The following is a 72,089-nucleotide window of genomic DNA, read 5'->3' as shown; positions in this document are numbered from 1 at the left end:
TCCATGGGAGTGTGGGACACTTGATGAAGGACTGCCCGAAAGCCAAAAAGGAAGGGCCCAAAAAGGTGGACAACCTGCTCGGATGTTCACCTTGACCCAGGTGGAAGTCGAAGCTAGTCCCTCAGTGGTTACAGGTTAGCTTTCTAGTGCTGGGACCCTTTATATTATTTTGATTGACTTCGGTGCTACGCACTGTAACGCTTTGGTTCATTACACACATTTTTTTGTTTTTAGTAGGATTATAGATGGATTGTGTAGACCATGTGACTTTGATCCTATGGGCTTTCATACTATGCGTCCTACTGGGAGTTAGTAGTTTCCAGAAGATGGGTTAGATCACTACTAGTGACAGTGGATGGAAGGGAGTTGTCAGTTGACTTGGTAGAGTTGGCTATGACTAATTTTGATATAATTCTTGGTGTGGAGTGGCTAGAGAAGTATGGGGGAACGATAAATTGCAAGAAGAAGATGGTAACCTTTGAGCCTAAGGGTGAGGACCCTTTTGTATTCGTTGGCACTGTGCATGGAACCCGTATACCTATGCTATATGTACTTAGAGCTAGAGACCTATTGGAGGGGGGATACATATGATTCTTAGCTAGTGTGGTGGATACCACTCAAGTCATGCCAGTGGGACTGGGACACAAAAGATTAGTCTGTGAGTTTCTAGATGTGTTTTCAGAGGATCTGACAAGGTTACCTCCACACAGGGAGATAGAGTTTGTGATTGAACTAGTGCCAGGGATAGAGCCTGTGTCTAGGACACCCTATAGGATGTCTTCGGCAGAGTTGAAGGAACTAAAGGTTCAATTACAGGAGTTACTAGACTTGAGTTTTATCAGGCCTAGTTTTTCGCCATGGGGTGCACCAATCCTCTTTGTGAAGAAGAAAAATGGTTCTCTAAGGATGTGTATCGATTATAGAGAACTGAACAAGTTGACTATCAAGAACTTGTATCCTCTGCAAAGGATTGATGATTTGTTTGATCAGTTACAGGGTAGGACAATATTGTCCAAGATATATCTTCGATCGGGTTATCACTAGCTGAGGATCAGGGAGGAGGATGTACCCAAGACAACTTTTCGCACATGGTACGTGCATTATGAGTTTTTTGTGATGTCATTTGGATTGACTAATGCCCCATCCGCATTTATGGATTTGATGAAACAGGTGTTCAAAGATTACCTCGATCGATTTGTGATTGTCTTTGTCGACGGTATATTAGTATACTCTCAATCAGAGACAGGGCATGAGCAGCATCTTAGATTTGTACTACAGAGGCTAAGAGAACACAGGTTGTATGGAAAATTTAAGAAGTGTGAGTTCTGGTTACCAGAAGTGACCTTTTTAGATCACATAGTCAGTAAGGTTGGAATTATGGTAGATCCAACAAAGATCGAGGCAGACAGAGATTGGCCAATGCCAAAGAATGCTTCAGAGATCATAAGATTCTTGGGATTGGCAGGTTATTAGAGACGCTTTGTGGAAGGGTTTTCCAAGATTGTGTCACCACTGACAGAGTTGACATGCAAGAATCAGAGGGTCTTATGGTCAAACAGGTGTGAGGACAGTTTCAAAGACTGAAGAAGAATTTGATCACAGCTCCAATTCTGAGTCTTCCTACAGATCATGACTAGTTTACTATTTATTGTAATGCCTCAAGGCAGGGCCTAGGTTTTGTCCTTATGTAGTCAAGGAAGATGATTGCCTATGCATCACGTTAGCTGAAGGAGTATGAGCAGAGGTACCCCACACATGATTTGCAACTTCCAGTAGTGGTTTTTGCACTAAAGGTGTGGCGGCACTACTTATATGGTGAAAAGTGTGAGATATACACATATCACAAGAGTTTGAAATACTTCTTCACCTAGAAAGATTTGAACATGAGGCAGAGACGTTGGTTAGAGCTGTTAAAGGATTATGATTGTGAGATACTCTATCACTCAGGGAAGGCCAACGTGGTAGCATATGACTAGAGAAGGTATTGGCTAATGGTGGGCCAGTTAGCCAACATCACCCTGCAACCTACTCTTTTGGAGAGGATCAAGGAGAAGCAGTTGAGTGATCCACTATTGGGGAAGATCAGAGGGGACATCCTAGCTAAGGACTACATAGTGTCAGACGTGGGCTTATGGAGATAAAAAGGATCGGATCTGTGTTTCGAAGGACACTGGGATCAGATGACAGATTCCAGATGAATCTCATACTACCCCTTATTCTCTACATCCAGGCACCACGAAGATGTACCAGGATCTGAAAGTTTTATATTGGTGGTCTGAGATGAAGAGGGGCGTGACTGAGTATGTGGCAAAGTGCCTGACCTGTTAGCAGGCCAAGGCAGAGCATCAGAGACCAACACAGCTGTTATAGCCTCTAGATATCCCAGAGTGGAGGTGGAAGAACATAATGATGGATTTCATTGTGGGATTGCTCAGGGCAGTGGGCCAGCATGATTAAGTTTGGATCATCATGGATCGGTATACAAAATTAGCTCACTTTCTACCAGTGAGGATAAATTACACAGTTGAATAGTATTTAGATCTTTATGTGAGAGAGATAGTACGCCTTCATGCGGCTCCGAGGTCTATTGTGTATGATAGGGACCCTATCTTCACTTCCAAGTTTTGGGAAAGTTTGCAGAAAGCGATGGTTACACAACTAAAGTTCAATACAACTTATCATCCTCAGACCGACGGTCAGTCTGAGACGACTATCCATATACTAGAATACATGCTGAGAGCATGTGTACTGAACTTTGAAGGGTCCTGGCATAAATATTTGCATATGATAGAGTTTTCCTATAATAACAGCTACCAGTTGACTATTAGAGCTACACCTTATGAGATGTTGTATGGTAGGAAGTGTAGTTCACCCATTCACTGGGATGAGATGGGTGAGAGGAAATATTTAGGTCCTGAGGTAGTTCAAAGGACCACTAAGGCTATTGAAAGATTATAGCTTGAATGCTCTCGTCTCAGAGCAGACAAAAGAGTTATTCAGACCCAAAGCAGAGGAACGTGGAGTTCCAGGTGGGAGACAATATCTTCCTTAGGGTTTCACCAGTGATAGGGGTGAAGAAATTTGGGAAGAAGGGCAAGCTGAGCCCGAGGTTTGTTGGACCATTTGAGATTTTGGAGAGGATCGGTTAATTGGCGTATAGGTTGGCCTTACCCCTGCACTGTCTAGTGTGCACAACGTATTTCATATTTCCATGATGAGGAAGTATGTATTAGATGGGACTCATGTGTTGAGTTACAAGGATCTTGAACTGGGGACAGATTTTTCCTATGAGGAGTAGCCAGTTCAGATTTTAGACAGAAAGGACAAGGTCTTGAGGAACAAGACTATACCTTTAGTTAAGGTATTATGGAGGAACACTAAGGTAGGAAGTGACTTGGGAGCTAGAGGCAGATACTCCAAATCATTATCCCGAGTTGTTCAAGTAAAATTTTGAGGACGAGATTTCTGTAAGGAGGGGATAGTTGTAACGTCCTAAATTACCAAATGAGGTTTAGTGCCTTGATTAGGGTGCCAGGATGGAAAATTATATATTTATGTGAAATATATGTGTGTAATTAAGTGAGTTATATGATAATATGACTAGATATGCATGTGTTAGGTGTATTAAATATACATGTGAGCGCGTTTCTTATTAGAATGCCAATTTTTGTAATTTGGCCCGTTATGGTTATATCTAGAATATATGTGCATATATGTGATATATGTGTGAGACCACATTATTATGTGGATACATTTGGGTTACTCGTCATGGAGTGATCCTAGGGAGCAAGTTAGCAGGAAAGTCACAACGGGACCTAATACCCGACTCAGGGTGAGTCAAGGGGTATTTTGGGTATCTAGTACATTACTGGGTTATCGGGTAATATAAATAAATATTCGAGGATATATTTCGAGTAAGTGAGATTAGGAGGGAATATCGGGGATTTTGACCATTTTCCCCTCATGGACGTTTTTGGTACCCCGAGCCTCAGGATTTGCTTAAGTTTACTTGAACCTTAAGTAAACCACACAACATACAAACACTCAGCTCCCTCTTTCTCTCCCAACCGACACACTCTCTCTCAACTTTTGGTGAGGATTTCTTCAGGAAACTAAGGGGATTAAAGGCTAATAACTTGGGAAGTTGAAGGCTTGAATCTAGGATTGGATTGGTTGCAACTAGGAGATCATTTAAACACAACGTAGGTAAGCTTTAGTCCCTGTTTAGTTGAATTATGTCATGATTTTCTAGAGTTCTTGAGGTGTTCTTGAGCTTTGTGGCTCAAGTGGTTGATTATGAGTTTTGGTGAGTTTTTTGTCAAGATTTAGGTTGGGTTTTGTTGCTGGTGTTATGTTGATGTTGTTATGGGGATTGAATTATGGTTCTAGGAATTATTTGGGATGGTTTTGGTAGAATTTGACTGAGGAGAAAACTTGGAATTCTGGGTTCGTAGAGTTGTGTCGCGGCCCTGTTCTTGGGGCGCCGCGACTCGTGTGAACCCGGGGCCCAAGAGAGGTTATCGTTTCAGAAGGATGCTGTGACCCTCAGGGGAAAGTTGCGGCCTGTGTCTCGAATTCCAAATGGGGGGCTTTCTATTATGGGAGGCGCGCCGCGACCCTTAGGGTCAAATCGCGGCCTGCCTGGGCAACTTTGGCCAAGTTAGGTTTTCAATAACAGGAACTCAAACCTAAGGGCTCAAGATCGATTCTACTACCCAGTTTAGTAGAATTTGAGGTACCAGAGGCTAGGACTCAATCTGGAAGCAATTATCTACTCGATATTAATGAATATCATTTATTTGGTAATGACTAGGGTACCGCTAGGGCTCGGGAAAGGATCAAGCTCGAGGGTCGTTCTTATTATTACGATGTACTCGGACTTGAGGTAAGAAAACTACACCCAATATGTGATATATGTGGTTAGGGCTTGTCCTGCCTGTTGATTATAACTATGAGTAGGGCTCGAGCCCCTAAAAATGAATGTGATTGAATCATGTTTGTGCCCATTGATTAAACATGCTTGAATGCTCCATTTCTGGCTAAGTGTTATCTGATTGTTCGCATAGTCTGTGTAGTTAGGGCTTGGCCCCGTTAAGGAACATTGTTATTACTATGTTTGCATTTCATTGGTTGTGTTGTATAATTAATATGTATGCATACTTGTATTCTCTGAAGTATGCTTATCTGTATCTGTAGACCTAGTTCAGAGCATGCCTTATTTTTCGAGGGCGACAATAGCGTGCTCCGCGCTGGTTGAAAGGCTTAGGCCCAATCAGGGACATACTATTACGTTGGCCGACCCTATGGTCATTGGAAAGCAAAGCGCTTGGCTAGCTCTATGGCATGTTATTCATAGATAAGGGCAAGAGCCCCAGGTGACTCTATGGTCACATAGCTAGGGCATAGGGCCCCGAGTTGACTCTATGGTCATCTATTCAGGGCAGCGAGCCCCAGAATGATCCAATGATCATTTATTTATAATTGGATGCATGCATGAGTAAGTTATTACTACTGGGCATGCTAGATATGTATTTGGAATCTGTTTTTACTGTTCATGCACATGTTTAAGTTTTCTTGTTGAGCCTTGGCTCACGGGTGCTATGTGGTGCAGGTAAGGGAAAAGGAAAGCTAGACCATCCATGAGTCGGAGAGCTTAGGTGGTGACGTGTACATATGCGACTGCTCGTCCTTGACATTATTTTTCCCTTTAGGTCGGCTGGTTGTAACTTTTGATCTGTATATTCCTTTTTAAACATTTGTTTGTAACATTTTGAGATCCCATGTCTGTATTAAAGTTTAAAACGAAAAGTCAACATTTCCTTTGACCAAAATTTTTAACCGTGACCCTTGACATTAACCATAGTTACACGTATATAATAAAATGACTTGATTAGCAAGTCTGACACTATTTAAAGTACACAGTGTAACGATCATGGATTAGGAGGACGTTACAGTCTCGACACCCTCTGACGCTTTGACCTAACCGATTCAGATAGGCCCATGCTTTTTGCACATAGGAAACAAACCGGTTAAAACCTCGGAGGGGAAGGAAAGCAATAATGACTAATTAAAATGTATGAAAAAATAGTATAGCTCTCCTCGGGAGCCCCACCTCGATTAGGCTCCTCAGAGTAGAGTAAGGAATGGACTAATCCGTGGATGAGCTAACCCATCTCTTGCATCAGATTGGTCTCGTACTGACAAAACCAAGTGGCATACATAGTCGCTATCTCGCCCAAAGGCACGAAACCTTGGGGGTGTCTCTTCCTCCTCAGGTGGTTGAGGAATATGTCAACGAGGTCTTGATATTTTTGGTACCCCTCCTCAAACAAGCAACATCTCTAGATTTGTCCACACTCATGGAGTGAAGGCGAAAATAAAGAATGGTTGGGACTAGTTTCCTCCCTTACGTACTTAGCATAACGAAGAACAATTGGGGATTTAGCTTGGGCCATGGAAGATGACTCGATCCCTGCCTCGAGCTCTTCATCTTCCTTTGCCTCCGTGGTGGCCTTGATGGCGAAGACACTGTCCACATGCTCTTCGCAAAGTCATTGTGTATATTTGAACTACACCTTATCTGCCATGTATTCTGTGTGGAGCCTCGCCTTGTGACGCAACTACTTTGACTCCCGAAATATGGTGAGGACCACTAGGCTTATACTCTGCCTTTCCCGCAGTAGCCCATACAACTACAGATGGGCCTCAGTGATGAAGAAGGTGAGGTCCAAATCCTCGTCGAGGAGGGCGTTCATCACATAAAACCTTTTGTCGAAAGAATCCACAAAAGGTGTACAACAGAAAGGACTTGAAATGAGATGTTTCAAGACTAAGGATTAGTTACGGTCGGAACACTGTTAGACAAAACGACACAAGGATAAATGAACTTACCAACTCTAGGAGTAGAGTGGGATTGGTCCTCATCGGGAAGCCACTCGCCTAGAAAAAGTGATCCTTCTAGTCCCGAACAAGATTCTCATTGCCGCTTGGGGCCTTGTAACTTCTCCCAGGGAATGTGTGCTTCATTAGGGTTTAGTACCCATTCTGGTCCCCCTTCTTCGAACACTGCCAAAAGCTGTAGACATATAGTATCTCAGTTGGGGAAGGGGTAGGCTATTTTGGTCTCCTATACAGATATAAAGCCAGCCCAGCACCTAATATCCATTTGGGGACAACTGGAAGGGGGCTATGACGACGAACTTGAATAAGTCAACATAGTACTGATGCAAAGGAAAGGTCGCACCGGCCTGAAGGTGAGAGGCACTCCATGGCCCAAGCTCATGGATGTTCTCATGCGCCCTCTCATCCTCCCGAGACAAGCACAACAACATCTAATGAGTTTCCACTCCATAGTGGGTGAGGATCTTCTCCATAGAACCTCAGTGTCGAAGCTTGCGGAGGATGGCCACCACCTCGAATCCAGTGGCGGTGTAGGGTTTGTCTATTGGCATTGGACCTTCATTGGTTATTTCCTTAGAGATGCCAACTCGAATGGGTCTTGTTTCCTCTCGCACCACGAGGGCTTGACTGCTGCTAGCCGCTCATTTCCCTTTCTTGGGAGTTTGGTCAGCTTCTCGAGCCATTTGAAGAATTTTGGTGTCGAAGGCGTAAAACCCTTGTGTGTGTAGTTGATAGAGCTTTTCAAACATTTGAAACAACAAAACAAGCAGTTAGCCCCTTGCCCCAAAGAAAGATGGGTCAAAATGAGAATCCTTAAGACAACAGCTCAGGGAGAAGAGTGAAGAAATTCTAAGGACGAAGGGTGTCCTCAGGACCAAAAATTGGCACCAGAGAACAACACTTGAAATTATGAACACCGTCGTAATCTGGGATTTTTCCAGATTCCGGTCGGGTGTCCAGAAAGGCAAAAATTTACTAGGGTGTGCAGTGAGCCATTTTGACCACATCTAACACAAAAATGTTCCTAAAAAGTCCTATAGAAGGTCAAAACAACCACTCAAATACCACAAAAGCTCGTTCCTAAACATGCATCTTGTAGGAAATTCAATTGCAAGGTCTTTATTTATATTCATGTAATTTACATATTATAAAAAATATATGTAAATTCCTAGAATATGCTCCCATAAAATTGAGACAAAACAGAGTAAAGTAAAGAAACTTACATTATGCAACAGAACTGGAACAACTCCCTCATTCAATCTCTCTAACCCTTGATTCCTTTCTGTTGCAGAGTATTATCAAGAGATTGAACTAGATTAGCAACAAAATCTTCCTCACCAGGCCTTTGGTCAACCTAAAACTAGTGTCAGCTAGCTCTCTACACATGAGATAGAGATCTTGAAGAGAAGAAGAAGAAGAGTGAGTTGCCAAGAAATGATTAGATTGTCTAGGTTTTCACTTACCCAATGAATCAATTGAGACTTCCCGATAAAACCCTAGATATCATATTCCTTATATAGGTAACTTAACGAGCTTTTTTTTTTTTTTTATCAAGAAGAAATAATACTTCATTGAACAAACAAGCATATACAATCAAGGGCAAACCGCCCAAACAACAGCCAAGATACAGCCAACCAAGTTCCAACCCTCACTCTACATACATTGAAGCTTCCTTAAGAAAAGCTTGAGATAAGGGAAAACCTTCCTACTATGAACAATGTATAATCTGTATTGGACTAAAGTAATTACTTCTTTTGCAATACAGTTAGCTGTCAAAGAGAACCCATCAAAAATGCATCTATTCCTATTCCTCCATATATGATAAACCACTGCTGCTAGAACCATATTCAGGATTATGCTCAAACTATCATTTTTCCCAACACTGAGCCTAACAGTCCAATCCAAATACTTGGTGGCCCAAGCTTGAAACCCAAGCCACGAAAAAATACAAGAAAAGACTCTCTTGGATAAACAACACTCAAAAAGAAAATGGTGATGACTCTCTAACTGGTCTTCACAAACTGGACAGTAAGAGCTATTCAGCAGAATGTTAGACTTAGCCAAGTTATCTCTAGTTAGGAGGTAAGAGTTGACCACCATCCATAACAAGAAACGGTGCTTAGGGAGGATTGTTTGACACCAGACTACGTTCTTATAAGCCACAAGTTGCTGGTTTAATGAGCTGTTATACAACTTGGACGACTTAAATTTCCCAGAAAAACCAGCAGCAATCACCTCTCCTTCATTGAATCTGTTTCCTAAATGGCAGATTTTCCACCAATACCAGCTGCTATCTTGCTTCAAAACATAGTTCCAAAAGTTAACCCCCTTCAGGTAAACATGCTGAACCCATTTGACCCGAAGAGTGTCCTGTTTTGTAGTGACAGCCCAAACATATTTAGCTAGAAGTGCTCTATTCCAGCTAGCGCCATCTCTGTGCCCGAGCCCTCCATAAGCCTTAGGAAGGCAAACCTGCTGCCAAGATGCTAAATGAAGTTTACTACGAGTCACCGAGGCCCCCCAAAGGAATAGTCTACATAACTTATCTACCTCCTTGATGATGCTTTGAGGTAAAATAAACACATTCATCCAATAGTTTCTCAAGCCAAAAAGGACAATGTGAATGAGCAATAAACGACCAGCATAGGATAGATGCTTACTAGACCACAAAAACAACTTAGTTCTCATTTTGTGGACTATGATCTCGCAGTCCACATGCTTCCATTTAGTAGGCCTCATAGGAACCCCAAGATAATGAAGGGGAAAGTTATCTTCAGGAAGTTGAATGACCTGAGTTATCTCTCTTCTATCCGCTGCACTAACTCCTCCAAAATAAATATGAGACTTCTTAGCATTTATTGACAGCCCAGAAGCCTCACTAAACTTCCCTAGAGTATCCTTAAGTACACTAACAGTCGCAAGAGAGCCTTTGCAAAACAGAATAATATCATCTGCAAAACACAAGTTAACAAGCTTTAGGCTCTTACACATGGGGTGAAACCGAAATAAAGGAGACCTGGCAGCCAACTGCAAACTTCTAGTCATATATTCCATAATGAGCACAAAGAGAAGTGGGGACATAGGATCCCCTTGGCGCAAGCCCTTTTCCCCCTTGAAACTACTCTGAACTCGACCATTTATCAATAAAGAATAGGTAGTATTCCTGATACAATTCATAACCCAGCCAATGAACTTCATTGGAAAGCAGTAAGCCTTCAAGAGATTTTCCAAAAAATGCCAATCAACAATATCATAAGCCTTGCTAAGGTCTATCTTAATTGCACAGCGAGGAGAAGTAATATCCCTTCCATAATTCTTAATTAGATCTTGAAAAATCATGATATTGTGAGCAATAGACCTACCTCGAACAAACGCACCTTGATTTGATTGAATAAGAGAGGGAAGCACCACTGCCAACCGAGAACATAACAACTTAGCCATGACTTTATAAAGGGTCGAACAGCAAGCAATAGTTCTGTAATCTGAGGCCCTGGCTGGGTTAGAAACCTTAGGAATCAATGAAAAAGTAGTTTCATGAAGCTCCTTAGGAAATTGGCCTGTAGAGAAACCATGTATGATTGCTGAGCATATATCCTGACCAATATCCTTCCAAAGAAACTTGAAGAAACCTAAACCATATCCATCTGGACCAGGCAATTTAGTATTAGGAATACTAAACAAAGCAGCTCTTATTTCCTTGTTGGAAAAGGGTTTTAAAAGAGAAAGTTGCTGCTCAACTGAAAGCTTGGTGCCCAAAGCTATACAATGTAGGTCTACTGTTCCTGTAGCAGGACTAGTACTACCAAGATGGTTCTTGAAATGATCAACAAAATGGTCCACCACCTCCTTAAAGTCATCTACCAACATACCATGATCATTAATATATGAGACTATAGTATTCTCTGCTTTTCGCTTCTTTAGATAGGCATGAAAAAATGAGGAATTCATATCTCCCTTCCTAACCCAGTTGATCTTACTACGTTGAGCAAGAAAACTATGATACATTTGTTCTTGTTGATGAAACTCAGAAGCCCTCTCCTTCACCACCACCTGCAACTTGAGATCTTGAGGATTCTCTTGGGCTTGATATTGGGCATCTTGAAAGGCCACCAAAGTTGATCGATAACCAGACCCTACATCTCCAATACAGTCCCTATTAAACTTCTTAAGCCTATGCTTCAACCTTACTAGCCTGATAAAAATTGCTCTCAAACTAGAAACTTTAACAGGGGTCCTCCAGCTACTCAAAACCACCTAGTTAAACTCAGGATGGCTAGACCAGAAATTATAATATCTAAACAGTTTGATTCCCATAGCCTCCATGGGGATATTAGACACTACACAAGAACAATGATCAGATACCACCTCCCATTGAAACATAGCCAAAGACTGAGGAAACATGTCCAACCACTCCTCATTAATTAACACATGATCTATTTTTGAGTAGATCCTAGCTGAGCCATCTTGGTTGTTTGTCCAAGTAAAATAAGAACCCATACTCTTAAGAGCCTCAATTTTTGCATTAGTCAGCCACCCTATAGAGTCAGCCAACTCAATACTAGCAATTGGGTTACCACCAGACCTATCTCCACCAGAAAAAGGGGCATTAAAATCCCCTAAGACTATCCAAGCTTTGATTGAGAACGATATGCGAGTTAAATCATTCCATAAGCTTCTTCTATTCTCTACTGAATTGTAACCATAGACAAAAGTGACATGGAATAAACTCATGTGGCCTACCAAGTTCACCTGGCAATGAACCAGCTGAGGAGACTCTTCCAAAATAATCAATTTCGCTATCCCCTTCCGCCAAACTATTAATAGTCTACCCTCTGTGACGGGACTAGAGTAAAATTCCCAATTAGGAAATTTATTCTCCATGAACTCACCAATTTTATTCCCGCGCAATTTAGTTTCCAACAGACCACTAATTCCAATCTTATTCTTCCTAAACACATCTTGGACTGAACTTTGTTTATTCACACTGTTCAGACCCCTTATATTCCAACTCAGAATAGAGCACTTATCCATTAGATAAACTACCTCCAAGATGTCCAATCTTACTGCCCTTTTCCTGTTCCTGAAGAACAACAAACTGGTTGTTTTGTTTTTGAATCTCAACAACCAGGTTAGAGTTACCACTGGCTGTGAGACCTTGTCTACTCTGAGTTGCAACATGCCTAGGGGTTTGCCATTTCGCTTCCCTGTTCCTCTCCTTAACCGGACCAGAATTGGCCTCCCCTGAAAGAGTAACATCACTAGTACTCGGATCAGAGTTTTCTACTACTTTAGACCCACCGGCTTTCTCACCTGGTTCCCCTTCATTCAGTCCCTCATAAACTTTTAGCTGCTCCAAAGGAATCTCAACTTTAGAACGAGCTTCTTTTTCCACCCAAATAGTCTTATGTTCCTTGCGACAATCTGCCATAGAATGCCCAAAACCAGAGCAACTCTTACACTTAGTAGGCACCCACTCATACTCTATTCCTTGTTCAACAATCTGGCCATGCTCATTGATAAACTGAAAGCTTCGAGGTGGATTATTAGTGATTTCCATCTCCACTAAAACCCTCGCAAACTGAACTCGAGAACGCTCCCTAGTAAACTTATCTACTAAAAGAGGTTTTCCAATCGTGCTCACCAAAGCACTAATACACTTGCTGCCCCAATACTGCAAACCAAGGTCATGTAGTCGAATCCAAAGCGGAGTCGAACGTATAGCACTAAGATCTGCTGTCCACGGCCTGATGATGACAGGTTTTCTATCAAATTGAAGAACTCCATTCTCAAGCACATGATCTCTAGTTGCTTCATCATTGAACTTCACCAAAGTTAGCCCCAATGTCATTCTAGAAATTTGGGCAATCCCTAGATGACCCCAAACTCTTTTTATAAAGCCTTCAAACACTGCCATTGGAGGATTTGCTCCAAGCACCATGCAAACCACAGTAGAGCTCCAATTAGCTGACTGAATTTTCACCTCTTCAATATCAACTTGAACCAGCTTCTGCCCCTTACTAAAAATAGGTTCAGTAAATGTAGAGTCCAAGAACTTTACTTAGCTAATTGTTTAGTAGTATTATAGTATGTATAGTATTATCTTTGTTACTGTGGATTTTTGGTTCAGATCGGGAATTATTTGGACACTCATAGTAGTACTTATAGATTTTCTAAGTTTAACCTATAATTTAAGAATATTAAGTTAACCTAAGGTTTGATTAATGTGACTGATATTAAGGATTATATTTATTATACTATAAGGTTTAGATATCAACCAATAGGATTTTAAGCACATGATATGAATGGTAATTAAGGATTAAGTATTTTTTAGGATTAAATTTAATAAGGAGTAAAGTTTGAATGTTATAGGGTCAGTCAGCAGCTTTGAATACGTTGAGGGCTTAGTCAAGGCTGTTTACTCCATTCAAACTTAGCTAAAATGTTGTAATTTCATGTTTAAATATTCAGCGTGTGCCGATATATCGCAGCTATAGGGGGCGATATGTCGCAGCACGTAGATACGGAAAACACGAGACGATGCACGGCAGCCTCGGGCATACTAGCCCAGGCAATATATCGCCTACAGGGGGCGATATATCGCCTCCTTCAGTGTAATTTCAAATGTTTTTGAATTCATTTCCTTTCAGCCATTCAAACTCCTTCATAAGTCCAGCATCTTTTGAACGAGTCTTCAGCCTCTGCTGAACGATTATTCAAATTATTTTCACCTAAAAAGCCATTATTTTTATTCAAGTAAAATCAAGATACTTTCATTCCCAAACTCTATAAATAGGACCTAGTACCCAGCCATTTTCACCTTTTGCTCTAAGTTCAGAAGCTGCAAGTGCTAGGAGAGTGTGAGAGTTAAACACTTGGGTGGGAAAGTCATAAGCTTAATCATCTTTAGCTTATCAAACACTTTGGGAAGTAAGGTTCTTTAGTATTTCGGTTGTGGTTAGATTGGTCTTGCAAGTCTTTGAGGTAAACCCGAAACTCTATTTCATTTGTTTCATGTTATTTTCTTTCTCAAAGCCTTCTACTCAGTCCCCTAACCTCATTCTTATTTTGGTTAGGGAATCCAAGTTCTTAAGCACATAAGTTTCGGTAAGCATAATTCTCAATGGTTTAGTCTTCATATTCATTTTCATTTCTTCTTCTTCATAAGACTCACTCTTTCTCATGTGGTTTTAGGAGTGTTCCAAAAGTCTCAACTCAGTCCATCATATCCCGGTAACTTTGGTAAGGAAAATAGGATAGAATCTATATGTTCATTGCTTATGTTATCTTATGTGTTATGTTATGAAATATGATATGTTATGAATATGTTATGAATGTGTATGTTTGTAGGCTTGGGCTTATGCCCTATTTGACTAACAAGACCCCAAAAAGATTATGGGCATATGCCTACTTAGCTAGTAGGACCCCACTAATCTCATGGGCATAAGCTTGTTTAGTCTATGGGACCCCAAGTAATAATGGCCATTATAATAAGTGTATGTATTAAGTGTTATGATATCTCTTTACGTTTATTATGAAATTTATGTGTATGACTATGCGTTAGATTTTCCTTGCTGGGCATTAGGCTCATTCCTTTTTGTTTTATGTGCAGGAAAATAGCTTTATAGGCGGTAAGATTCGTGACGCTTAGAGGATGTGTATCGATGGTGAATGGAGTCAAGGGGCCGAGCGTTATTCAATTCGAGGATGTAGTCTCATTTTTACCTTTTTATGGTTTTATATGTATTTTTCGCATTTCTTATGTAATTCTTTTCATTTAAATCATGTTTTTGTTTTTAAAGACAATGGGATCCCATATCCTTCTTAGTATTTTAATTTTGTAAGTAACTCTTATTTTTACAAGTTACTCAATAAAATTATGGTATTTCCGCAAAAATGTAAGTTTATGTATAGTTTCGTTAACGGTCCAAAAGTCTAGATTAGTGGGTCATTACAGTAAATTCAAGTTTCGGTTCAGAAAAGGAAAGCTTACTCGATCTAAATTGTTGCCTTTGAAGCTGGGACTCTGACTGAAAATCCCCTTCCGTAACCTTATCACCTCCTTCACTCCTATCCGCCCAAGAAACATTCCTCAAATCGGAACCCAATCCATCGTCCACCACCTCTACAGGCTGGGCACTCTTGCCCTGTCGATCCATATCACCATCCTGCATAACCCCGGACCCAGGTATTTTGAAATCCATCAGATTGACATGCTTTGGTTCAGCGACATCATCTCCCTCTGAACCAAGCAATGCCTTCGTTTGAGCCACAGGCGAAACCTTCTCAGACCGATCATCAGAAAGAATTTCAGGCCTACGAATCGACTTCTTCCGCTTCGCCATGGAAGAGAGCAACCCGACCCTTAACGAGATTTATTTAAATTTAAATTAATTAAAAATAATAAACAAAACATAAAAGCCTTGGGCTCCCACAAATGGACTTGGGCCCATTCTCTTTGTTTTGAATTTAAATCCCAATTGAGCCTAAATTCAAAACCATTTATTTATTTTAATTAAATCCTTATTCAAATTAGCTAATTATAATTTGAAACTTGATTTAATATTATTTATTTATATTGACACCAATTTATCAATAATAATAAATTTACCCAAAGATTCTCTTTTATTCTCTAAATCTCATATCTCTGTAAATTTTTCAAAATTGACCTAGTCAAATTTAAAAATCCTAATTGATAATTAAATCAATTAATTGAGACATTCTAGATTATTTACTCAAATATGATGCGGTGACCATGGAACCATAAAATCAAGCTCCAATAAGTTACCATGAACTTATTTACGAATAATTTCACTACCTTATTCATTCCGCGTGACTCCACTATAGACTCCAAATTGAACTCTTGAATACATAGAACATATTTTCCAAACCATAAATATGTTATCCATTGTTATAACTATTGTAGTCAGTCAATCCTCTATCGATGATTTACTAACAAGTTGGGTGCAAATTACCGGTTTACCCTTCATCAGTATTTTATCCTTAACTCCCACTAAGTTCCTTATAAATGATATTTTCGTAAACTAAATCACAAAAATGAGATCTCAATCATTTAACCTTTTGAACAAAGTAATTAAGGAAATCATCTTTTTCACTTCTCATACAGAAGTTATAGATTTCATATCTATGAACAATACTCCCACTCAATTACACTACTAAATCTCCAAGATGTAAGTATGGTCTAGACAGTAGGGTAAGCTGGTAACGAACAAGTCAAAAGATTTAAATAATATAATTAGCATAATATTATCACTCTGAATTAAGATCGACTTAACCTCTGTTCAATGTTGTAACATTGATTAGATTCGATAACAATTATACTTATTTATCAATCAATAATCAATATCGATCCTATTATGATGTAACCGAATACATCGGATCTTATCTACTTGGTCAATGCCTTGGACAAGATATCTTATCCCGAATGTGTAAGTAGATCATATCGTAGATTGCCTAATCAGTGAAAATCCAATGCATTGATCTAATCTTAGGACTCGTTCTTTTGAACATATAATTACAACTATAATCCATTATAACCTAGCCACTATAATTGTAACTATCCATATGTTCAGGATTTTATAAATTTTTGTATTATATCAATAATCTTATAATAAAACAAGCAAGCTACACAATTGTAAAACTAAATGATTTCTACTACTTTTATCGACAATATAAAACTGTGTTGCATGTACAACATGGTTTTATAAGGGCATAAAACCCAACAAACTCCCATTTTCCCTTTTAAAACAAATGGGACATGTTTCTCAAAACCATTCATTCTACATGCTTCACAATTACTGTAACGAGCCAACTTATTCTAGACTTTGGACCATTAATAACTACTATACATAGACACTAATCTTTAAGAAAAGATACATATGAAATAATCATAACTTCATTAAAACTGTAAAACAAAGGTTACAATACATAAAATTCAGAGTAGGATATGGGATCCCATTGTTTTGAAATTAAAACATAAAATAACTTAAATCTTAAATAAATTGCACTACAACAATATTGAGTATATATTACATTAAAGAATAGCATATTTTGAAAAGTGCTATTATTAATGGGGGATTAAAAAACACAGAACTGATGAATAATGGGGATTAAAATTTTTGGCGCCATATGACTAAAATCCCAGGCGGCAAAATGAATTTCTGCCAAATTCCCTTTCTCTCAGATTTTCTCTCAGCCTTTCTCTAAGTTACCCTTTCTCTCAGCCTCCATCTCTCACTCACGAAGCCCTCTCCGCCCTCTCCGCCCTCACGAAGACTCACCGCCCTCAACTCTTCTCTGCCTCACTGCCCTCACGAAGTCTCTCCGCCCTCACCGAAGTCTCTCCGCCCTCAACTCATCTCTGCCTCACGAAGACTCGCTCCAGAGTCGAGATCTTTCTCTGCCTCATGAAGTCACGCTCCAGAGTGGAGCTTCTCTGCCTCACGCCCACGTAACTTTACAGTAAGAGATAGATTTACTGAAGGTACTGATTTCCCATGGATCCTTAGTATCGATAATGATCAAGAAATTACATGATGGTTGTACTTATTACATTTTTTTATATCCTCTATAAATGAGAACTGTGAAGGGTCTTGTATAATATCTTTAGAAGGCTATAAAAGTAATAAATTCTTTCCTCAGACCTGCCTGATATTGTATTTTGTGTTCACTAATTACGTGCTTAATATTTTATGGAAATGCTGAGCTTATTTATGTAAGATTGTTATTCCCCAAATTTGATCTTTATGTGTCTTCAATGTAGACTCTTTTTTATTTTTTTTCCAAATCTTGTTTCTCTTTCTTGATGCACCGTCAAATATGCATGCAGGTTTCTTCTCCCAGTCCAGCAACACTTATAGTTATCAACGACATTGCTGCATATTTCTTTGGGTTCTTTTTTGGAAGAACCCCATTGATCAAATCATCTCCAAAAAAAACTTGGGAGGGATTCATTGATGCTTCTGTTACAACTATCATATCTGCATTTTTGGTAAGCTTATTTTTCCTATGCGATGCACATTTAGCATTCTTGTGCATATTCCTGAGATTTAGGAACTGTAGCATTACAAAGTTAAATTTAGTTTCCTACTCAGTTATAAAGTGATGGCTGTCGTCCAGCCTCGGTCACCATCTTATTTGTTAAGGATTGTCTATGTGTAGATCCACACTATAGTTTGGTTGGTAATGAGCTCGATATAAGTATCTGCTGGCCCTAATTTCTACTGTTATCACACATCAATATCACATTCTGTTTTACCTGAACTTTGTTAACCTAATACTATACTCAATTGTTCTTTATGTACTTAAATTCCTAAGTCCTCTAATACATAACAGTCGTGTATCCATATATACACTAGTCATGTTATCTTGCTTGTATGACTCAAGTAGCGTGTATTAATTATGCAGTTTTGAACTCACAAATAAGAAAGATTGGTTGATGCATGCCAAAACCTGCAGCTTACTATGTATATTAATATCTTCCAACCACCTAATCAGACGCTGAAATGTTGTCTCAATGTATTTCTAATTCAATTATTATTTTCTTTCTTCAATATAATAATAATAAGGGTATGGCCCATGTTATTGTCATTGTAAGAATGAGAGTGTTATTAGTGTTTACATCTACATAGTACACCATTGTCATTAATTTCCCAGATCACATTGTTGGAATATCTAACTTAATTAGTATTCAAGTTGGCTAATCTTAATATAATCTCCTAATTTTTATTTATTTTTTACTGAAGACCTTAGATTAAAAGTCAGTGAATGTATGCCATTTGTGATAACAAATCTTGCCCCACGTGGCTTTAAATGAAACTTTAGTCTACCAATAATTATACCACAAGTTAAATTATATATATATAGAGAGAGAGATCCAATTAAGGTAAAGTCAACCGTTGTATAGAAAATACCACATTAGCCTTACAATTAATCATCTTCTCATCTCACCAAACTCAAAAGTTTATCATCAAGACATATTACATGTCTTGTAAATTTTGTATTACAAGAGAAAAACCATTAGTGAAGCTTCTCTTTAGCTTCTAATAAGTTTAAAGCTATCAACCAAAGGACTCAGAATGACCTGCACAGGAGAAAAAACCAGCTTTCATTAGTACAAGTTCAAAGATGAGTAGATATGCATATAGTAGTGGAGGGGACAAGGACATTTTAGAAATTTATTTAGCTACTATGTATAATTTGTTTACCATGTATAATTTGTTGACTTAGCTACCAACATCCGAAATATCATAGAATGAGTGATCACAGATGAAATCTATAAGATGGTTTAGTTTTCTTTGTTAAAAAAAAAAAACAGAATAAGAGCTGAACTAAAGGAGGTTATTATATTTTTTAATCAATGATCATTTGAGTATGTAAATAATATCTATGTCTTTGTTCATGTAATTTTTATTTTGATCTTATAAGCATGTTGTTCTTTCAATATGAGATAATTGTGACATGACTTTTTGATTTATTGGGTTCTCTACACAAGTTTCTAAATTTCTTTAACTCTTTCAGAAATTCAGAATTGGAGGGAACTTTATTTGCAGCAGTTTGCAAGAGGTATGCTTTCTTTTATTTTTGTTAAAATACTTTGCAAATGTTAGAGGAGTTTGAATATCTTAGATATTCATCCATAGTGAAGTAGGTTCTGAGATTATTATTATTGTGTGCTACGGTGATAACGGAAGGTTGAGAACTTGTGTGTATTAGTGAAGTAGGTTCTGAGAAATTTGTGTGCTGCGGCGAGATAAGGAAGAAAACTTGTGTGTTGATTGAATATTTTGAATTGATAATGATTGATGGTTGGTTAATAAATATGGCTGGAATGTTTTCTGATTTTTTGTTAGTTATTTGATGTATATCTAATAAACTTCAAAAACCATAGAAATTTGAAAGTAGAATCGAAACCCATGTGGGGAAATATATTAGAATAATTATAGAAATAGCTTCTTGTAATTCAAAAATATATTAGAATAATTGTTCGAATATCAGGAGAAAGACCGCCATGAACACAAAGTACCTGGAGAGAAAAATAATATATATTATTACATAACTGAAGCACCCAGGCATCTATGCAACCAAATAACATATGATAAGTGCGTGTATAAACTATGCATAAATAACAGGAAATATTAGAATGTGACATCATGTGTGAGTGTGTGTAAAGCAAGAGAACCTTACAGTGCCATCTATGATTGCTGAAAGTGTCAAATAATAAAAAACATATGTACAATACCGCCATGCATTAGCATTTCCATACTTCCTCTGGCACTCGTCATAAAAACCATACACCTAGCAGAGATGACATGATCCATAAAAAAAAATCAGTGATAAGAACTCCTAAAAGCTTCTAAACTGGTATTCAGAGACATTAGCATCTCTATTTTAGTCATAAAATATCGAACTCAGAAAAGGACAATAGGCAAACTCAGAAGATAATTGATAATTGTTGAACACTAAATCCTTCCAGCTAAGACAATAAAACAAGAAAGGAAAGTCGTTGAACTCCTTAACCATCAACCCACAAATAGAAGCTAAAAGCTTGGCTCTACAATAAAATGTATCTTTATCCGGATAATGTGAATTACAAATATGAAACTAAATACAAAGTGAACTTGAAAAATCTTAAGGTGAACTAAAACCATAATCCATAACTGCTTAAAACAACTCCTTTTATACTTTGCATCTTTGTTATTACAATAATAAAATACATTTAATCACATTGTAGAAAAATCAGCAAAAATAAAAATCAAATAATCACATTTAAATATGATATAGGAAAACATGGCTACCTTTACTTATCAAAACAAAGATTTTGTTTCCAACAAGTTTTGCAATGTATTGCGTTCAACAATAAGGGGTAATAATCATATCAAATGGAAACAAATTGAACCAACCTTTCCAATCAAAGAAGGACCCATAATAGCATTCACATTCTCAACATCCTACATGTACCACAGAAACGAGCAGATTAAATACACATAAAAAAAAACTATCAAATAGATCAGTTAAGTATGCAGTGAAACTAGGAAAGTGTTCGTCACCTTAACCACGCCTTTTCCAAGGTAGTCTTATCCTCCATCCCTTAGCTTAAGAGTCTCGTACACTCCTAGTTAAACAAAAAAGGAACACAAAATAACTGAATCCCAATCCTAGGAAACGTTTATCTGAACAATAGAGCCAATAAAATTAATTTTACAAACAGAGCATATCAACAGATTTAGTTCCAACAACAATTAATTTAATACAAATAGCATATCAAACATAAAAATATAGAAAATAAAAATAAAATACCTCACTTTTCTCCTGTGTTCTAATAGTTTTCCCTCCCTTAGTTCATAAAATAGAAATATCGTATGATATTGATCAACAGTTGTGTTTGCATTACTCAAGTCTAAAATTCTCCCTGTAATACCATACAAGTAACAAACATCAACCGATATATCTTCATCTAATGCTTAGAAAAGAAATTATGCATTACTTAAAAGTTATCGAACAATTTTTTTGAAGTTCTCACCTGGTTGTTTTGTAAATGTATCCCATATACTAACTCCTTTATTTCCCTCATCAGAAGCTCCCTCAAACTACCATATTGAAATAGATATCAAATTCTTGAACTGACAATACTCTTTATATATATAAATATATATAATATTTCTTTGAGATGAGGATTGGAAATGCCAGAATTATCTCAAGGTTAGCAATAATACTAAATAAACAGCTTAAATTCATTTCTGAACTCAAAATCAAGTAATTTTAAAAATCAAATCATATAGTATATTTTGGTTGATACAATTTTGTATTTACCATTACATAGACTTATCAAAATTTTGCTTTTTGTTGGTTAGAACAGGACAACTAAATTGGTGATCATGTTGGATAAAAATTGGCTACGCTTCAATAGGTAATAAGAATTAGGGATTTAATTAGTGCTAGCTTAGTAAAATTAGTAACTTACTGTATTTGTTACTAATATATTATAAATATGAACTTGTTTTTGAATTGTAGAGCCTCGGATGAGTATAGAGAAGGCGCTAAGAATTTTGTAGAAATGTCAAAAAAGCTAGATGGTTATCCAGAAAAGTTATTGTGTCCATGCAAAGTTTGTCGAAACTTAAGTCACCAATGTATTAACATTTTGTATGAACACTTAGTCATTTATGGGATTGATCCAACATACAAAATCTGGTTTCATCATGGGGAAGAATTATCAAGAGATGATGATGTAGAGACAATGGAAACATTTGATTCTTACAACTTGTTTAGGGCTACAAATATTGATGGTTGTGATTTTGAAAGTCATCTAGAAGGTCATGATGACACTTTTATGGAAAAAATAGAAGATGCAAACACTCCATTATATCCACAATGCACTAAATATACTAAGTTATCGTCAATTGTTGCATTGGTTAAAACTACCAATGGATGGTCTGACAAAAGTTTTGATGAATTGTTAAGACTTTTGAATGATATGTTTCCTTTAGATAATATGATCCCCAAGTCTATGTATGAGGTTCGAAAATTTCTTCGATTATTTGATTTAGGATATGAAAAGATTCATGCGTGTTAATGATTGCTGTTTGTTTAGAAAAGATAAAGAAAACTTGCAAGAATGTCCAACATGTGGAACTTCACGTTGGATGTCAGATAAGCTGACTAAAAAGGTTCGACATGGTGTCCCAGCAAAAGTTTTGAGGTACTTTCCTATAATCCCTAGGTTGAAACGGATGTTCATGTCTAAAAGAATTTCAAAGGAATTAAGATGGCATCACAACAATAAAAGTTGCGATGGAAAAATGCATCACCCAGTGGATTCAGCAGCATGGGAGCTAGTCAATGATAAATGGCCATCATTTTCAAATGAAGAGAGAAATATTTGTTGGTTTTTATTGATCAAATCAGAGATTATGCGCAGCGGAACAACAATCAAATTGTCAGATTAATCCCATAAGATTTCTAGATCTACTTCTTCACACTCATATATATATTGAATCAAGGACAAGAATAGAAACATTACCTCAGGTCCTTCCTTGCTGCTATCTTTTCGTATGGCTGAATCCTTGAGATCTCACACCAAGATCTTCCAAAATGTTCTCAGTCACCCAAAGAACGAGTGTGGGCTCGCTATACAAATAATAGGCAATAACTATTTATCAGATATTCTCAACACATGAGATCTGATAAAGTTTGGACCTAGGTTTTGTGAAGAACAATGACCTTTGTTTTTGTCACTGATCTTTTTCTCTCAGAGAATCCTAGATATTTTTCTATCCCTGAAAACTTACGTTCTGTGAAAACTGATATCCAATATTTAATAATATCCAATATATTAAAATATTTGTTATTTTAAACAAATTCAAAATAACTGATCAGTTATCAGATTTTTGTTTAAATAATAATATTTAAATCAAATCAAAATATCTCATTATTTATTTAATATTTAAATAACTAAAATTGTGGAATCAAGAGACCAAGTCTCTCTCTTATGCGTGTAGCACAGTGACTGTGCACTGTGCCACACGTGTACCACATGCATGTGCAGGCATGTGATTTTTCCCAATTTTATTATTATTTAAATACCAAAAATCCCAAAAAATAAATTAATTCAAAATTAATTATATTTTTGTTAAATCAAATAATTAATTAACTCTTAATTAATTAATTACACATAATTAATCAATAATTATGTTTGATACATAGAAAAATATTTTACTTATCACATAAGTCCTTTTTGCCCATTTTTGTATTTGCCTTTGACAGTGATTGTTTGAGCCATTTCGGGGACCATGGACCTATAACATTAAGCTCCAATAAATTGAAACTAAATAATTAAACTCTTTAATTATAATAGTTAATTTATTAATTCTGATAGTACTCCACTATAAATTCAGAATTGCACTCTTTATGTTATAGATATACTTTTACAGAAATCTTTTTCTTAAGTCGTCCATAGATATAACCATCTTGCAATAGTTCAACCCTCTAATTAATTAGTTCATAAATTAGAATGGAAGAATTACCATTTAACCTTTCTAATTTACTTCTTATTCCTTAAGTACCATTAATTCACTAGTGAATAATTAATCTATAATCTAATTATAGATTTGAGCTCAAAATCATTCAGTTCCAGAATTAACCCTTAAGGGAACTAATATACGATCTGTTAGGAAAGATTAGATTCCGTATTGTTGATACATGTTCCCAGCCATCCATGATATTAAATCTCCAAAACAAAAGTCATTAGCCTCATTCTTTGAAGAGACCTTAACGAGTGAATCAAAAGATTTAATAAATATGAACAGGAGTTCATGAACACTCAGGATTTAGGTTGATCTATAAATGATCATCTGTTATGATATGAATTACAAGTCTTTATTGTTAAATGGTTTTTGGATAAAGACTTTAATTCATATCGGTCCATGTCATATATAATCATATTATATAAAGCACCTTTACCGAGATGTCTTTCCACATCAATAATCTGAATCTAGATTATTTGTATCATTATGATACTCAGTAAACTGTACTTACAACTCCAATTAAAGAATTCCATAACTTTAATTTGTTGTTGTTGACTATTTTTATTCATTCATGTGATCTTAATTCTCTCGTACTAATACAAGATCACACCCTCAATAATGATATGGAATTTTTATGATATATACAAAATTATTCAAACAATAATTTAACAATCTAAATATGAAAATAATAATAAACCATTGTATTTATTTATTCACAGAAAAAACAAATGTCTTTACATGCTTTTAGGACACACTCCTAACAATATTAGACTTGGCCTTTCCACAGATGGATTTAACCCATTTAGTAATTTAAGTTCTAAGTATAGTGTTTGGCCTGTTTTGTTGGTCATGTACAACTTACCCCCATGGTTGTGCATGAAACAGGAGAATATTTTATTATCAATGTTAATTCCAGGACCTAAACAGCCTGGGAATGATATTGATATATACTTAGAACCCCTCGTAGAGGACTTGAAATTATTATGGAATGAGGGTGTTGATGCTCATGATGCATTGGACAATACAAATTTCAAGTTGCGGGCTATTTTGATGTGGACAATCCAATATTTTCCAGCATACGAGAACCTTGCTGGTTGTAAAAATAAGGGATGTTTTAGTTGTCGCCTATGTGGTTATGGTACTCATTCAGAGTGGCTAAAACATAGTGGGAAGTTTTCATATCGAGGTCATCGGAAATTTCTTAAAGAAGACCATCCATTTCGGAGTAAAAGAAGTTGGTTTGATGGAGAAGTTGAGCATGGAAATCCCCCAAGAATCATGAATGGGACTACAATTGCTGAACACCTTAAAGATTTTGTGAATGTTTGGGGAAAATCCACTTCAAAGAAAAGGAAACAAAATGATTCAAAAGAAATGTGGAAAAAACGATCCATATTTTTTCAGTTACCTTATTGGAAGGTTAGCACATTCTTATTTTTTGTGTAAATTATTGTTTTTGGAGGAATTTCATTAGTTATTTCTTTTGCAATTTTTTTAGGAATTGTATGTTCGTCACAATTTGGATGTGATGCACATAGAGAAAAATGTTTGTGAAAGCATCTGTAATACATTGCTAGATGTTGCTGGAAAAAGTAAAGATGGACTAAAAGCTCGCTTGGATTTGCAACATATGGGTATTAGGAGTGCATTACACCCACAAGAGAAGGGGACTAGAACCTATCTTCCTGCAGCTTTACACACACTATCAAAGCTGATGGATATGGTTCAAATATTCGAAATTGTGTTTCAATGGAACAATGCAAGCTCATGGGCCTTAAGTCACACGATTGCCACGTTTTGATGCAACAATTACTACCGGTGGCTATAAAAGGATTGATGCCATTGGGTCCAAGAGATGCTATAATAAGATTATGCACGTTCTTTAATCGAATATGTCAACGTGTTCTTGATAGAGAAAGCATAATGACATTAGAAAATGATGTTATTGAAACTTTATGCTTACTAGAGAGATTCTTTCCACCATCATTTTTTGATGTCATGATTCACTTAGTGGTTCATATCGGACGAGAAGCACGACTATGTGGACCAGTCCAATTTCGATGGATGTATCCATTTGAGAGGTGAATCACTAAGACTTAATTGTTTTGTTTATTCTTATTAGTTTATGTGAACATTCTATTAATGATGAGCAATTGTGTGATTAATAGACGAATGAAGATATTGAAAGATTATGTTAGAAATCGAGCAAGGCCTGAAGGTTGTATTGTAGAGTGTTATCTTGCAGATGAGTGTGTGAGCTTTTGTAATGAATTCACTGACCATTCAATTGAACTAAACACAAAAGAAGGTCGAAATGAAGAGTGGTCAAATGATGTGATACTTGAAGGTCGTCCAATTTCTAGGAGGAAAGAAATTATATTGACAGATGAGTTGTTAGAAATTGCACATCGATACATTCTGTTAAATACATCTGTTGTGGAGCCTTTTCTAGAGTAAGTGTCTGATATTAGAAATTAATTTTTTTTTATTAAAAATGTAGTAATACTAACTCATTGGTCCTATAAATTAGGATTCACTTAGAGGAGTTGAAAAAAACAAACAAAATATATGAGAGAAATAGTGGATTTCTTTGGAAGAAACATATACAAACTTTTTCAACATGGATGAAGGAAAAGGTAAATTAATGCAAACTAACTGGTTCATATCAGTTGTTTTAAATATCATTAAGAAAATTAACAATGTCATACTATTATTTGTATAGGTTCCTATGCATTCCTCAACTTGTGATGAAACTGATTTGTTGAAATGGCTAGCATATGGACCCAGAAAACATGCTGCTTCTTACACTGGATATATTATCAATGGTCAAAGATTCCATGTACATGACATTGAGAAGTCCACACAGAATAGTGGTGTCTCAATTGAAGCTACAACTATGTGTAGATCTAGTGCCAAAGATGTATCTCAAGTTCCTAATTTAGTTTCATACTATGGGGTTATAAGGGAGATAATCTTGTTAGATTACTATATAGTTCAGATTCCAATTTTCAAATGTGATTGGGCAAATGTCCCTAACGGTGTTAGGGTGGAGGATAGTCTTACTTTAGTTAATCTACACCAAAGTCAATGGTCTGTTGGTAGAGACCCTTTTATTTTAGCCTCACAAGCTAAACAAGTCTTCTACTCAAGAGAACATGATTCTTCCAATTGGTATGTGGTGATTAGGGCACCCCCTAGAGGTTTTTATGACATGGAAAATTATGATGAGCAAGAGTTCATGCCTGTAATGTCTGAAGTTACTGAATCTAGGTTATATAATGTAGTGGAAGATGAACAATATGTTAGAGATGATTGTGAGGGTATATTAGTTTGATTATTGTTGTGTTTTTTGTAAATTGTAGAAGATGTTGCACTTGACATTCAAAGTTGTAATCAATGGAAATTTCAGTTTGATTATTGTTGTGTTTTTTGTAATCAATGGAAGATGTTGCACTTGACATTCAAAGTTGATGCCAAGAATGACTGTTTATTTCTTTCTTTCTGACTTTTATTATATGTTTTTTTTGTGATAATTGATAATATGTTGTTATATATGATTTTTGCAACTCATCAAAAATCTTACTAATTATAGAAACGGTTGATCAGAAACTAGTCAAAGAGTTTGCCAAGTACAAGATATGTCACCTCCATCTACAAAAGGAAAGAGGCCAAAACACATACCTACAGGAAAATTAGTTAAACTCCTCAATGAAAAGAGGAAGAGCTATTGACAAAATTTGGAAATGGATAAGGTTGTTGAAGAGAGATATACTAAGGATGTGTCTCCAAAGAAAAATACACGTAGAATGATTGTAAGAAATGACTCTTCTGATGAAGAAGAAGTACCCATCTCCCCTGTGACAAGGAGATCTCTTAAAAATCTATTTGAGGTTGAACAACCAATAGACTCTCTTGAAAAAATAGTGAGACTGTAATGACCCACTAATCTAGACTAATTGGACCATTATCGAAACTATACATAAAAACTTACATTTTACGAAAATACCATAATTTATTGAGTAACTTGAAAATAAGAGTTATTTACAAAGAAACAGAATACTAAGAAGGATTTTGGGATCCCATTGTCTTTAAAACAAAATAAGATTTAAAATAAAAGACATTACATAATAATGCGGAAAATACATGTAAAACCATAAAAAACATAAAAGGAGACTACATCCTCGAATCGATAACGCTCGGCCCCTTGACTCCATTCATCATCGATACACATCCTCCCAAGCATCACGAATCTTACCGCCTCTAAGCTTATTTTCCTGCACATAAACAGAAAGGAGTGAGCCTAATGCCCAGCAAGGAAAAACCTAACACATAGTCATATACACAATTTCATAAGAAAACATAAAGACTTAACATAATACATATAACATACACTTATTATAATGGCCATTATTACTTGGGGTCCCATAGACTAAACAAGCATATGCCCATGGGGTTAATGGGGTCCTACTAGCTAAGTAGGTCATATGCCCATAACCCATTTGGGGTCTTGTTAGTCATATGGGTCATATGCCCAAGCCTACATACACATATACATATCATAACACTTTTAATAACATAAACATATAGATAACATAAGCACATAACATATTAATTCTAGCCTATTTTCCTTACCAAAGTTACCGGGATAAAATGGACTGAGTTAGGACTTTTGGAACACTCCTAAAACCACAATGAACAAGGGTGAGTCTAAAGAAAGGAGATGAAATGAAAGAGAATAGGAAGACTAAACCATTAAACGAAAATATGCTTACCACCACTTAAGTGCTTAAGAACTTGGATTCCCTAACCAAAAATAAGAATAAGGTTAGGGGACTGAGTAGAAGGTTTTGAGAAAAGAAATAACATAGAATACAGAAAGGACTAGAGTTTTGGGTTTACCTCAAAGATTGCAAGATCAATCTAACCTCCACCGAAATACTATAGAACTCACTTCCCAAGTGTTTGATAAGCTTATGATGTTTAAGCTTATAGTTTTTCCCCAAACCAAGTGTTTACACTCTCACACTCACTTAACACTAGCAGCCTCTGAACTTAGAGCAAATGGTGAATAATGGCTGGGTACTAGGTCCTATTTATAGAGTTTGGGAATGAAAATATCTTGATTTTACTTGAATAAAAATAATGGCTTTTTAGGTGAAAATCATTTGAATAATCGTTCAGCAGAGGCTGAAGACTCGTTCAGAAGATGCTGGACTGTTGAAGGAGTTTGAATGGCTGAAGGGAAAAGAATTCAAATGTATTTGAATTCATGCTGGTGGAGGCGATATATCGCCCCCTATAGGCGATATATCGCCTGGACCTTTGTTCCCGAGGCGACCGTGCATCGATTCGTGTTTTCCGTATCTACGTGCTGCGACATATCGCCCCCTATAGCTGCGATATATCGGCATACGCTGAATATTTAAACACGAATTTACACATTTTTAGCTGAGTTTGAATGGAGTAAACAGCCTTGACTAAGCCCTCAACGTGCTCAAAGCTGCTGACTGACCCTATACATTCAAACTTTTACCCTTATTTAATTTAATCCTCAAAAATACTAAATCCTTAATTACCATTCAAAACATGTGCTTAAAATCCTATTGGTTGATGTCTAAACCTTATAATATAATAATATATTCCTTAATATCAGACACATTAATCAAACCTTAGGTTATACTTAATATTCTTAAACTATAGGTTAAACTTAGAAAATCTATAAGTACTACTATGAGTGTCCAAATAACTCCCGGTCTGAACCAAAAATCCAAAGTAACAATGATAACACTAAACATACTATAATACTACTAAACAATTAGCTAAGTAAAGTTCTTGGACTCTACAATTCTCCCCTACTAAAAAGAATTTCGTCCTCGAAATTTACTTACCAAATAACTCCGGATACCGGCTCTGCATGTCCTCTTCCAACTCCCACGTTGCCTCGCGTTCAGAACTATTGCTCCATAGGACTTTAACTATAGGAAAGCTCTTGGACCGTAACTGCTTCATCCCCCTATCTAGGATGCTAATCGGTCGTTCCTCGTAACTTAAGTCCTTCTGGAGTGCTATGGTGTCGTACTTGAGGACGTGAGATGGGTCTGACACATACTTGCGTAACATCGAGATGTGGAAGACGTTGTGACTATCGGCTAGTGCTGGCGGTAGGGCTAGTCTATACGCAACTGGTCCCACTTTGTCCAATATCTGAAAAGGACCTAAGAATCGGGGACTGAGCTTGCCTTTCTTCCCGAACCGCTTGACACCCTTCATAGGAGATATCTTCAGGAAGACTTGATCTCCAACTTGGAACTCCACATCGCGTCGCTTGGTATCCGCATAGCTCTTCTGTCGGCTTTGAGCAGCAAGCATACGCTGTCTAATAAGCGTTACTGCTTCTTGTGCTTGTCTAACAGCTTCGGGCCCTAGAAGCTGCCTTTCTCCTACCTCGTCCCAGTGCAACGGTGATCGACACCTTCTTCCATATAGCAACTCATAAGGTGCCATCTCGATCGTCGACTGGTAGCTGTTGTTGTACGAGAACTCGATCAGCGGCAAGTACTTGTTCCACGATCCTCCGAAGTCAAGTACACATGCGCGTAGCATATCCTCTAAAATCTAAATCATACGCTCTGACTGCCCATCTGTCTGAGGATGGAAAGCTGTACTAAGACTTAACTTAGTACCCATGGCTTGCTGTAAGCTTCTCCAAAATCTTGACGTAAACACTGATCCTCTATCTGATACTATCGTCTTGGGGATTCCATGCAATCGTACAATCTCTTGGATGTAGATGTCTGCATATTGGTCTACCGTATAAGAAGTCTTAACAGGCAGAAAATGAGCCGACTTGGTTAGTCTATCTATGACTATCCAAGCAGAATCATGCTGCTTATTTGTCTTTGGCAGACCCGTCACGAAGTCCATGGCTATATCGTCCCACTTCCACTCCGGTATGCTAAGCGGTTGCAATAATCCTGCAGGTCGCTGATGCTCCGCCTTCACTTGCTGGCATACCAGACACTTAGATACATACTCTGCTATGTCCTTCTTCATCCCTGGCCACCAATAGACTGCCTTGATGTCATGAGTCATCTTGGTAGACCCTGGATGAACCGAGTATGGGGTGTTGTGCGCTTCTTCTAGGATCGTCTTCTTAATACTTTGATCGTCTGGCACGCATACCCGATCCTTATATCTCAATAAACCTTGACTGGATATTGAGAAATCTGTAGTCTTGCCTTCTCTGACTGCATCCATGTGCGTTGCTAGTGAATCATCATGTCTCTGACCATTCCGTATGTCTTCTAGCATATTCGATTGGATAGACAAGTTAGCCAACTTGCCTACAACCACTTCTATTCCGGCACTGATAAGCTCCTGCTGTAGTGGCTTTTCTATTCCGGATAAGGCTGCTAAGTTCCCATAACTTTTTCGGCTAAGTGCATCGGCAACTACGTTTGCCTTCCCCGGGTGGTATAGGATTTCGCAGTCGTAATCCTTTACTAATTCCAACCACCGGCGCTGCCTCATGTTAAGCTCCTTCTGAGTAAAGAAGTATTTTAAACTTTTGTGGTCCGTATAAATCTCGCACCGTTCTCCGTAAAGATAATGGCGCCAGATTTTTAACGCAAAGACCACCGCTGCCAACTCCATATCGTGAGTTGGATAGCGTTGTTCATACTCCTTTAACTGACGTGACGCGTAGGCTATCACCTTGTCATTTTGCATCAGTACGCATCCCAATCCTAACTTTGATGCATCACAGTAGACAACGAACTTGTCGTTGGGTGTTGGGACACTAAGTACTGGTGTTGAGCAAAGCTTATCCTTAAGCAACTGGAAGCTTTCCTCACACTTATCATTCCAGTTAAACTTTTGTTGCTTCCAGGTCAGGTTGGTGAGTGGAGTGGCTATCTTAGAAAAGCCCTCTACAAACTTTCTATAGTAACCTGCTAGCCCTAAGAAGCTTCTTACTTCCGACGCGTTCTTTGGTCTAGGCCAATCCTTCACGGCCTCTACCTTCGATGGATCTACTGCAACTCCGTCTCTCGATATGATGTGCCCGAGGAACGCCACTTGTGAGAGCCAAAACTCACATTTCTTGAACTTCGCGTAGAGTTGGTGCTCCTTCAATCGCGTCAAAATCATCCTCAAGTGTTCCTCGTGCTCCACTTCATCCTTGGAGTAAATTAAAATGTCGTCGATGAACACAACGACGAATTTATCCAAGTAGTCCTTGAAGACCCTATTCATTAAGTCCATAAACGCGGCTGGCGCGTTAGTAAGACCAAAAGACATAACCAAGAACTCGTAATGTCCATAACGAGTCCTAAAGGCTGTCTTAGGAATATCTTCCCCCTTTACCTTGAGCTGATGATACCCGGACCGTAAATCGATCTTAGAGAATACAGTCGCGCCTCGGAGTTGATCAAACAAATCATCAATCCGAGGTAGCGGGTATTTGTTCTTAATCGTTACTTTATTCAGCTCACGGTAGTCTATGCACATGCGCATACTTCCGTCCTTCTTTTTCACGAATAGTACCGGAGCTCCCCATGGTGAATGGCTTGGCCTAATGAAACCCAAGTCTAGGAGTTCTTGTAGCTGCGTCTTTAACTCCTTGAGTTCCGTAGGTGCCATCCGGTATGGTGCCTTAGAGATAGGCTCGGTGCCCGGTACTAATTCTATCGTGAAGTCTATTTCTCTAGTTGGCGGCAATCCTGGCAAGTCATCGGGGAAAACTTCTGGAAATTCTTGTATGACTCGAACATCTCCAACTTTGAGTGATGTCTCCTTCTCCACATTCGTGATGTTGGCTAAGAATGCTTGACATCCTTTCTCCATCATTCTCTGAGCTTTGAGAGATGATACTAACGGTGTGCGTAGTCCTGAAGCTTGTCCCATGAAGCACAGTTTCTGGCCGTCAGGAGTATCGAATGTCACCTTCTTGCGTCTGCAGTCGATCGTTGCGCCATGCCGTGCTAGCCAATCCATGCCTAGTATGACGTCGAAGTCTTTGATCACCAGCTCTATCAGGTCTCCTTCTAGTTCCTTGTCCTCAATCTTGATTGGTACGCCTCGTACAATTCGTGATGATAGAACTACTTTGCCCGAAGGCAACTCGGTTGCAAACCTAGTTCTAAATCTTTCACTAGGTTTGTCTAGTTTATCTATCATTCCTAACGAAATATACGAATGGGTGGCTCCCGAATCAAATAATACATGACATAATTTATTGAGGATGGAAACCTGAACTGTGACCACCTTGTTGCTAGCATCCGCCTCTCCTTGGGTTAAAGCAAAAACCCGAGCAGGAACCATCTTTTCGTCCTTCTTTCCTTCCGGCTTTTGCTGAGGACAGTCTCTTTTACAATGCCCTTCTTGACCACAGTTGAAACACTCCTTGGTGTTGGCACGGCATTCTCCGGGGTGCTTCTTCTGACATTTGGCACATGGCGGGTATTCCACGTAGCCCGACCTATTTCCCCCATTACTTGGTCGTGCCCTTTTATTGTTGTCGGCTTGCTTGTTGTCAGGATGCCTTCTCTTCTGTCCGTTACCGTTGTTGTTGGACTGACTGTTGCTGGACTGATTGTTGTTCCGACTGGCCTGAGGTTGGCTCTGCTGCCTAGGTTCCGGCTTGCTGGCTTCTTCTTTGCTCACGTTGGCTTGCAACCTTTCTACTTCAATTGCCGTCTCAAGAACGTCGGCATATGAAGTGTTTCCCGGGTTTGCTAGCTTCACCCCCATCTCAATCTTTGGTCGGAGTCCTCTCACGAATTTGTTCACCCTCAGATAATCGGTCGGAACTAACTCTGCCGCGAACTTGGCTAAGCGATCAAACTGACGAGCATATTCCGCCACTGTTAAGTTCCCTTGCTTCAGATTGGTGAACTCCTCAACTCTCGTAGCAAGCACTGCTGAATTGTAGTACTTCTTGTGGAAGAGCTCCACAAATCGGGTCCACGTCATAGTGGCAGCATCGTGGGATTGCTGGACCAAATCCCACCATATCCTGGCATCTTTCTTGAGTAAAGATGAGACACAGGATATGCGGTCAGCATTATTGAGGTTCATGTGGGCTAGGATCGGCTCCACATTCCTTAGCCATTCTTCTGCTTCAAAGGGGTCCGTAGTCCCTTCGAAGTTCGGAGCGTGCTGCTTGCGGAACCTCTCGTACACTGGCTCCATATGCTGTACAGGATAAGGAGCGTAGTTCGTCATAGGCCATCCCCCATACGGACCAACTTGTTGGGGTGCTGGGGCCATTGGCTGTGGCTGCGGCTGCGGCTGTGGCTGTGGCGGAGGCTGAGGCTGAGATTGAGCCTGTTGGCGTTGTTGCTGCAGAAGTTCCTCAACTTGCTGTCGCAGTCTGGCAATCTCTGCAGTGTTGTCAGCTGGCTGTGCCGGCGCATTGCGGCGAGCAGTAACACGCACTCTCCTTCGGCGAACGGTAGGGACCGCATTGGTCGCTGGAACATCGTTGGAAGCGTTCCCGTTGGTGCGAGCAGATCTTCGGAGAGACATCGTAGCAGAGTTCTAACAGTTAAAAGAAACATGTTAGAACTTTTTTCCTAATAGGCTCTAAGGCAAAAACTTATTCTAAAACAAACATATCTCGGACCTATTTATTATGACTTTTTATGAAAAATTATATAGGTCTTTATTTATTATTAGAGTGGGTTTCTATACTTAGAAAAACAAGTCATCTTTATTTTCTAAGTGTGTTTCTAATAATCCTATATGACTTAATTCTCAGGCTCGAAACTTATCTTTGTTCCAAAGTTAACCATATTGAGGGAGGGCTGGGATCAGTAAAATCGTTCCCACTACTAAGGCCCCCTAACTCTCAACAAGGAAACCAGGTTCATTGATTCGTATCCACCCTCACCGAACTCAGTCATTATTCATTTTATTTAGTATTTATTATGATTGTGAAAAAAAATTCAAACTCACACATGATATTCAAATAGCATGTTTATTCATTTGGAAAACAATTTCACTTTTTACAATCATAACATAAAAGTAAATAAAACAAATAAAAACTACTAATCTAAAAATCAGGATCTTCTACATCTGATCCGTCATCTAACATATCATCATCTATAGCCTCATAGTCATCATTATCATGAGCATCAAAATGCCCTCTAGGAAGGTTTGTGAGAATCCTATTCTTTTGCTCCTTGGTGAATTGAAATTCAAATTTTGCGGTGAACCTAACTAAGAGGAAGTAGTATCTCATTGCTAATGGTGATTCATCCTCATCATTCATTTATTCCCATATTTCTTCTAAGGCTGCTATTACAGGATGGAAATCTTTAAACAACCTAATCACTAATACATATTGTTATGTTGATCTTAGCATTATTTGTTTAGCCTCTTGAAGGCCACCTATTGCTTGGTGAAACAAAAGCAACCTTCGTGTAATCCTTTCTAAGGCTCCTATGGTGTTTCTTGGCTCCCTTATTCTTTTTAAGGCCTTAATGGCTCGGATATCTTGGTAGGTTAAAGCTCCATTCAATTTTAACTGAAACATAAACACTAAAGTTGTTAGCTATACACATAGACAAAGTAACTTGTAACTTGTAACTTAAACACTTACTTGGCAGTCCGATTCGGAGCTTTGAGCATGTGTATCGAGGAGAACTTCATGCGAAGGAACCGTTTGCTCTGATACCAACTGTAATGACCCACTAATCTAGACTAATTGGACCATTATCGAAACTATACATAAAAACTTACATTTTACAAAAATACCATAATTTATTGAGTAACTTGAAAATAAGAGTTATTTACAAAGAAACAGAATACTAAGAAGGATTTTGGGATCCCATTGTCTTTAAAACAAAATAAGATTTAAAATAAAAGACATTACATAATAATGCGGAAAATACATGTAAAACCATAAAAAACATAAAAGGAGACTACATCCTCGAATCGATAACGCTCGGCCCCTTGACTCCATTCATCATCGATACACATCCTCCCAAGCATCACGAATCTTACCGCCTCTAAGCTTATTTTCCTGCACATAAACAGAAAGGAGTGAGCCTAATGCCCAGCAAGGAAAAACCTAACACATAGTCATATACACAATTTCATAAGAAAACATAAAGACTTAACATAATACATATAACATACACTTATTATAATGGCCATTATTACTTGGGGTCCCATAGACTAAACAAGCATATGCCCATGGGGTTAATGGGGTCCTACTAGCTAAGTAGGTCATATGCCCATAACCCATTTGGGGTCTTGTTAGTCATATGGGTCATATGCCCAAGCCTACATACACATATACATATCATAACACTTTTAATAACATAAACATATAGATAACATAAGCACATAACATATTAATTCTAGCCTATTTTCCTTACCAAAGTTACCGGGATAAAATGGACTGAGTTAGGACTTTTGGAACACTCCTAAAACCACAATGAACAAGGGTGAGTCTAAAGAAAGGAGATGAAATGAAAGAGAATAGGAAGACTAAACCATTAAACGAAAATATGCTTACCACCACTTAAGTGCTTAAGAACTTGGATTCCCTAACCAAAAATAAGAATAAGGTTAGGGGACTGAGTAGAAGGTTTTGAGAAAAGAAATAACATAGAATACAGAAAGGACTAGAGTTTTGGGTTTACCTCAAAGATTGCAAGATCAATCTAACCTCCACCGAAATACTATAGAACTCACTTCCCAAGTGTTTGATAAGCTTATGATGTTTAAGCTTATAGTTTTTCCCCAAACCAAGTGTTTACACTCTCACACTCACTTAACACTAGCAGCCTCTGAACTTAGAGCAAATGGTGAATAATGGCTGGGTACTAGGTCCTATTTATAGAGTTTGGGAATGAAAATATCTTGATTTTACTTGAATAAAAATAATGGCTTTTTAGGTGAAAATCATTTGAATAATCGTTCAGCAGAGGCTGAAGACTCGTTCAGAAGATGCTGGACTGTTGAAGGAGTTTGAATGGCTGAAGGGAAAAGAATTCAAATGTATTTGAATTCATGCTGGTGGAGGCGATATATCGCCCCCTATAGGCGATATATCGCCTGGACCTTTGTTCCCGAGGCGACCGTGCATCGATTCGTGTTTTCCGTATCTACGTGCTGCGACATATCGCCCCCTATAGCTGCGATATATCGGCATACGCTGAATATTTAAACACGAATTTACACATTTTTAGCTGAGTTTGAATGGAGTAAACAACCTTGACTAAGCCCTCAACGTGCTCAAAGCTGCTGACTGACCCTATACATTCAAACTTTTACCCTTATTTAATTTAATCCTAAAAAATACTAAATCCTTAATTACCATTCAAAACATGTGCTTAAAATCCTATTGGTTGATGTCTAAACCTTATAATATAATAATATATTCCTTAATATCAGACACATTAATCAAACCTTAGGTTATACTTAATATTCTTAAACTATAGGTTAAACTTAGAAAATCTATAAGTACTACTATGAGTGTCCAAATAACTCCCGGTCTGAACCAAAAATCCAAAGTAACAATGATAACACTAAACATACTATAATACTACTAAACAATTAGCTAAGTAAAGTTCTTGGACTCTACAGAGACCACCTACTAATGACCTAATTTCTCCATTCTTAGCTTCAATGACAGCCACTAGGGGATCTATTAAAAGAATGGTTGAAGTAGAAATTAGTCCTTCAAATGACCATGCCATCTCACCAACAGCCACAAGAAAATCACAACGCCTACAAATCTCAGAAAACCCAAATGAAACAATTGTTGAAAACTTGCCAGACACAATTGTTGAAAACTTGCCAGACACAATTGTTGAAAACTTGCCTGACGAACAAGAACTACCTGAAGAAGTTGTTGCACCTATTACCCAAAAGAGAACTAGAGGCCCTAGTAAAATGAAGTCTATTGCAATAGACAGTGATGGTCGTTTGGAAGTTAAGTTTAACTCAAAGGGACAACCAATAGGTGCAACATCAATATCTTTGTCTTCATTTTTGGGTGCACTTGTTAGAGAAATTGTACCAGTAACAATAAAAGATTGGAGGAAGATTCCTCTAGGAATGAAAGAGGTCTTATGGAAATCTATTCAGGTATATATACTCAGGTTTTATGCATTGAACATGAAATTTGTTGAAATTCATTTACATTAATACTAACCTATTATTAATTTTACTAGGCAAGATATAAGGTTGACAAAGATTGGCAAAATAACTATATATTCAAAAGTATGGCAGATCTTTGGAGAGCTTCGAAATCAAGGCTAGTTACTAAAATAACAAATGCACCAAATGAAGAAGCAAGATTGAAACTAAGGCCTGATAATATTAAATCTATGAATGAGTGGAAAAGTTTTGTTAAGGAAAAAAATAGTGCTGAGTTTAAGGTATTTTATTCTTAACATCTTATAACCAAATATATTTATGATTAAAATTTATAGTTTAATGTCTCTATTAACTTTATATTCTTAGGCTACAAGCGAGAAATTCAAAAAAATACGGACAAAGCAACTACCCCACACTTGTAGTCGCAAAGGTTATGCAAGATTGATTGATGAATTGGTAAAGCCAAACATATTTACAGTTGTTTTATTATAGAATTTGGTTTAGATATTTTTTTTTAATTTATTTTCTTAGTTTGATAGATGAACCATAGTGAAACCAATACACCACCTTCTAGAGTTGATGTTTGGACCAAAGCACATAAGAAGAAAAATGGCGAACCAGTAAATTCAGAAGTGGCTGAAGATTTTGTATACACCTTGCCCTTTCAAAATCATGTGACTTTAGTTTTAACTTACTCATTTGTTTGAATACATTTATTGATACTATTTATTTTTGAAGGATTTGGTTGAAGAATATAAGAAAGATCCTGCTATGTCTTCAACTACAAGTGTTAATGAAGACATCCTCACAAAAGTCCTTGGTCCTGAAAAAAATTCATACATGAGAGCTTTCGGAAGAGGAGTTACTCGGTCAAAGTTGCAAATTGTGTCCAAAAGAGATGACCATTTGATGAAGATAGAAGGTCAATGCAAATATTTGAAAGACAAAATGCAACACATGGAGCAACTAATTGTTTCTTTAATGAAAAATCAAGTAAGTATTTTGATGCTGAAACTATATTTTCATGTGGCTGAATTGCAATAATAACTAAGATTCATGTTTAATTTTTTGGTTAGTCTTTACTTTTGTATTTTTTTTTAATTTTGATGTTGAATTCATGTCTTTCTATCTTACTTGTAAATAGAATACATCTACTCAGAGCGAGGAGCAATCAAATGTCAATGTTCAATCAAATTCTCATGTTCATTCCACTCAAGTGATTATGATACTAATTATATGAAAATGATAAAATCTAAAACATATAATATTCAATATAAAATCATTTACTGCTACTGAATTTGTTATATTGATATATTGTTAGAGTGTCAAGAACCACACATTTGACTCAAAATGCAAAATATTAGATTGGATTGGATCTGGAGAAATTATTGCAGAAGGTTATTTTATCTCAAGTGACCCAAAGGATGAGGTTCACTATGTTCCTCTTGGGCCTAGTGCTATGAAAGTGGGGATAGATCTTGTGAGAAAGAATGATGCATTTCTGTGGAGGCCTTCAACAATTATGTCTACTATAGAAGATGCTGTAGGTAGTATAATTGCATGGCCAGCTGATAAATTTATAATTAGGTAATTAACGTTTTTTATGTACTCTTTTAGTTTACTATAACTTTAAGTTGAAGCATTACTTATTGAAATTTTGTTGTAGCTAAACAAATGGACTCGCAACAAAGACAAGTGCACAAAGGATGATGAATTGAAGGATGGAGCAAGTTTCACGCATGGTTTACTTTTGTGTATCTTGTAATGTTTTCATTTTTCATTTTTGAAGTAAAACTTGTTCAAGATTATAAAACTTTATTATGTTATGCTTTCAAACTTAAGTTAGAACTAAGATCTCATGAAGTAGACACATTCATGGTTTGAATTAGTTATTGTTTAATGTAATACTTATGGTTTATCAATCTATTGAGAATTACATTTTATGATTAATTTTGAAATTTTTTATCAAAATACAATAATGAAAATCTTTTAATTAAAAAAAAAACTTATAAGTACCATTATCACAATAAAAAACCTTAATATGTTATGATTTAGAAACATATTATAAGCGTAAAAAATCGTTATGGTTTATATAATATAACAAACTAAAAATGTTATCAAAATAATCAAATGTAACAGTTGAAAAGTGTTATGAAAAAAGTACAAGATTAAACTTGAAATTTATAATCAAAAACTCTATCTAAATGGTAATATATGAATATTATAGCACCTAAAAATGTGTTATTGAATAGTTTAAGATAACACCGAACATAACATTCAAAAACTGTTATAGAAAAGACTGGACTTTTAATAACATGGGCTACATTAGCATTTTCAGAAGTGCTATCAATAGTCCCGGTTAACAGTTTTTAAGTGTTATGAATACTGTTTTTTCTTGTAGTGTTGGTTACAAAATCAAGTGTGGAAATACATAGAAATCATAATTTAAAAGACTTAAACAACTCCATCCTCGAATCGTTCACGCAGTCCTCCGATTCCATTCTCCCTCATTACACAATCCCAAGCTGCCAAGAATCTTCTCGCCGCCATACTATTTTCCTGCACATATAAAACAAAGGAATGAGCCTAATGCCCAGCAATGAAAATCTACTACAAGCATGAAACATATACATAAACATAAACTATAAACATATAACATATTCTATAAACATATATCATAATTCTAACCCATGTACGTGGTAACTATTGGGGTTTGATAACTGTAGAGTCCAAGAACTTTACTTAGCTAGTTAGATAGTAGTATTATAGTATTAATTGTATTATCTTTATGACTGTGGATTTTTGGTTCAGATCGGGAATTATTTGGACACTCATAGTAGTACTTGTAGATTTTCTAAGTTTAACCTATAGTTTAAGAATATAAATTTTAACCTAAGGTTTGATTAATAGGACTGATATTAAGGACAATATTTATTATACTATAAGGTTTAGATAAGAACCAATAGGATTTTAACCACATGTTATGTGTGGGTGATTAAGGATTAAGTATTTTGAGGATTAAATTTAATAAGGGTAAAGTTTGAATGCTCTAAGGTCAGTCAACAGTTTTGAATACGTTTAAGGGCTTAGTCAAGGCTGTTTACTCAATTTGAATTAAGCTAAAAATGTGTAATTTCGTGCTTAAATAATCAGCGAATGCCGATATATCGCAGCTATGGGGGCGATATATTGCAGCACATAGATACGGAAAACACGAAACGATGTACGTTTGCCTCAAGCATAATGGTCCAAGCGATATATCGCCTATAGGGGCGATATATCGCCTCCTTCAGCTTATTTTGAAAGTTTTTGAATTTGTTTTCCATTCAGCCATTCAACCTCTTGATAAGTCCAGCAACTTTTTGAACGAGTCTTCAGCCTCTGCTGAACGATTATTCAAATTATTTTCACCTAAAAAGCCATTATTTTTATTCAAGTTAAATTAAGATCCTTTCATTCCTAAACTCTATAAATAGGACCTAGTACCCAGCCATTATTCACCTTTTACTCTAAGTTCAGAGGCTGCAAGTTGCTAGGTGAGTGTGAGAGTGTAAACACTTGGGTGGGGAAATCATAAGCTTGATCACCATAAGCTTATCAAACACTTGGGGAAGTAAGGTTTCATAGTATTTCGGTTCGAGGTTTAGATTGGTCTACAAGTCTTCAAGGTATTTCTGCACCTTAGTTCATTGGTATTATTTTATTTTAAGTTCTCATAGTCTTCTACTCAGCCTCTAACCTTAATCTTTATTTTGGTTAGGAAATCTAAGTTCTTGAGCAAAAAGGTTTTGGTAAGTATTTTTCTCAATGGTTTAGTCCTTCCATTTCCTTTCATTTCTCTTCTTCTCTATACTCACTCTCTTTCAAATGGTTCTTAGGAGTGTTCCAAAGTCCCACCTCTGTCCTCTTATCCCGGTATTTTGGTAAGGAAAATAGGATAGAATCTATATGTTATATGTTTATGTTATCTTATGTTTTTATGTTATGATAAGTGTTATGATATGTATGTTTGTACTACAAGAAAAAACAGTATTCATAACACTTAAAAACTGCTAACCGGGACTATTGATAGCACTTCTGAAAATGTTAACATAGCCCCTGTTATTAAAAGTCCAGTCTTTTCTATAACATTTTTTGAATGTTATGTTCAGTGTTATCTTAAACTATTCAATAACACATTTTTAGGTTCTATAATATTGAAATAATAACATTTAGATAGAGTTTTTGGTTATAAATTTGAAGTTTAATCTTGTACTTTTTTCATAACACTTTTCAACTGTTACATTTGATTATTTTGATAACATTTTTAGTTTGTTATATTATATAAACCATAACGATTTTTTACGCTTATAATATGTTTCTAAATCATAACATATTAAGGTTTTTTATTGTGATAATGGTACTTATAAGTTTTTTTTTTAATTAAAAGATTTTCATTATTGTATTTTGATAAAAAAAAAATCCAAATTAATCATAAAATATAATTCCCAATAGATTGATAAAACATAAGTATTACATTAAACAATAACTAATTTAAACTCTGAATGTGTCTATTTCATGAGATCTTAGTTCCAACTTAAGTTTGAAAGCATAACATAATAAAGTTTTATAATCTTGAACATTTTTTACTTCAAAAATGAAAAACAAAAAATTACAAGATACACAAAAGTAAACCATGCATGAAACTTGCTCCATCCTTCAATTCATCATCCTTTGTGCACTAGTCTTTGTTGTGAGTCCATTTGTTGTGCACTTGTCATATACCTGTTTCCCTTTCTTCCACAGGTCCATGTGTAATCCTCTTTCCAATAAAGCCAGTTGTAGTTCACAAAAGGCCTATTGCTGTCAAGCTTATGTTAAGCTCCGTCTTTAGAGCACTGTAAGCTCCAGTCACATCTACACACCTGTAATATTCGAGTGTAATAATGGAATCACACCAGCAATTACTTAAAGTGGTAATTCTAGGGCTTTTATATAAAAAAAAAAAAAACAGAACCAAATTGCCTTGTATTAATTAAAAATGCATGAAAGTTGTAATTCTAGGTTTCTATGTTGGAAGTAATGAAATTATAAGATTTTATCAGTCAATCCAAGTATAGGTGTCAGTGTGTGCCTATGCATGTGTGTAATCGGTCACTTGATATATTATGTCACTGCACAATATAGTATCTGATAAAACTGGAAGATTAGAACTTATTAAAGTGGCAGCTATAGTCATCCATGTTGCATTAATGAAATTATTAGCTCTTATTAAATATATCTGTATTATACTTTCAAAAGCATCAATCAAGCAATCAAAGAATATGTACTATTATCTGATAGAAGTGTCAAACGTAAGCATGAAAAATCATAGACAACCTATGACTTCAATATAGTAATGTGTATAAAAAGGAAGAATGAAAAGGCTAATAAAAGCAGACATTACATTCTATGATATCCCTTTGGGTTTGGTTGACAAGTCCTGGAAGTGATCTGAACCTAAAACAACACATATGGATTGATCTAATGCATCTAGTGCCATCTAACACTTTCTTAAAGATCATAAATTTTCACCTAAAATATTATAGATATATATAAAAACATATATCCTACTAAATAAACAGTAAGTTACAGGATTTACCTAAGAATTTAAAGTGGAAAGAATACTGAAGTCGCTGTACTGGCCAGACGATTCCCTCAATAACTTTTTCACACCAGTAGAAACCTCCTGTCAAGATAAACTAAAGCTTAATATACTTAAACAATTAAACTCTATAAGAATGCTACAAGAAAATCCCAAACAAAAATACTAGTTTCTAGTTACCAAATAGAGATTAAGAATTTTCAAATAAATATGAATTACAATATAGAGAGCAAACCTTATTTACATTCAATCCTAATGCCCTGTTTCCTTCATCCAAGTCTTCCAACTTTTTTAATCTTTCACGCTCCAACTTTAGTGCAGCTTCTGCAACTTTAGTAATGTCACCTACCACCAATAGCCCCTTTCACGCATCAGATAACAGAAAAATTCTTAAAAGAGTACAGAGAACATGAATAAATTGAAAAAAAAACAGAGGGGAATATAGTGGAGTGTCAAAAATGAACTATTGCCAAAACCTAGCTGATCTTTGTGAAAACTAGGGCTAAACTAGATTTTTAGATAAAAGGGAAAATGATTATATTTATAGATCAGTACAAGGTTGCTATATTTGCCTGGTAGCCAAATTACCTGCTGATGCTGAATTTATTGGTTTTTCAAATTCAGATTCCTTGGTTTTGGCTTTAGTTTGCAATCCTAAAGCTTCCTTCTGAACAGCAGCCTGGCTTGACGCTTCATTGGCCTCCCTTTCAGCAGCCTCTTTTGCTTCTCTTCTCTGAGCTTCCATTGCAACCCTATTTGCTTCTTCAGCTCTGAGTTTTGCCTGCATCAGAAAATACTTTTATTACTAACAACATCATAAAACCAAGATAATATACCAAAGCGCATTAAGATTGTATCAGAAGAATATGTGAGAATAATAGAGGACTGTGACAACCATCTTTAGACATCTACCAAAAGAAATGAATAACCTGGGCAAAGTCAACAAACCTCAGCTTCTGCTTTGGCTTTTTCTTGGCGGAGTTTTTCTTCCAGGAGAGCTTTCTCTTTTCTTTTGGCCCCTTCATAAGCCGCATCACTTCTTATTTTCCTTTCTTCTATCTGGGACCTGAGTTCATAGTCCCTTTGGATAGCAGTCAAGTGATTATCAAGTGCTTTGACACTATAGATGATGACCCAAAAATTAGAAAACAGAAAGTCCAAATCTGACTTAAACAATAAAAAAGAAGAAGGAGATGAGAAATCATTAAAATTCCAGGGAAAAAAAATATCAAAAGCATGAGCACTTCAATGAGGGGAGGCAAAAAAAAACAATACAGCATTATTAACAAAGGAATTGTAGTCTTGCATTTTTCTTCCATCAAGTATGGCTGAATTTCAAGTGCCGAATCATTCTCAAAGTCGTCATCATCACTAAGAGATAAATCAAGAAAATACAAAGTATTAATAGAAACTAGCGAGATCTCTAACAATCAATGCGATATCATGTATTTATCTTTCCTGAAACTTCATAGAAAAAAATAAAAATACTATTCAATGCAACGGTACCCTAGTCGCATTGAAGTCCCCGCTGTTACAACACCATCCCCATAGTCCCACCTCCATGCTAACATCTGCAACAACAGAGAAAGAAAGAGAGAGAATGAGATCGTGGGTGAGAGGGAAAGAACTAAATCTGGAGACACAAACAGATGTACATATATCCTTGTATATATATAATACCTATACATGAAATAAATACATCAAAATAGAACAACATCAGAGCAGAAACAGAACTAAGAAAACTTAAGAAAAAATAGGACAGAAATGGCAAAATAGACAATGAGAGTCACTAAGGAGGGACAAGTGACTAGCATAACAACCAAATAATAATCGCACCACACTTAATTCATAGTAACTGCTCTTTAAAAGTTCTATGCATCTGCCTTTATATAATATGCAATGTCCTAATGGGAATTTATATTTGGAAAGACAACCAAAGAAAAAAAGTTACTTTTTGTAAACAAAAGTAGACCCTACAAGCAAACAAAATTAACAAAAAACATATGAAAATATTGAATACACCATAACAGATGGAAATACTCATCACAAGCTAAAATGACATGGTGAAAACTTATAAGAAATCAAGCTATAGAATCATGCCTTGTGTAGTCATGATAGCAACAAAAAGGATTATGCCAATAGGTTGCACCTTAAAAAAATGCCAAGCTTTATGCATTTTAATTTCTCATTAAGACCTGGCTAAAAGCATTGAAGCAATCAATACAAAATATTATATTACCACTGTGTCAAAAAGCAATTAGTTGAATATTTATATTAGATGAAATTAGCGCATAAATGATCAACTCTTAATAATGGACCCATTCTAAAGATACTTTCATCTTTTACCAAAACATTGATAAGTGCTTATAGTAACTCTTAAAAAAACCATATTAATTATCAAAAGCATCAAACAAAGAAGCCTAAATATGATTTTGATTAAGAGCTTATCCAATTTTAGTTTAAGGATCAGGTTGTTTAGTTCTACCTCTTTTTATGAATTCCTACTTTGTAGGACTCAGCTAAGCGGCTGAAGCTATATATAAACTCTTGTAATTCTTTTGTTTCTTAGTGAAGTGGATTTAACAATGTTTTAGTGTTTCCTTCCTTAACCAGCTTTACTCGTTATGTAATCTTCCTTTCATCTTATTGTTTGTTTTATCATTTTATTCTTCTTTTGACGGTATGATTTTGACAACTTGTAAGTTTCAAATTAACTTCATAACTATTACTAATTTTTTAAAGAAAACATACTAATCTATATACTAAAATTTATCAAAGTGCACCAGACACTGTATAAGACTAAAAATATTCCTGTCCAGTCATTTCTACTGAAATCCAGTCCAAAGGTTTATTTAAATAACTAACTTCTTCGTGTGACTGGAGAATACATACCACAAGCGTAAAGCAAGCAACTAATGGCATACAGAACAGTTAACTGAATACAGTAAGTTGTCCCCCGAAACCTATGCATACAAAGGAGCCAAAGACAACATATTATCAGGCAGTATAAAATGCTCCGAACTTACTTGCATTTTGGGTGTTGATCGCAGCCAATAAAGTAGCCAGCACCAAATCGACTGACTTTAAAAACCAATGTGCCCTCAAAACAGCTAAGAAGCAAAACCATGAAATAGACTAATTAAAATTTAAAAATAAATAAATAAGCATTTAATTAGGCAGCATAGACATTCCCCATTAAAGAGGAATAATAGAAATCATGCCCCCCCTAAAAAATGATTAGCGCCAACCTTGAAAAGGAAAAAATTTAAAACCATCTAAGAACCATTGTGCAAAGAAGGAAAAATAAATGTAGAGAACTTTTGAAATGCAATTCAGAAATGTAAAATAGAGAGGACAAGAATATTTCTACACAATACATTTTGCATAAAACTTTGCTATTATTTAATGTTGAAATTATCATTGATTCTAGGTGATATTACAGCCGTATTTTACAACTGTGATCAGTTATTAATTTTCTCATTTGTAATAATGCTGATAGTATGCTATCAGAATATATCTTTATAAGCAATTAATTAGGAGAAAACTCTTATATATTCAACCTTAAATGAATGAATAAATTGCCTGCATATGGAAGCGAATTTTCAATTATCAAATGGCCAAATTCTCACAATCCAATTTGGTTGTATCCTCAATTAGACAAGTGCCAATGATCTCCATTTCATCATTACAAAAAAAGGCATAAAGGTAGTGTGCAAAACATAGTATTTCAGGAAAAAAAATAAGTAATAAAATAGAAGAACAAATTTACAAAACATGCAAAATTTAAATCTAATTTCATTTCTTTTCACTTCTGTGATCAAGAACCTAAAATATGCAAATGAAATACAATTGCAAAAACTGATATGCAAATAATCATAGTTTAACTTTAAGAGAGTAGAGCTTCAGATCACACTTATAATATACTTAATAAGCTAGCTATAACAAATAAAAACACTTAGTGACACTATAATAAATAAGAGTTCAAGCAAATGTTTTGCAACTGTTAATGAGACAAGAAAACAACAACAGAACAAAAACCTGAACACCAGGATGTGTCTCATGCATGAACTCAAACAATTTGTTCACAACAGTTTTTAGGAACTTCCAGTGAGCTCTTAGAAACCTCGGGTATCATCCAACAACATACCTGCAGAAAGAGAGGAGGATTATGTACAAGATTTCAAAAAAGTACTGGTTGTATACCTCCAACCAAGTTTCTCATAGTTCTCAAATTTACTCAATTAAAATCAAGTGGCTAAAATTCATGGTTTCTACAAATGACCAAAGAATCTGGATGTAATGAGGTGTTATGGCCTGGGGCAGATCTCAAAAATTTGAAGATGAACATGTAAACATATGCGAACACAGACATCATATTGCCCTAGTAGTTTTTTTAGAAACAAAGGACCACAACTTGTATTATTACTGACAAGAATAATACAAACAGAAGAAGGTGTACAAAGATATTGCCCTAATAATTATTACTGACAACTTGTATTCATCATAAAGTGTTTCCTTTAGTCCAATTCATCTCAAACATAAGTTTTTACAATTATTTTGATAATAGAAACTGAGCTAACATCAAAGAATTAAAACACACAAAAATAGAAACATTAATTAAAAGTGAGAGAAAAGAAACCTGAGAAGCAGTTGGTGCAACAGGCCTAGGGAAAAATACATTTCCTTTGCTTTCTTCCCCTCCATGCTGCAGAGAATGCATCTCAGATTTAGACTTGCTTGTGTTTGCCATCCAATCTGCTGAAAGGGTCCGCATATCAGAAAGAATCCTGAAAATTAGCAATCAAATCAACATATAAGTTTTTTGGAACATCCTACTCGTAATACAACTAATATACATAATAGGATATTAAATGAATTAGCCTTGAAATTCAGGAAAGGAAATATTTTCATTTGGAAATTTGTTGTCTTACTAGTGTAATGATTCTAGGCATAGTGTATATCAGGGTAGCATCAACTTTTTAGATGGAATGTCCAATTGAGTCAATCAGAGTAAATAACAAATATGCTAACCATTTAAATAACTAAGAACAAAGTAAAATCCCACCTAGAGAGATCCTTCTTCTTCTGAAAGGTAGTCCTCAACATAGTAGCCAATGTATTCTGGACAAAATCCTGGACCTCTGCATGTATTTTTTCCCATAAAGCATCAGCCACCAATGTATCACATTGTTGCATCATGGATCCAATGCTTTTAACATAGCTAACAAGTTCAACCAGGGCTTTCCTTTCCTCTGAACTGTAATTATATCGTACAACCTGTAATACAAAAGGAAAAATCAAGTCAGCATGTGATCTGCAGTTGGAGCATGCACTATAGTTGGGTGGCCAAACCAGCATCTATCATGCTAAGTATGGTGTTTGGAGGAGGCCAAAAATTAGAGAATCCGTTTCAATTCTACATCTATTGGAGATAATACCTTTTCGTAGTCAGAAAAAGATGATGATGCCTCCTGTAATTCCAGAGGAACATCTTTGCAGGGCCGAGAAAACTTCCATGCACATTGTTCCCAGATGCGTGCAGTCCATCTGCTTAAAATCTGAAAACCTTCAACAACCATATCATATATGCTTCCCTTAACTTCTTTGCACCACTCTGCATCTGCACTATCTGCTGATTTCAGCAACAAGAGCTGTAAAAAGAAGTCTAGGTAAAATGGCGAATCTATTTTTCATAATGACTCATAAGTGAGGATCTTCATATGAGAACCAGAGAGCACCTGGTTCATGGCGGAAGCAAAACGAATAGTAAAGTCATCATGCTCAGCACGAATAGATCCAATGTGATTAATGATCAGATAATGTCTCTGATAAGTAATAATGTCAAGGCTTCACTATAAAGGAGACAGAAAGTAATACTTTAAAATATGTCAAGGCTTCACACAAAAACCAAAACCTTTTAAGAATTATGTTCTATTGTAATTGCCAAACAGTTCTAGATAGACCAAATAGAGTAAAACACTCTAGAAATGTTATAAGAAGTTTGAGTGTGGCTGTATTATCCTCATGTACATTAAAAACTCAATGTTAGTTTATTTTTATTTTTTTAAAGAGAATATATTACAAATGTATTGTTGACTGTAGAAAGAAGAGGGTTAAATAAATGTTAAAGAGCACAAGTTCATGATGAGACGTAATTTTTCTGTCAATAAGGATGCTAAGCTAACAAGAAAGATGGTATATGGACGAGCCGGTGACTTGACTCACAAGTATACATAAATTAATGTCATCAGCGCATTTTGGACACAGATCCATCCACATATACTTGGAACTATAATGTTTAAAGTATAGTGATATTTAGAGTGCAAACCAACAAAAACAAAATACTTTCAATCTCTATTAAAATTTGTAAAACCGTGACACATTTTATCAAACATATAATTCTAAGTTAAAACAGAGTATGACCTTTGATAATTTGTTTTAAAAAAAAAATCATTATTAGTAAGCTCACCTTCTCTTTATTTTCAACATTATTAAAAGTTTAAAACATGACCCTTCATGATCCAGGAGCTAAATTTTGTTTGATAATACCCAAAATTCACCTTGAACAATAAACCAAACAGCAATAACAAAAAAAAAAAAATATTGATATTCCTTTGTATAAATATTAACACAACAATGCCAACATATTAGAGAGAAGCATGCTTTTTTACAAACTTAATGAGGTTGAGAAAGATATTGTTACCTACTCTAATTGTTTGGTGACTTTTCTATAGGATTGGTAGAGACGTCAAACTCAGGAAGAATGAAAACAACTACATCATTCCACTTTGGTGTAGAATTCTCCTGCAATAATGTTGAGTTTTATTTTGAAAAACAAAGAGATAGAAAGTCAAATATGAAAAGAACTAGAACTAGAACTAAAAAAATTGTACAATGTAATTTTATACCTTCATTCCCTTTATTACATCGTCAAGAGTAATAACCTATAACAGAGAAAGAAAAAAAGTCTGGATTAATAAAAAAAATGTTTTGCAACTGTTAACGAGAACTCAAAACAGTAGCACCACCAACACAAAACATAGAACATCAAAAATCAATATCATGTTCAAATTTCATGCTAAGATCAAAGTAGCCCCTCACTTCAAAAAAAAAAAAATCAGCCCCTCTTCCTCACGAAGTAGGCTCAATCACCTTCATCACTTAAAAAAAACAATATATATATTACTATACTACAAACACAAAGAAAGAGCTTAGGCTAAAAACCTTTCAAAATGGCACATAAATTATGGTCACTTATATTTAACTTCTTATGTTTTGGCAAAAGAACTACTTTCTGTTACCTTGGAGGTCAGCTCATCTAAAGCTGAATAAGCTTCAGCTTCCAATTCTCTTGTGCGAGCATCAAGACAACTACAAATAGCTTCTAGTGCAACTTCTAAGGCCCAGAATTCGAATGGAAACTCTGCATTGCATGACACAAGGTATCCAAAACCATCATAAATATTAAGCTCAAGCGATAATCTAAAATGATAACAAGAAAGCATACAAATAGCTTAATATAAAAAGAAAGCACTATATAAGTATTCTAACACTTGTTCTAGTAATGCCACATTCAAGGTTCAATGTAAGCACAAGAACTAGACAAGGAAACTAAGCATAAAACTATAATTTCATGATGCATTGGCATACCATTTTCTTCGCTGGTTTTAGTTTCATCTCGTACCCCTGAGGCTTTCTCTTCTTCTTCACCATGGCCTTTAGGACTGGCTCTTGTTAAAGGTAAACATCTTTGAAGTTCTTCTACAATGGGGATTACATTGTCATCGAATGGATCTCTAAGCAGCACCTATACCAAATGTTTTGTCTCTAAGTTCAGTACAGTTCATTTTACTAGAAAAGCATTCTAAATATGCAACACATAGCTCAAAACTTTTTTTTCAACAATCACATAACTCAAACAAAATTAAACATATGAAGATTGAACTGTACAATTGGAAAACAAACACTAAGAAGACCCCACCTCAATAATTTTCTATATTAGTGTTCACAATGCCTACAACAATGCATACCCCTGTTAAAAGGAAAACTACACCAGCAAACCAGAAAACAACACCAGACAGCAATGAGAATAACTCACGACCCCAATCCCAAAATCAAAATGTTAAGTTTCTCTGACACATAGGGATCGATTACAAGATTCAAACAATAAAAGAGGTAGACAAAGACAAGTGTTAAAAACGGTGAACTATCGAGCTAAACCATTGGAAGACCTAACCATTGTTGGCCTAAGAGGAATAACGACACTCAGTGCATGTATATATATATTTATAAATATCTGATATGCACAAAAATGAATTAAGAACAAGAAATTTTCAAACAGGTTCTTCAACACACAGCAAGAACCAACATTTTCACAACATTTGTGCTCTCAAAAGTTTCTCTCTTAACACATAAAAGCTCTTTGTTCTTTCTTGTATTCAAATGCTTACAACCTCTAATTTTTCTCACTATATCCTCTCCCTTAGAAACAATTCCAACACAAACAAATATATGTATTGATATATTCAAATGTTTTCTTGATATTAAACTGAAATCTAAAAAAATAAAAGGAAAAGAAAACTCACAGAGAAGTACGGCTTCTTGAGCAGCTGGGTTGCTTGGGTTCTTGCTTCAGCAGGGTCATCGTCAATAGTGCTACAGTGACTCAACGGAAGAGAGTGACCAGAGAATAAAATGTTTCAGTAGGCTTAGTCATGGTTTTACATTCAAACTAGAGAGTATAGGCATGAAGGAGAGAGAGCCGAGAGACTGTGATGGAGAGATAGAGAGAATGAGAGACTAGGTTTTAGAGAGAAAAAGAAGCAGAGGAGGCGTGATTAGGGTAGGGATAAGCATTTTTTGCTGTATCCTGAGAGGAGAACGACGGTGGAGGAGAACGACGCCGTGAGGAAGAGGGTGGGTGGTTGTATGGTGAGAGAAGAAGAGGCTGTTGTGTGGTTTTGCTGAGCTCCTTTTTCTGGTAACAGATTTGGTGGATCAAGAGAGAACCTAGATGGTGAGAATGAGGGATTTAGGTGTTAGAGAAACTCATATTCAGCAAGAGGGTTTTTGTTTTACCTTTTTCGTTCAGCTTTAGAGAGAACGAGAGCAGTGTAAAATAATAAAAAAAATAAAAAGTAACAGGCGGCAATTAGTATTTCCCTTGGCGACAAAAATTTCAGCCATTTTATTTTTATAGCTATATCAATAATAACGCTTTAACAAATATGCTATATCTTAATGTAATATATACTCAAAATTCTTGTAGTGAGGCTTGGGCATATGACCCATATGACTAACAAGACCCCAAATAGATTATGGGCATATGACCTGCTTAGCTAGTAGGACCCCACTAATCTAATGGGCATATGACTTGTTTAGTCTATGGGACCCCAAGTAATAATGGCCATTATAGTATGTGTATAATATAAGTGTAATGTTATGTTATGTTATGTTATGTTTTTTTTTTATGTTTCTTATGAAATTTATGTATATGAACTTTGTGTTAGATTTTTCCTTGCTGGGCATTAGGCTCATTCCTTTTTCTTTATATGTGCAGGAAAATAGCTATAGTGGCGGTAAGATTCGTGGATGCTTGGGGAATGTGTATCGGTGATGAATGGATTCAAGGAGTCGAGAGTTCGATTTTCGAGGATGTAGTCTTCTTTTTATGGTTTTACATGTATTTTTCCGCACTTGTTATGTAACTCCTTTTTATTTTAAATTATGTTTTGTTTTTAAAGACAATGGGATCCCATATCCTACTTGACATTTTATGTAAGTAACTCTCATTTTTACAAGTTTCCTAATAAAGTTATGGTATTTTCACAATGTAAGTTTTATTAAGGATTAGTATGTTTAGTTTTAGTTAATGGTCCAAAAGTCTAGAGTAGTTGGATCATCACAATAACCAAGCAACTATAAGCCTCATACTACAATGAGGTTTGCTAGTTAAGCAAATATAAGCCCCAAAAACATAAAAGCGTTGGGGTTTGCTATTTAAGCAACTATAAGCCCCAAAACATATAACATATAAAAACATACTATAGCATAATCATATAAGCATATAATACTATCCTATTTTCCTTACCAAATACCAGGATGTGAGAACAAGGACGAGATTTTGGAACACTCCTAAAAACCATTAATGAGAAAGGTGAGTATTTAAATGAAAGAGATGAAAAGGAATGAACTAAACCACCGAAAAGGTACTTACCGACAAGAACCTCAAGTTCAAAGAACTTAGATGCCTAACCACGAATGAAAACAGCGAGTTAGGAATTGAGTAGAGAAAAACTATAAAACTAATGAAACAATACAGAAAGGAACTAGAAATAGGAATACCTTGAATGCACTATGACCGAACTACACCTCGAAATCAAAATACACACTATGAGCCTTACTTCCCCAAGTGTTTAATAACCTTATAATGATAAAGCTTATAACCCCAACCCAAGTGTATAACACTCTAAAGTAAACCTAGCAGCTTGAAGGCTCTGAACTCAACTTGAAGAATGAAGAAACGGCTGGGTACTAGGTCCTATTTATAGAGTTCAATAATGAAAATATCTTCATTTAGCTTGAATAAAAATAATGACTTTTAATTGAAAAACATTTGAATATTCGTTCAGCAGAGGCTTAAGACTCGGTCAAAAAGATAATGGGCTTATCAAGAGGTCATGGAATAAAATGAGCTCGATTTCAAAATTATTCAAAATTCATGCCCTAGAGCCAATATATCACCCATGCTTGGCGATATATCGCCTGGGCTGATATTCCCAAGGCTCATTGAAGTGGTCGTGCAAAGTTACATGTTTTTCGTATCCCCGTATGGCGATATATCGCCCCTTAGAGCTGCGATATATCGGCATACGCTGAAATATTATACACGTAATTACACTTTTTCAGCCTAATTTGAATTGAGTAAACAGCTTTGACTGAGTCCTATAACGATTTCAAAGCTGCTGGCAGACTCTGGGATTTTCAAATATTACTCATAATAAACTATTCCTCAAAAATACTTAATTTCTCAATAAACATGCACATGACAAGTGTCATTCTCTTATTGGGTCTATCTAAACCTTATAGTATAATAAATATCACCTTCATAATCCGTCATATTAATCAAACCTTAGGTTATAATTAATATTCTTAAACTATAGGTTAAAGTTATAAAATCTACAAGTGTTCCTACGAGTGTCAAACTAAGTCCCGGCTTGAACCAAAATCCACAGTAATAAACATACTATAACTACTACTAGCTATTAATGTTATTACTACTATCTAACTAGCTAAGTAAAGTTCTTAGACTCTACAATTATGCTCTCTGCTTATATCTTTGTAAAAGGATATGAAAAATTTCCTTCCAACGCTATCTTCATCACCTTCACATCACGCCTTCGCCACACATCCTCGATAATGTGGTGCTTTCTCTCTATATGTTTTTCTCTTTTGTCGCTTCGAGGTTCTTTCGAATTCACTATTGCCTCATTACTATCACTAGACACAATAAGTGGTTTATCAATTTCTGGAATAACATCGAGATCCGTATAGAATTGACTTAGCCAGACTATTTCCTTAGTAGCTATGGATGCAGCTATGTACTCAGCTTCCAAGGTGGATTCTTAAATGGCAGATAGCCTAACGCTTCTCCCAATCATAGCTACTGAGATGGCAGACAACCTATCACTTCTCCAAATCATAGCTCCACCTCCAAGAGTAAACACATTTTTCAGAAGTAAACACATTAGTCTAAAATCTAAATCTGTGTAGCCTAACAGGTTCAAAGATCCACCTAAAAAGACTAACATATAGTGTCTAGTCTGTCAAAGATACCGGCCTCCATCTATTGTTAATTTCTAAGGTTTTATGGCACTTGCTCACCACTCCCACCGCATAGCAGATCTCCAGTCACAACACACAACATATCATGAATTAGACTTCTAATTGAAAATGCATATGGAATTCTTTACATCTTTTCTTTCTCTTGTGGAGTTTGTGGAGACTGCTGCTCAGAAAAATAAATTCCATGTCAAGACGCTAAACATCCTTTCTTGGAATTTGTTACAGAGTAACGACCAAGCACCACACCTAAGTAGGTCACTTGAGTTAGAACCAAAATTCAGTTATTTCTATCCCTGATGATCTGCATGCCAAGAACACGACTTGCTACAACAAAATCTGGAATTTTGCTTCTAGCCAGTTCTTTATGTCTAATAATTTCTTGGCATTGTTTCCAATGAATAAGATATTATCTACATTGTAATGATCCGGATTTTTCAAGACTCGATAATGCGGAAATATAAATGTTTTCATTTAACAAAATGTCTCAAAAACCCATAGAAAAAAAAACTTTTTAAAAAGTCGTATGGGCATACTTAACATTTAGTAACAAACATGTTTTATAAAGATTAGAGTGAGCCTAGTTTAGGAAAATTACACAACATTTCCAAAAATAAAAAAGCTTCCCAAAAGGTCGGTCCACATGTACATTTGCAAGGAAGACTCCAGCGCTCACTGCTCTGCCTTTCCCTTGCTCTTACCTACAACATGAAACAACTAGGTAAGCGAAAACGCTTAGTAAGATCAACTTTCAAACAAAGCATGTAGAGAATTAGGGTTCCGAACCCATCCGGACCCTACACAATCAATTTCAAGAACGCTAAAGCGTCCTGGCAAACTTATGGTCATGCCTGATAACCAATGATAAATTAATTCATAACTAGATAAAAATAATCCTGCACTCAGAAAAATCCCAGAACAAGCAGATATATTATATCACAACTATATTCTTATCAACAATTATATCCCTGCACTCAGAAAATCCCAGAGCAAGCAGATATATTATATCACAACTATATCTTACCAACAATTATCTCCCTGCACTCAGAAAATCCCAGAGCAAGCAGATATATTATATCACAATATAATTCGAGACCAACGCTAGACAATTTCCAACAATTCATGCGTAACGCGCCCTCCAACATAATTGCTAATCTGTAAAAGAGAACCGAGTCTCCACACTAAGATCTAGCCAATAAATATTCTCATCAAGGGTAACTATCGTGTTACCTAGGGCATCGCTACATATTCAAGAGTGTAATCCAATTTACACGATTTTTCGGAGACTTCTATGTTAATCAGTGGTGCTGGTGAGCAGCTGCCCCTAGGGTGTTCAACCTCACTCAATCTTGGCAACCCCTAGTATCTCTAGGCACTCTCACGGAATGGCCAATATTCACGGCTGCTATCCAGGAATAACTTATCAGAGCACTTGCTCGGATTCTAACCGTCCAATGATTAAGTAAGCATGAGGGCCCCTAGGTCCCATTTATCTTGGCGCCCCTAGGTTTAACCAGCTTATCCTCATCTCATGGCCACTCGTCGCAGTAATGAACCGGACATAAATAAAATCAAGCAGTGTGACGGGGATCAACCATCTAGGATATGACGGACTTCTACCGTTCATATTTTCTAAATCAGCACTCACTAGACTAACGTCTCTAAGCAACTTTCTATGACAGCCTATATATATGCATGCATCCCTATACTAACATACAAGACAATAATCATTTCATGTTGCAGCCATACAATATAAGTTGACTTACTTGGAGTCCTTAGCGCTCAGCAAGTTTTCACCCTCCAACGTTCAGTCCAGTTACGCTTAGCCAATACTGTAGTTATCCATACAGTATACTCGGATTAATTATGGCACTCATAATTCATTATTATTATTTTGGGCAGTTTGGTCATTTTAATAAAAGTCATTTGTAAGGATTTACAATCCTTATTTGGTTTTAAACCTATTAAGGAAAGTTATACAAAATATTCGAGACTAAACCCTAAGTCTCGGGGAGACCTATCCTAAGGTCTCGATACCTAGGCTCGGGTATAACAATGGTATTTCCCCACAACCCGCTAAAAATCTTACTCTTTCAAGGTATCACTATTAACCCGCACTTTCGACTAGTCGGTTAAAATATTTAAGATTTTAGCCGGTATTATATCCAGAAAATACAAATAAATTCCTTAATTATTTTTAAAGAAAATAAACTCTTTAAATTTTCCTTTTATTTTTCTTAAGGTTTTAATATCTAAAAACCGTTTTAAGAAAATTGCCTAATTTGTCATAATTAGGAAAACCGTTATAAATTTCTCATCTTGACTAATTAATTTTCCCAAAAGCAATTAATCAATTTTATTTACTAGAAAAATAATTCATTTAAACTCAAAGGGGTAATTTTAGTGAAAATATGATTTCAAGACTTACCAATTTATATCTTGAAATAAACAAAATTTTACTTTTTACCTTATGTTCCAAAATCTCATTTTTACACTAAGTGTGAAAAACCTATTTTTCACATTTTTAACTACATACTTCGTTAGTTCATAACTTCAAATTTACTTACCCAATTGTTACCAAAATTTCCCAATTCCATTTTTGTTATGCCATTTAGGTCTTTGTAAAATCTTAGGTCAAAATGAGCATTTTTGATTGGTGAAATCATTTTCCAACAATGAGGTAAAAATGATCTTATTTTTTCTAAACTTTGACAGTTAATAACTTTCAAACCGTTCAATATTTTCTTACCAAATTTTACAGTGGACTAATAGGTTATGCCAGAAATATGTCCACAAAAGTTTAGAAAAAACTGGGTTCATTTGACCTATACAGTGGCTGTCCAAACTTGGTTCCGGAAATGAGAATACGAAAAAAACAGTTTTTTACCTAAACTTTGAAATAGCATAACTTACTCATTTCTAAACATTTTTTAGTGTTTCAAAAGCTCAATTTTATGTAATCAATCTCAACAACATAACAGTACAATTTAATTTTACAAAAACAATATACAGTGGCTACTTGACCCCTTGGAAGTCACAGCTTAAAACATGTTTTGTTTTAGGGTATCCTACAAAACCCTTGGGGGTTTTGGTTCCCATTTTCAAAAATCAATACACATGCATCATAAAAATTATTAAACAACTACCATAACCTTATTACATCATCAACAAGAAACTCTAAGCATTAGATATACAAAATAATGCTTAAAACTAAAAACCCTACAACAAAATCATCAAAAGTAAACTTTTTACCTCTTTGGTGTTCTTGCTTAAGGTTTGGACCTTCCTATAAGCTTTGACTCCTTCAAATCCTTTCAAAAACCCTAACCAACTTCCTCCAACAACATAGGTAATTAGCTATTTGAAACTCTATGATTAAAACTTGACAAAAGTCTAGATTAATGAAACTTTACCTTAGGGAAAACCCTTCCTAGACCAAGACTTAGCTTCCAAGTTTCTTTGGTGTTCTTGGGGTTGAAAATGGAGAGAACACTTGAGAGAGTCTTCAAAAATCAGATGAGAGTGAATGAGGGAGGGAGAGTGGTCGGATTTGGGGGTTAGAATGGCTCACACAACTCTTCAAAATATCACAAAACACTTGAGTGCTTTTCTACCCACTTGCCCACTTGACTTCTTAATTAAATGGGATTTGAATTTTATAAAATTGGGTTCACACCACTCTAAAATAGCACATGGCCAGCCACCATTTTCCATATATGTGACCATTAATTTTTTTTATTTATTTATTTATTTTTTTATAAAGGTTAATAAAGGTTTATAAGAAGAAAAGTCCAAATTGACTTTTGACACCTTTTTTCACTCTTATTAAGTTTTAATCACCAAACTTAACATTAATTAATTAAATTAAATGTCTCTCACATTTAATTTAATTAATCACATAATAAAATTTAACCTAAGGTCCATTCATGGAATAAAATTCCCCATTTCGGTAAAATTAGGCATTTAACACAAAATGCCCTAAAATTTCCATTTTCTTTTAGGTTTATTATTTTTGACCAAACTTTAACTTTTATGAATGTATTTTATGCCCAAAATATAATTGCCATGATTTTTCGTTTTATTTTTCGAGATTTTTACCCGATCAGGGTTTTTGTGTCGGTCCAGGACCGAAAGTCTTATCTTGACTTTTAAAATCACAAAATTCATATTTTGGCTAGCAATAACTCATGGAATACTTACAAATAAAATATAATATTATTTAAAATAATATTCTTAACCCGGGGGAAAAATCCCGACCCGAGTCGTTTAAAGGTACCCAAAAACGTAGGACGTTACATACATAAAGGATTAAGAACACCACAATGTCTTTTTGCCTAATTTGCTAAACATAAGGGTCAACTACATTTTGTTAAAAAACACAAGTCTTAATGTTTCCATTTAACCTTAAGTTCCAGGAGTGCGAAGCTTGTTTAAGTCCATAGATTGACCTACTTAGCTTGCCAACTTTCTTGTCCAACTACTTTAAATCCTTATGATTGATCCATGTAAATGGTCTCATCAAGATAGCCATAAAAAATGATTCTTTGATGTCCATTTGCCTTATTTATTAATCAAGAGTTGTGGCTATGAATAAGAGTATACTAAATGAATTTAACATGGCTATTGGAGAATTTTTTTCTCTAAGTCAACTTTCTCTCTCTATCATGAGTCGAGCCTTAAATGTCTCGACCTTTCCATCATCTCCTCTCTTCTTCTTATAGATCCATTTGCACTACATGGGCCTAAAGTCCAATGGCACATCTACAAGATCTCAAACAAATTAAGAGTACTTAGACTCTATTTCCTGGTACTTGGCTTCAAGTAAAAGATCCCTTTCAGTCTTACCCATTGTCTATTTAAAGGCCAATGGATCATTCTTACTTGTGTCCCCAACCAACTTTTTTGTTTCAATATCCATATCATAGGTACTGGGTTTCGAGAAACCCTCCCACTATGACGAGGCACTGTAACTTTCTGACCTTGATTAGTGGTTTCTAAATCTACCTTGTTTTCATAGACTTGCGTCCGTAAGGATGGAACAATAGTTTATCATTTTTCTATCTAATACTATTTTTCTATGAGACTTGAAATTCATTATGTAGTCGTTATCTAGAAAAGTAGCATTTATAGAGCAAACACTTTCTTGTCTACTGGACTATAAAACAGACCACCCTGAATACCTTTACGATAGCCAACAAACAAGCAAACCTCAGTTTGTTGTTCTAGCTTTCCTACCTTTTTCCTTAGAACATAAACAAGACACCCCCAAATTCCATAATGACGTCAACTAGGTTCACGACCATTAGATAATTCTAGTATTGTCTTAAAGACAGTTTTGTGATGACACAACATTTAAAAATAGGCACATGCAGTCTAGGTAGTATGTCTCAAGAAAATATATGAGTAACAAGTTGGTAGAGTTGAATAGCTTATCATAGAACACACATTTTCATAAATGAGCGATTCACACCGCTTAGCAACATTGTTCTGTTGCGAAGTCCTTAGGATAATTGCTTTAGACAATTCTCCAATTTCAATTAAATGATCTAGGTTATAATTATCCAAATACCCTACACCCCAATCAGAGCACAAGATCTTTAACGTTTTACCCAATTTTGTATAAATCCATAGCAATGAATTCTTTGAACTTCTTAACAAATTATTAGAATTCCAATGCTTTAGGTACTTACATGAGTCTCTAGAGAAATCGTTATGAAGGTGACGAAATCCTCATAACCACCCATCGCTTAAACATTCATTTGTCCCCATACATTTGAACATACTAGCCCAAGTGGTTCTTTGGCCCTTTCTCCTATCATAGATAATGGACTCTTTGTCAGTCTGCCCTCGAGACTAGATTCACAAACAGGTAGGTCACCCTAGGTGAGTTCTCTCAAAGGCTCATCCTTTGTTAGTCTTTGAATCCTATCATAGCAAATATGACCAAAGCGAAGATGGCAAAGGTACGTCATTTCTAACATTATTGACCTTTTGTCGTTTAACGGTCCTAGATCTAGCTATCTTAAACAACTCATTATTTAAAACGTAGGGCTCGTTTAGTTGCAATAGTGATAGCCCGTTTTTCATACATCCACCCCACAATTTACATCCAGTTAAAGAGATAGGATTTTAATACTTGTGAAAGTAACTACAAATTTTTGTTTATGTAATAAGAAAAACTAAAATTAAAATTTCCATTGAAAATCGAAATAAAATAAACATTGTCTTAAAACAATATATTTATTTTCAAAATTCATTCAAGCTTATCCTTTTGCCTTGTTTGATATGAACAATCCTAGATCGATTCCAAGCTTTGGCTTTTTATCCTTCATGGCTTTCCCAATGTTAAAAAGGTGTAAAAATATACATGCATGTTTAGTAGATATTGATTCAGCGATCCAAAACCGAAGTATCATCCTCTAAAATCACATGCATCCAACACAAATTTCATTATCTTGGGCTCCATATGCCTTGAGTGCTGGGTAATCTTGTTTTAATTCCCAGTCTCCTTGGAGTTGGAAACATTCCACTTTAGTTTACTAACAATCAGGCCTTGCTCCAAGATGCTTTGCAGCATTTGGTGTCTTGCCAGTGGACTTTTTATTATTTTTGTTTGAATTTCTTCCTCATTTTCTCTTCGAAGAAGAAGCTTAAAGCAACTTCTCCTTGAGCTTGTTAAGTAGTATTTTCCTTCTTTCCTTTGCTCGAACCACCATCAAAAATCCTCTTTGAAGGATTTGGTGATCGTTGCATAGGAAAAATAAGAATATCTTTGATTATCACGAACTCGATGTTGTCCATAATCAACACCATGTTGATGTTGGACAAACATTTCTTGAGGTTCTCACCATAGAATAACATTATAGAGATTATAAAGAGTATGGGGTGGGAAGCCTAGAGAAACGGTTATCAACTAAGTAGAAATAAACACATTGCTTGACAAACATTTATTCATTAAATTTTTTAGAAATAGCATAACATACAAAAAAATTTGAGATAAGTAAAATACTAAAATACTTATCTTTTATTTCTTAGGTACTTTAACAAGCCATGAACCCATGTATCCCGGTAGGCGAGAGTCACAAATATTCACTTAGTTAAATAGAGAAACATCTCAATTAATAAAATTTCATAGACTTTTATCAACTACTTATCCATTCGACCGAAGTAATGAAAACTCATGTGTCCCGGTAGGCGAGAGTCACAAATATTTCTTACTTTATGAGTTTTACCCACGGTTTCGATTATTATAGACTTAATTCCTATAGTCATCGTAGGATGAGTCTATAGAAGGACCATCTATCCTAAGAAATTTAACCATGTTAAGAAGTCCAATGAACACCTTCCGTAGGAAGACGAAATCAAAGCACCATGAGGCCCCACTGAACTCTAACCTTGTGAAATCAACAATGGAGATCAAATTCAAATTTTTAAAACTTATTATTAAATCTTTTAGTATTTTATTCTTTTTGAAAAATATCAACTTAGGCTTGCCAAATTATTAAAATAATCAATAAACCAACTTAGGTTTGCCAAATTATTAAAATAATCAATAAACCAACTTAGGTTTGCCAATTTATTAATTCCAACTAAAATAAAAATTAACCTAATACAATTAAGTCCAACTTAGGTAAATGGACCTTAACAATTCGAGCTTGCATGGAGGAGAGCTGGGTTCAGTATGTCGGACCCACTACTATGGCTCCCTAACTTCCATGCAAAGCCCAAAAGACAGGAATTTGAACTTTCGTTTTAATAATTGTTATTCAATTAATTAAGCCCAATCTAGTAACGCAAAGAAAATGGGCATTCACAAGTGGAACCACCCATAAGAGAGGAATTTAAACTTTACATGCTCTATTGGGCCCAAATAAAACCTAACATTTTATTAAAGTTTTATTTGAGTTTTCCCACATTTTCCAAACACAAAAAATTGGTTCATCATTAAACTTATATTTAAAGCCCAAATGCAAAAAATAACTTAATAATGATGCTTGATATGTTAATAATTGGATGGACCTAACATGTTACTCTATAAGCATGTATTATTAAATTATACAAATATACCACAACAATATACTATTTTGCAAAATACCATAATTAATTAACAAATAATTCATCAGACAAAATTCAATATAATTAATTAAGCAAGTTGCAAAATATTAAATTAATTAAAATAGAATTTATCAAGCAAAATTTGATTTCAAATAATTAATTTACACTAGGTTGTTAAGTTGTTAAGAATTGCAATATAAAATATTTTAACCAATTTGAAAATATCAAAATATCTTTTACCCAAATTTAAAATATCTAGAATTATCTGAAAACTAATTTCAAATATTTTAAAAAATAAAAAATATCTTGAATAATCAGATAACTAATTTTAATATTTATTTTATAACAAAATAAAAAAATATCCTTATTATTAGATAGCCAATTCAAAATATTTTAAAAAGCTAAAATATCTAAAATAATAAGATAATCAATTTTAAACATTTTAAACTTATCTGAACAAAATATCCAATTTTTAAAATAAAAATAAAATTATTTTTTTTCAAAAAAAGTGTCGCGCGGGGTCCAACATCGACACTGTATGGACATCCGTATGGCCGAGGTCCCGACGACTCCTTCATGCGTGCCCAACATGCACACTGCCCAATCAGTCCAAATTTTTATTTTTTTAAATTTGTGTAGTTTTTCACTCCCAAACACAAGCCAAAAACAACCAAATTATTGCTAAATTTACATAACAAAACATAAACATGCACCAATAACATGTTCCATCCAATTAACACCCTAACATATATATATCAATTTCAAACATGTTCATTCATGAAAATAAACTAGCAACCTCTGGCTCTGATACAAATTGTAGAAAATTCAATTGAAGGATCTTTATCTATTTTCATATAAAACAAACATGTAAATTCCCAGAACATGCTCCTATGAAATTGATACAAAACAGAGTAAAGTAAAGAAACTTATATTATGCAGCAGAACTGGAACAACTACATCCTTCAATCTCTTTAACCCTTGATTCGTTTCTGTAGCAAAGTATTATTAAGAGATTGAACTAGATTAGCAACACAGTCTTCCTCACCAAGTCTTTGATTAACCTAGAACTAGTGTGGGCTGGTTCTCAACACATGAGATAGAGATCTAGAAGAGAAGAAAAAAAGAATGAGTGACCAAGAAAGGATTAGACTGTCTAGGTCTTCACTTACCCAATGAATCAATTAAGACTTCCCTATAAAACCCTAGATATCATATTTCTTATATATGCAACTTAATGAGCTTTATTTAAATTAATTCAAAATAATAAACAAAAAACAAAAGTCTTGGGCTCCCACAAATGGACTTGGGCACAATCTTTTTGTTTTGAATTTAAATCCCAATTGGGAGAAAATTCAAAACATTTTATTTATTATAATTAGTTAATTAGACCATTATTCAAATTAACTAATTATAATTTGAAACTTGATTTAATATTATTTATATATATTGACACAAATTTATCAATATTAATAAGTTTACCCAAAGATTCTCTTTTATTCTCTAAATCTCATATCTATGTAAATTTTCCAAAATTGACCTAGTCAACTTTAAAAATCATAATTGATAATTAAATCAATTAATTAAGACATTCTAGATGATTTAATCAAAGGTGATGTGGAGACCATAGATCCTTGAAATCAAACTCCAATAAGTTACCATGAATTTATTTACGAATAATTTCACTACATTATTAATTCCTCATGACTCCACTATAGACTCGGAATTGAACTCTTGAATTCATAGATCATATTTTCCAAACCATAAATAGGTTATCTATTGTTATAATCATTACAGTCAGTTAATCCTCTATTGATGATTTACTAACAAGCTGGGTGCAAATTACAGTTTTACCCCTCATCAGTATTTTATCCTTAACTCCCACTAAGTTCCTTATAAGTGATATTTACGTGAACTTAATCACAGAAATGAGAACTCAATCATTTAACCTTTTGAACAAAGAAATTAAGGAAATCATCTTTACACTTCTCATAATGAAGTTATAGATTTCATATCTATGAATAATACTCCCACTCAATTACACTACTAAATCTCCAAGATGTAAGTATAGGCTAGACTGTAGGGTAAGTTGGTAACGAACAAGACAAAAAATTTAAATATTATCACTCATAATTAAGATCGTCTTAACCTGTGGTCAATGTTGTGACATTGATGAGATTCGATAACAATGATACTTATTTATCAATCAATAATCAATATCGTTCCTAGTCCGATGTAACCAAATACATCTGATCTTATCTATTTGGTCAATGCCTTGGACAAGACATCACACCAAAATGTGTAAGTAGATCATATCGTAGATTTCCTAATCAGTGAAAATCCAAGGCACTGATCTAATCTTTGGACAAGTTCTTTTGAACATATAATTACAACTATAATCCACTATGACCTAGTCACTATAATTGTAACTATCCATATGTTCAGGATTTTTTAAATGTTTGTATTATTTCAATAATCTTGTAATAAAATAAGCTAGCTACACAATTGTCAAACTAAATTATTTCTACTACTTTTATCGACAATATAAAATCGTGTTACATGTCCGACATGGTTTAATAAGGGCACAAAACCCAACACATCTAAACTGTCAAAATTAAACCCAACGCAAACACAAAGCCAGTAAATACTTACTTGAGATGTAGTGCCGGTAGGTGCTGAAATGAGTTTGACCGTGAAGAATTGCTTGCCATTCCCCCAAGAGTATGACGATTCTTGACAACCGTCCAGAATTATAGAGGCATCTTAGAAACGGTTGAAAAACTCGAAAGCTTGGGAGAAGAGAGAGTTTTTGAGATTTCGAATTTCGAAGGGTAAAGTGCTTACTGAGAGGCAGTTCTCGAGTTTCTATTCTCATAGAATTTGGGGTGGCTGAAACCCCACCCTGACCGTCGGATTACCTACGATGTAGGCACTTGAGAACAATCCAACGGTCAGAATCCATAAGGCATGGATCACGATCATTAACATTGGAAAAGAATACCTCGGGTATGGAGCGAAAGGACACCTAGGGTACCAATTAGATGTTTGGGGGAGTGGAGTGGACTCCTCATTAATTGCACGAATTGATGGGCCCAACAATAGGGAGTCAACACATGGCATGGCTTTTCAGAGTGATGTCAGGGGAAGCCCAAATGTCTCCCCCCAAAAACCTTTTTGAATAACTTCTCAATCTAAGTCTCCAATGTCTGAGGACAAGTGAAGACTTTGGGGGAAAATGTTGTCTGTGTTTTTGCCACACGAAACGTGGCAGTCATGAATTATTAGCAACAAGTCAGGAAGTTCTTGGAGTGTGAGCTCTTTCCAAAAAGCCAGACCGGCCAAATCGTGGATGTCTCCAGCTGAGGCCATGCCCCAAGGTCTGTCCCCGAGGCGAGGATGTCTTCGGGTTAGACCACACCCCGAGCCAATCTCCAAGTCATGGATGTCTCCGAGTGAGGCCACACCCCGAGGCCTGTTCTCGAGGCAAGGATGTATCCGGGTGAGGCCATGTCCCGTGAGGCTCTCTTCACTTGCCCATTTCTCAGGTCCAGGATTCTGGTCCTCGGACCTGTAGTTGATGCTAGGTGTCAGTCACTGTGGGTGCGGGCCACCAGAGGATCATCTTGTAACATCCCATAAAATATCTTAACATAATTTTGCGGAAAACATAACCATTTTCTAAAATAAGGTAACCGAAAATCTATATAAAAAAACATTTCAAAACATACAATTGTTCAGAAGTATGCGCATACTTAAAAGTGAATTACAGTGTCATAGTTTTAAAACATTCAATGAGCCCAAAATAAACTATTAGTTATCATATGGGTTCTAATCCTCAAAACATAAATTCCCAAAAGGTCGGCCCACATGTACATCCTCGCAAATAAACTGCAGCCCTCACTGATCCACTTTACCTTTGAGCTTACCTATAACACAAAATAACTAGGTAAGTGAAACGCTTAGTAAGAACAACTTAACAAACATAACCACATAAACAGAGCAAGAACATAACTAACTGTAACTAGGCAGATAATAAACCAAGAATAGGATTCTAATGAAACCGAACCCTAACATACAATTTAAGAAAGTGTGAATGTCCTGAAAAACTTATGGTCATGCCTCACAACAAAAATTTATAACATGAAGGTACATTTGCACACAGAAAATCCCAGAGCATACATACAATCTTAACTGGTAACATACATACTTACTCAGTCATGTCATAACATACATGCTTACTTAGTCATTCGTATCATATTATACATACTTACCTAGGGTTCCAGAGGAATCTTCAACATAGCTTAACATATCTCAACATATCTTAGCATATCTCACCATTGCGTCAACAGGTGTAAATTAGTTACATCGGTTACCCAGACTCCTAGAGGAATTTGGCAAACTTTCTTAGCCATAGAGATTTGATTCTAGAATTAATTTACTTACGTGTCACAGAGTTTAACCAGACTCTTATGTCATGGGTGTTAAGCCAGAATTCTTACATATCGCGATAGCCAACTGACTTTAGCCACACAGGCATCAGTGGCAAACTAGACTTCTTACATATCGCGATGGCCAACAGACTTTAGCCACATAGGCATCGGTGACGAACCAGACTTCTTACATATCGCGATGGCCAATCGACTTTAGCCATACAGGCATCGGTGGTGAACCATACTTCTTAAATACCACGATGGCTAACCGACTTAAGCCACACAACATTGGTTGTGAATCAGTTTCTCACATAGTTCCCTGGTGGCTAGCCAGAGTTCATAGTTGTCACGATAGTTAGTCGGACTGCTTACCTTAGTCATGAGTATGCGAATTCTTTAGGACAACAGTCTTGAGTAACCTTCTAGGACTAGGTCAAATTATTAACTAATAACTCAATTATCTAAACTAGTCATGAACATGTTGTAGCCAAACATATCATAAGTTGTCTTACCCATATTTCTTAGCGCTTGCTTGTGGAAACCTTCTATCCAAAAGCAAGCCTTCATTCTTAGATAACACTGTAGTGGAACCACACAGTGACTTAGATTAAACTATGGCATATTCTTATAGGTAATATTCCACAATAGCTACATGAAATAAATTCTTAGGGATTCTATACTATAGTCTCTTATACACTTCACAATGTATAAGGCCGGATTTTGTTTTAGTCTTAACGGTATCATAGGAAAATCAGTCTCGCCGCAACACGCTCACCGCCATGCATTTTAAATATTTTTTAAATGAAGAACTCACTTATCGGATAACTCGTATTTCGATTTTAGGAAAAAGGAGTTATACTCAACTCATATCTTTAGAAAATACCTACTTTTCCTCTTCTTATGAAAATTTACTATTTTCTATCATTTACCAAAATACCGCTTATTGATCCATTTCAAATAATATATAACAATGTCATATCGCTCTCTTAAAGATTCTACAAAACCCAAACTCCCATTCTTACCAATCCTTACCCATAACCTAAGATCTCTCTTTATGTTTTTTTTTTTAAAAAAATAATTACAATTGGACCCTTAACTTATAAAATGTAAAAATCAATTTTTCGTTAAGGTTCAAAATTGCTACCTTTCAGTTTTTAGGGCAAACTTAGAAAAAATAAATCTCTTAAACTGTAGCACATTTTTCTCTCAAAATTTTCAGGAGTCCTTGTAAACATCTTAAATAATGCCCTTCATGGGATGGCGAAACCCATTCGAATTTCTAAAGCAATCTGGGCAGTGCCTGCTGCCCAGAAGTTTTTCCCAGTTTTTATGGTAAATTTGAAAATTTATTTCCCTTACACTATAGCCCAATTTATTCTGAAATTTTACTTCTTTCTACTTGTATAAATTACCTTCCTAAAAAATTTCATAATTTTTAGAATAATAAAACTCAACCAAATATTTAAATCTATATGGGCAGTGCTTGCTACCCAGAAGTTTTGTTTCTAGATTCTAGGGCAAACTTAGAAAAATCATATCTCTTATAACTTAAAATATTTTCCTTTATAATTTTGCAGTAACCCTTATACATATTTAGACTAACATATTACAAAATTGCATAGCTTTTTGATTAGTAAAACCCATTCAAAAGTCAAAACAACCTGGGCAGTGCATGCTGCCCAGAAATTTTCCAAATTTACATCAAGATGCCAACAAGTTCATAACTTCGATTTGAAAACATCTTTTTTCGATTTTCAAAAGCCTAAAATCAAGTCTCATCTAGAAATATGCAAAAATACAAATTATTTCCACAAAAATAGGTAGCAAGGTATGATATGACCCGTTGGTAGTCAGACCACGAAAACTTGGCAGCATGCATTTTTACACATTCTAGCAAAACTAAACACAACTAGCAAAACCCTAGCCACATGCATGCATGAAAATCAATCAATATAACCCTCACACATAAAACAAACTTCAAAAACCAACAAAACAACCTATACAACCAGATCTAACATCAATAACCAAAACCAACCAAAGATCTACCTTTGATGGTTCTAGCTTAGAGATGATAGTCCTTAGCTTGTCCAAACTTCCTTCTTTGATTCTATACCCTCAAACCGAGCCCCATAGGTTTCACATGAAGAATTTTAAGAGAGTGTTAGAGTAGGAAATTTTAGATGAATGGAAAAACACAAAAAAAACTCTAGAACCCTTACCTTTGATTTCACTAAATCACCATAATGCTTCAACTTTGAGATTCTCCTAGAACAACCTCCCTTGAACCCTTGAACACAATATCTATGCCATGAATGGCTATTAGATCACATGCATGCTTATTCCACCCCTTAGGGTTTCAGATTTGAAGAAGAAAAGAAGTGAATGGACATAGTTTCGTACTTAGTTCTTCAATATTTTTATGCCATAATATTTCCTATTTAATTAATCTGAGATTTTTACCTGATTAGGGATTTTGACTCGGTCCACGACCAAAGGTCTTGGTTTCTAAAAAAAGAAAAGAAAATTGCACTTACCATAGCATGGCAAGCATTCACACATCACAACTTCTTGTAACATAAAATGTTCACCTGGCATAATACATAATACAGAGAATTAAAATACTTGAACTAGGGTTTTACCCAGTGCCATAAACAAGGGTCGTTACACATCTGACAACTTTTGGTGAGCCTCGATTAATGGTGTCAAGTTCGTACCCTCGAAAATCAGCATTTCCCACAATACCGCCTGACACGGGAAAACATGCACCGCACCCTGACAGTCAGAGATATGTTCCCCATAAATTTGGTACAGGACTTTCTACAGTGGGCCTCGTACAATCTGCCTGGGCCGTAGCCTTTATTTAGTGCCACTCTTTTTGTATTAATTCAGCATTATTACCCCACGGGTGGAAGAATTTATATTAATGATAGATGATTAAAATTAACGACCCCAGCCTCTATAAACTGGGCTAGGGTATCTCCTTGTAAAGCGTTTGGATTTTCAGAGAGAGAAACTTTGTAACTCAATGCAATATATACGCTGCTTGATAATAACCATTGAAGCTTGCAAAAACAAGCTTCAAGCTCACAAAATATCATATACTCGTGGACTAGGGTTCTTTTATAACCTGAACCACATAAAACCCTGGTGCTCTTTTGTATTGTTTTATTTATACTCTCAAATTTAGTTGATAGCAAAAAAGGCAGTCAACATGGAACAAAAGAGTACCATGTACCAGATTTTGGTATAACTTTTTTTAATATGACCAAAATACCCCTACTTTCTATAAATTAGTAAATTTAATAATCTCTAATAAAATATTATTGAATTAAAAATTAATAAAAAATATTCTATTTCAAAAAAACGCAGGATCCAAATTGTTATTTAACAAAACACAGGGTCTGATCGGTAACTTTTGCAAAACACAGGGTCAAAAATAATATTTGCCCTTTAATTAATAATAATGCACATCATCTTTTGTGAAATATTATTTTAATTTACTTTATTTATTTGATGAAATGAAAAACCTCATCTCACTTTCTTCTATATCGTTTTCAATTAAAAATATTATTTTAATTTACTTTATTTATTGTTGAAAATGAAAGTAAACTTTTGTAGTTGGTTTTAACATTTGTTAAGCAAAAAATGTACTTTTTAAGGAAAAAAAGGATTACATATAAGTTTCCTAAAATGTGTATTTTGTCTATATGTTTTAAAAGTAAGTTCTAAGTTTAATTAATTTTTGGTTAATTAGAAAACTAATATTATTCTCATGTAAATTACACAATTGACCAAAAAGAGTAATTTGTTCTTACATTTTAAAGTTATTATGTAGTATACTAAATAAAAATATTTATAATGAGCTATATGGTAACTTGTTATACTTTTGACGTATTTTTTTTATATGATTCTAAAGTAAGTTCTAAGTTTCTTTTCTACTTGGTTAATAAAAAATATATATATAATTCACATGTAAATACTATGGGTGACTAAAAAGTGTATTATAAAGTATTTTTTTAAGACAAATGAACTTTCATTTAATGACTAAAATGGACCATAGTCCTACAAATCAGACAATGCTACGAGATC

At 35.6% G+C, this 72,089-nt stretch overlaps 3 protein-coding genes and 2 long non-coding RNA genes across 6 annotated transcripts; all 5 read right to left on the bottom strand.

Moving 5' to 3' along the window:
• Positions 1-8,553: 8,553 nt before the first annotated feature.
• On the bottom strand, positions 8,554-15,242 carry LOC133822162 (uncharacterized). The gene is made up of 4 exons (XM_062254408.1): positions 14,908-15,242; positions 11,944-12,917; positions 11,201-11,864; positions 8,554-11,092 (listed from the first exon to the last, which is right to left on the bottom strand). Exons 1-4 carry the CDS (start codon positions 15,240-15,242, stop codon positions 8,554-8,556), a joined length of 4,512 nt encoding a protein of 1,503 aa, XP_062110392.1.
• A 28,684-nt stretch (positions 15,243-43,926) lies between these two features.
• LOC133822148 (mRNA export factor GLE1-like) lies at positions 43,927-47,899 on the bottom strand. The gene is made up of 8 exons (XM_062254389.1): positions 47,881-47,899; positions 46,704-46,787; positions 46,570-46,589; positions 45,166-45,248; positions 44,953-45,048; positions 44,626-44,797; positions 44,266-44,458; positions 43,927-44,038 (listed from the first exon to the last, which is right to left on the bottom strand). The coding sequence occupies exons 1-8, from the start codon at positions 47,897-47,899 to the stop codon at positions 44,019-44,021; spliced, it is 687 nt and encodes a 228-aa protein (XP_062110373.1). The 3' UTR covers positions 43,927-44,018.
• A 315-nt stretch (positions 47,900-48,214) lies between these two features.
• LOC133822139 (protein PIR-like) lies at positions 48,215-50,835 on the bottom strand. The gene is made up of 7 exons (XM_062254376.1): positions 50,830-50,835; positions 50,586-50,621; positions 50,402-50,481; positions 49,416-49,524; positions 49,116-49,328; positions 48,743-48,954; positions 48,215-48,464 (listed from the first exon to the last, which is right to left on the bottom strand). Exons 1-7 carry the CDS (start codon positions 50,833-50,835, stop codon positions 48,230-48,232), a joined length of 891 nt encoding a protein of 296 aa, XP_062110360.1. The 3' UTR covers positions 48,215-48,229.
• A 59-nt stretch (positions 50,836-50,894) lies between these two features.
• On the bottom strand, positions 50,895-52,398 carry LOC133818504 (uncharacterized). Its single transcript, XR_009885917.1, has 3 exons — positions 52,263-52,398; positions 51,328-51,484; positions 50,895-51,159 (listed from the first exon to the last, which is right to left on the bottom strand). It is a non-coding gene; the product is annotated as an uncharacterized LOC133818504 (long non-coding RNA).
• A 3,594-nt stretch (positions 52,399-55,992) lies between these two features.
• On the bottom strand, positions 55,993-59,645 carry LOC133818495 (uncharacterized). Of its 2 annotated transcripts, none has more exons than XR_009885913.1 (3): positions 58,932-59,645; positions 58,771-58,849; positions 55,993-56,219 (listed from the first exon to the last, which is right to left on the bottom strand). It is a non-coding gene; the product is annotated as an uncharacterized LOC133818495 (long non-coding RNA). The 2 variants fall into 2 exon arrangements; XR_009885916.1 differs by lacking the exon at positions 55,993-56,219 and adding an exon at positions 57,280-57,350.
• Between the last annotated feature and the right edge of the window lie 12,444 nt (positions 59,646-72,089).

Source organism: Humulus lupulus, chromosome 1 (assembly GCF_963169125.1).
Source record: "Humulus lupulus chromosome 1, drHumLupu1.1, whole genome shotgun sequence".
NCBI lineage: Eukaryota > Viridiplantae > Streptophyta > Magnoliopsida > Rosales > Cannabaceae > Humulus > Humulus lupulus.
This window is presented reverse-complemented; position numbering and strand designations above follow the sequence as displayed.

Coding starts and splice junctions, on each gene's coding strand:
- LOC133822162 (XM_062254408.1), bottom strand. CDS start 15,242: ATGGCGAAGCGGAAGAAGTCGATTCGTAGGCCTGAAATTCTTTCTGAT. Junction 12,918..14,907: donor TCAGAGTCCCAGCTTCAAAG/GCAACAATTTAG, acceptor ACCTATTTTTAG/TAAGGGGCAGAAGCTGGTTC. Junction 11,093..11,200: donor GAGGCTATGGGAATCAAACT/GTTTAGATATTA, acceptor AATTTTTATCAG/GCTAGTAAGGTTGAAGCATA.
- LOC133822139 (XM_062254376.1), bottom strand. Junction 50,482..50,585: donor ATGTAATAAAGGGAATGAAG/GTATAAAATTAC, acceptor ACATTATTGCAG/GAGAATTCTACACCAAAGTG. Junction 48,955..49,115: donor CTTTTTCTGACTACGAAAAG/GTATTATCTCCA, acceptor TTTGTATTACAG/GTTGTACGATATAATTACAG.
- LOC133822148 (XM_062254389.1), bottom strand. Junction 46,590..46,703: donor GATCAACACCCAAAATGCAA/GTAAGTTCGGAG, acceptor GTATGCCATTAG/TTGCTTGCTTTACGCTTGTG. Junction 45,049..45,165: donor GGGTACCGTTGCATTGAATA/GTATTTTTATTT, acceptor TTTATCTCTTAG/TGATGATGACGACTTTGAGA.